The sequence below is a fragment of the Dromiciops gliroides genome, chromosome 2, assembly GCF_019393635.1.
Source record: "Dromiciops gliroides isolate mDroGli1 chromosome 2, mDroGli1.pri, whole genome shotgun sequence".
Taxonomy (NCBI): Eukaryota; Metazoa; Chordata; class Mammalia; order Microbiotheria; family Microbiotheriidae; genus Dromiciops; species Dromiciops gliroides.
The window spans coordinates 397847034-397916616 of record NC_057862.1 but is presented as its reverse complement, the minus strand read 5'-3'; the positions used below and the strand labels follow the sequence as shown (position 1 = coordinate 397916616).

Below are 69583 nucleotides of genomic sequence, written 5' to 3'. Positions count from 1 at the left end.
CCCACCTATAAAATAAAGGGGCTGGACTAGATGAAATTGGAGTTTCCCTCCAACTCTAAAGTTATGATTCTTGGTCCTAACTAGGTCCCTAGGTATTCAGCGGGAAAGTTGGGAGTAGAATCCAATCATCATTTGAATGTAGATTAAGATGATAAGATCCATAGCTTTAGAAATGGAAGTGACCCTAGGGATCAAGTTCAACTCCCTCATTTTTCAGATAAGGAAATGGGCCCTGAGAGGTTGTGAATTCCACAGGATCAGATAGCTAGTAAATTATCTGAAGTAGAAGGTCTAATTGCATCAGTAGCATGACTTAGGTCAAACAATACCTACATCAAGTCTTAATTAGATCAGGTTGCCCCTAAAAGGAAGAAGCATTAAATATGGAGACCAGGGTTTGAATCCCTGACTGGGGCTTATCTATGTGACCTTAGGAAAGTTATTTTACCTCTCTGGGCCTCAGTTTCCTCATCTGTAGATTGAAGGCCATGTATTTGACAACCTCTAAAGTGCTTTCTGTCTCCAGGCCCTATAGGATGGTCTCTTCTCTGAGATGGAAACTAGTGCTCTTCTCTTCTAAATCTTCATGTTAGGACTCCCTGTGGCATCCTTGCCCAGGGCTGGCTTCAGCCAGCAAAGTTGGCCAGCAGGGTTGAGTCTTCCAGGGTTTTACCAGACACTCTCCCCACTTCACAAGACAGAGCCTGTGGAGAAAATTTTCAAGTCCCACATTCTTTTATGCCTACGTATAATTGGGGTAATGGAGAAGCACAAACTAAAGTTATGTTTGCTTATTAGGTGGAAGAGATGAGGCCAAGGAAGACATAATTAATGTCAACAGTTGACCCTCAGGCTCAATACATGCAGAGGGGATTAATTATCTTTAGAACATCAAAGAGGGAGGCTAGTCAGCAGGCCCCTCATTGGAGACTACATAAGACAGCTAGGAGTTCTCTGTAACACAGACATCTCGATGAAGGGAATTTAAGAGTCAAGATACCTGGTTTCCACACAGAATATGCCTCTCATTGGCTGTGTGACCTTGGATAAGTCACTTCCCTGGGGCTTCGTTTCCCACTTCTGTAAAACAATGGTGTTTTATAGGATGCTATCTGAGGTTATTCCCACCTTTCACATTCTCTCATCTTCCAGGAGTATGGTTGTTTCAGGAGGTCTTTGAAGGAAGCGAGGAAGATTGAGAGGGCAGGGAATCCTGGCCTCTCAGACTAGTTCTGTCTCCCCAGTGGCTAAAATTTTGACAATGACACTGGTCCCAGTGTCTAAAATTTTGTTGTTAGTGATTCATTTATTTGAGTTAAGTACTGATTGATCTCTCTCTGTCAGCCCTGTACAAAATACAACTAACTGGTCTTGGGAGGGGGAAGCTTGAATTAGTGTCCATTCACACAGTGAATTAGTATGAACTTCCTAGTGGCAGGAAGCTTTACATAACTTGAGAGCAAGTGTCTGGCTGCAGAAAATGGGGGGAAAGGGGGAGGGGGAGGAGCCCTGAAGTTTTTTCTTAAAAATTTTTATGACCATGATTTATCTAGAGGGAGAAGGAACCAATAAGAAGAATGGGACAGTCTCAGACACTTAACACTTACTAGCTGTGTGACCCTGGGCAAGTCAATCCCAATTGCCTCACCAGAAGAAGAAGAAGAATTCAGGGAATGGGAAAGTCTAAGTTTTTCATAAACTCCAAAGGAGAAGGAACCAGAAGCTCCCCCTTTTTTTTTTTTTTGCAGGGCATTGGGGGTTAAGTGACTTGCCCAGGGTCACACAGCTAATAAGTGTCAAGTGTCTGAGGCTGGATTTGAACTCAGGTACTCCTGAATCCAGGGCCAGTGCTTTATAAACTGCCCCACCTAGCTGCCCCAGAAGCTCCCAGTTTTTAATCATGTTGAGTCACATGGATGGGGAAGGAGCTGGGGTTGTCGTCTTTGCACACAGCTTGCACTGGGTGGGAAGCCACAGCAGAGGTGAGGTGCACTCGGCTCAGTCCTGTGCACTGAGCCCACAAGTCAGCCCCCAGTGTGGGGCTTTGTGCAGGATGGTGGCCTTCCCGCAGGGTTACCCTCCTGCTGGTAAGGAAAGGACATGGTTGAATTATTTATTGACTTGCTTTCAATCGTCCAGTCAGCCCTTCAAAGAGAATAGCCTGACACCTAGCCGAAATGCTCCCCAACTGTGGTTTTACAGTATAAGTGGGAAAGGGATTCCTGGACCGGGGGCTGTCAGGGGCCAAGGGGCCTGCCTCTGCTCCTAGTATGCTGGGCTCAGCCTCATTGTCCATACAGGAGCCTGTCACTGGGAGGAGAAAGGGCTGTGGGCACAAGATGGGGAAAAGGTAAGGGATTGGGGGAGGGGTGGATTTGTTTTGAAATGAAACAACAAAGAACTAGTTCCTTCCCCCCACCCCGACCCCTTTCTTCTGTTCTGCTTCAGCGACACAGAGACTCACAAATAAAGCTTTACCGTGTGTTATGGGGGAAATTGATGAGGGTTTGGGATAGGAGTCCTTAGGAATTCCTCTTTAAAGAATTACACCCTCTTGCACACAAATCTAATTAGAATAAAATAATAGTTTATTTAGGTGGGAAGTTGGGTGAGGAGCGGCTCTGGATCTCTCAAGCCATCTCGGTCTTCCTCATGCCCCAAAGGCAGCAGCCACACCTGATCTTATCTCCCTGAGGGGTGGGGGAGACTGGAATGAAGGGTGGTGGTCCTAGAGCTAGCTCAATCCCAATCCGGAGCCATTTATCTCTTTAGGTGTGTCTTTCCTTTAGTTTAGTTTCTCAAGGAGAAGGTTCTTTGATTTACCCCAGAAAACTTCTGAGGTACCCAGACCCATTCAAATGAGGTACTCCAGCCCATAACATTCCCCACTTCTCTCTATATAAGGAAAGGGGTGAAGATTCTTCTTCTGTAATTGCTTCATGCTGAGCTTGGTCAAAGAAATCACAAGGGGGGAGAGGGGAAGGGGGGAAGTGGGAAAGTCCTGATCCGCAGAGTTTGAGGAGATGTGAGGTCCAGAGGGTGAGAGGAGATGTATAGGCGCTGGCTGTAGCTGCCATGAGGTTGAAGCCTTGAGCCTAGATGGAACAGACTTAAACAAAAATTTTAAAGAGTCCCGGGCAAAAAAATCAAAAAGGACTTAAGGTGACAAGAGTGCATGTCAAGTTGATACAATTGCTCACCGACTTATACATTATAAGAAAATTTAGAAACATAATACCTTTGGAGATTTCTTTCTTTTTTTGTGTGTGAGGCAATTGGGGTTAAGTGACTTGTCCAGGGTCACACAGCTAGTAAGTGTTAAGTGTCTGAGGCCAGATTTGAACTCAGGTACTCCTGAATCCAGGGCTGGTGCTCTATCCACTGCACCACCTAGCTGCCCCAGAAACATAATACCTTAAAACAATATTAGGATTTTTTTTTAACTTGAAACAAAACCAATCAATTATCAATCAGGTGTTCTTAATTCAGTCAAATGTGCTGCACTCCATACACAAAACTTTCCACTCATACCTCAGAAGCTTATCAGATAAGGAGTAGAGTTGAAGAATAGCTGCTTTTTTCTTTTCTTCAGTGTAGGCCAGCAAGCCAAAATGCAAGATGGGTCATGGCCTGCTTTACCAGAGTTAAGTAATTAGATCAAAGCTTAATTCTGGTGGATAAAGCACCAGCCCTGGATTCAGGAGTACCTGAGTTCAAATCCGACCTCAGACACTTGACACTTACTAGCTGTGTGACCCTGGGCAAGTCACTTAACCCCCATTCCCCCCCCAAAAAAAAGCTTAATTCTGTGTAGTTCAATGGTTAGACTTAAATACATACATATATATATACATATATATATATATTGCCATATATATATATATATATATATATATATATATATATGTATAGCAACTTTACACATTACAAATAATTCCCGATTTTAAACTATTCTACTATGAAAGATTTTAAGAGTAGCAGTAAACAAGTCAACAACTGTGAGATGGCTACAGGTTATTTCTTCTTGTCTTCATGCAAATCAAGTCTTCATGTCTGAATGTCACTAGATCTGGTGGGAAGCTTCTAGCAATGGGGGACAACTAGTGTTAGAGTTGTTCTTCCTGGTAGAAGAAGGCGCTTTTCTGGGCAACTGAGAAAGGCAGAGGAACAGATCATTCCATCCTTTATTTATTTATTTTTTTTGGGTGAGGCAATTGGGGTTAAGTGACTTGCCCAGGGTCACACAGCTAGTAAGTGTCTGAGGCCGGATTTGAACTCAGGAACTCCTGAATCCAGGGCCGGTGCTTATCCACTGTGTATTCCATCCTTTATTAAGGCAAGACTGGGAAGATCTTGGGCAGTGACCTTGGAGAGCAGGAGCTGAAGGCTGGAGAGTCTGGAGAGAAGCATTCTACATGTTTATCTCTTATCCCAACCCTACCCTGTAGCTCTGCCCTGCTTCTTCTCTAACAATCACGTTCTGTCCTCTTCTCTCCCACGTGGGCAGGCTCCACCACATACAACTCATTTCTGGGTAGTATAGCTGTTTTTGTCAAGAAAGGTTAAATGGGGGGGGGGGTGTTGAGGCACAAGGAGAGGGTAGAATACTTTCCAAAGCTCGAACTAAATTCCATCAGAAAAGAGCCTGTGTAGTCCTGGGAATATATATAGTCAGTGCAGGAGGGAGGGAATTCATGTTCTAGAAGCTATAAGTCCCCTAAATCTTCCATGAGGAGCCCAGGTCCCCTAGCATCCCTCCTGTGCCTCTGAGGTTCATCTATATGGCATCCCTGAAGCTGGGTCTCAGGCCAGGACCTTTCCCACTCATCTTTCCTTCTCAGGCTTTTTGCTGCATTGGTGTTGTTCAGTCATTTCAGTCTCTGACTCTTTGTAACCCCGTTTGGGGTTTTCTTGGCACAGATACAGGAGTGGCTTGCCATTTCCTTCTCCAGCTCATTTCACAGATGAGGAAACAAAGACAAAAGGGGTTAAATGACTTACCCTGGGTCATACAAGCTAGTAAGTATCTGAGGTGTGATTTGAATTCACATCTTCCTGACTCCAGGCCTGGTGCTCTATCCACTGTGCCACCTAGCTGCCCTATTTGCTGCTCCAGCTGTCTAATGAGATGTGTCAAATATGCCCATGCCTGGGAGGCAGCTAGGTGGTGCAGTGGATAAAGCACTGGCCCTGGATTCAGGAGGACCTGAGTTCAAATCTGGCCTCAGACACTGTGTGTGTCTGTGTGACCCTGGGCAAGTCACTTAATCCTCATTGCCCCACAAAAACAAAACAAAAAACCAAATATGTCCAGGCCTGTGTACAGCCTTTTCCTTGCCCCCTTATGGTACCCGACTGACAATTTTAGCAGTCACTAGGCTGTCTCACTGTGCCTGTAAATAGAAGAATTTGTACAGACCTAGATTTTCATATATTATAGACTTATTTTCTATTTTTTTGAAAAAAAAAATTAAAATACACTCACTGAATTCCCTGAAAAGGGACAGGAACCCACAACCCTTTGGGTTGTGCTACTTTGGGGACCTTAGTAGGGAGGGAATGTTCTGAAAAGGGCTTTCAAACATAGATTCCCAAAGATATCAGAAGCAGAAGGGTCATGAGCTATTCTTAGTTGCAATGTTTTTATTTTACAGTTGAGGAAACTGAGCCACCAAGTAGGGAAGTGACTTTCCCAAGGTCATACAGTTAGTACCACAGCAGAGACTAGAATCTCCAGCTCTTCTGAGAGCTAGTTCAGCGTTAGCAAGTGACCTCTGGGATAGTGGCTGCTCGAGTCTCTCGTCTCCACAGCAACACCGGCAAAGCAGGTGCTACATCACTCCCCAGGGCCAGCAAAGGAAAATAAAGATTTGAAGAGGGAAGTTCAGGCAACAAGCTGTAGGTCCAGTTTTATTGGAAGATCGAGTGCATGGAAGGAGGAGCAGCATAGAAAGGATGGAAAGAGAAGCTGGAGTCAGATTGTGAATGGTCTTAAATGCCAGGCTGAGGAATTTGCAGTTTATCCCAGAAATAAAAAGGCTAGGGAGCCACTAAAGGCTCTGGAGCTGGTTGGTAAATGTGGTCAGATCTGTGCCCTGATAATTCTGGAGGTTATTTGGAGGAGGGACTGGATGTAGGAGAGGCAGGAAGCAGGAAAACCACAGCAATTTAGGTGAGAGGTGATAAGGCCTAAAACAAGTTGGTGACTGTATGAAAGGCAATAAGGAGATAGATTCTATTGATGTTAGGAAGATACACTCAACAAGACTTGGCATATTATTGAGTGTGAGCAGGGAGGAAGAGGGATGAATCAAGGATGACACTAAAGATTTGGAAGGGAAAGTACTCATGTCCTGTTTCAATATGGTGACCGCTCTCCTCCCTCACATCTCAGAAGCCCAGGCTTCCTTTAAGACTCATCTTAAATGTCCCCTTCTGCAGGAGGCCGTTCCCATGCTGTGTCCTCCCTCCCTTCCCCTTCCCCATCTTTAGGGCCTTCCATCTACTCTGTAGGTATCTTGAACATACTTTGTATGTATCTTTTATTTATATGATGTCTTCCTCATTAGAATGTAAGCAAGGCAGGGATTGTTTTTGCTTTAATACCCAGGGTTTACTTGGCACAGTGCCTGGCACAAAGTAAGAATTTAATTAATGTATTGTTTAGTGATGATTAAGCTTGAGATATAATGTGGTACAGTGGAAAAAATACTTGCTTTAGAGTTAGAGGAACTGGGTTGCTACTTCTTTTTTTTTTTTTTTTTTTGCAGGGCAATGGGGTTTAAGTGACTTGCCCAGGGTCACACAGCTAGTAAGTGTCTGAGGCTGGGTTTGAACTCAGGTCCTCCTGAATCCAAGGCTAGTGCCTTATCCATTGCACAACCTAGCTGCCCCCGGGTTGCTACTTCTTATGTATGTGACCTTAGAGGGGCAGTTAGGTGGTGCAATGGATAGAGCACTGCCCCTGGAGTCTAGAGGATCTGAGTCCTGCCTCAGACACTTAGTAGCTATATGACCCTGGATGAGTCACTTAACCTTGATTGCCTTAAACATCTGGGGCCATCTCCAGTCACCCTGACCTACATCTTACCACTAGACCCAGATGGCCCTGGAGGACAGAGTGATGTTGATGACCTTGCACAACCCTCTCTCACTTAAATTCAGTGCAAGTCATGACATCACCTCCCGATGTCATGGTCCTCTTGAGAACAAAGGACATACAGCAACAGCAGCAACAGCAGCAACAACAACAACAACAACAACATGTGACCTTAGGCACATCTCAGCTTCTTAACCCCAGTTTCATCAGAAATGGGGACAATAATAGCACTTACCTCAGACAGTTGCTGTAAGGATTGAATGAAATAATCAGTGTAAAACAATTGGTTTATCTTAAGGCACTATAAAAATGTTAGCTGTTATTTTTATCTTTCTTCCTCTATTGAATACAGCTGACCCCTTGGTAGGAATGAAGATGAAAAGAGATGAAAAGGTGATCCAGAAGCACTAGTTACACTATTAAGAGACAGGGATAAGACCTGTGTTTTCTTTTCTTTTTTTTTCTTAGATTTTTTTTTTGGGGGGGGGAAGGTGGGGCAATAAGGGTTAAGTGACTTGCCCAGGGTCACACAGCTAGTAAGTGTTAAGTGTCTGAGGCTGGATTTGAACTCAGGTACTCCTGAATCCAGGGCTGGTGCTCTATCCACTGTGCCACCTAGCTGCCCCCAAGACCTGTTTTTTTCACCAATTCAGACTGGCACCTTTCCAACCACTTCTTTTCTTAGAGTGTTGTCTAGAGTGTGGAAAAGTTATGTGACTTTCCCAGGATCACCCAGGCAGGGTGTGTTAAAGGTAACACCTTAACCTAGGTCTTGTTGGATTTGAGACCAGCTTTCTAAGCCATTTTGTCACACTCTCTTTCACTATCATTAATAATAATAAGATTAACATGAGGTAACATTGACCTGGGGCAGGGAAGTTGGGAGTGGGAAGGAAAGTAGTTTCTTTTCCTTTTAAAAAAAAATAAATCAATATTTGTCCTCATTCAAGGCAACATGGTATAATGGAAAGTGTATTGGATGTGCTGTTAAGAGGGGTCTGGGTTCAAATCCTGCCTTGACACTTCTAGCTGTGTGATCACTGGCAATTCAATTTGAGCCTTCAGAGATTTTCTTAGCAGCCCTTTGGTCTTGTCACTCTCTTCAATATTTCTACCAGCAGAAAACACACTAGAAGGTGAGAGCAATTGTTAGGAGGCACACAACCTTAACCTTTCTCCCCTTTCTACTTTCCCCCCACCATCTTGATGCTTTTGACTCCTCCTGTTCTACATTAAGAAATCTGTGTCCTAACTCTGAACTTCCCGGAAGGTATGCTTTGTATTTTCCCGACGGCGTGTTGATGACACACTGTCTACACTGCCAGGGCTGCTGACTTCCGTTCCTTTACAAGTAAGTAGCTAGGAATTCATGTCAACAAAGGATCACAAGGATAGGAGGGAAGGAGACATGGGATGGGGGTGGGAAAGACAGAGGAAAGGGTGAGAAACAGAGATGGGGGGATTGGAGGGGGGAGCCCGAAGGACAGAGACAGCGATGGAGAGACAAGCAGAGACCAATAGACAGAGACAGACAGAGATAGAAAAAGAGAGCAAACAGAGAAGAAAGGGGGAGAGAGGAAAAGGGGGAAAACAGGAGGAAGGTGGGAGAGAAAAGAGAAGAAAAGGAGAAAGAAGAGAGCAAAGAGGGGAGATGGAGAGGGAAAGAAAAGAGAAGGAGAGGGAGAGGAAGAAAGATCAACTTAGAGACAGAAATCTTAAAAACTCAACATAGAGAGCATGGGGTGGTGGTGGTGACAGAGAAGTTTGGAAAAGGTCATCCTGCGTGTCCTCAATACTACTCAATGCACCTGTCCATTCCTCCACTCCCGCCCCTACTCTTAGCCTCCATCTTTAGGGTGGAAAGGCGTATCCTCTGTCTGAATTTCTGAGAGATGTTTGAGCACTCCCTTTCTGCTTGGTAATAATCTCTCAACAGAAAACTGCATTTCTGTAGCGTGCTTGAGTTGAGGGCACTGATGGAAGTAGATTGTACAGTTAGTCAGTCAATAAACATTATGAAGAGTCTACCAAGCACCAGGCACAGTGCTAAGTCCTGGGAAACAAGGAAAGGGTCAGGGTTAGGGATCTTATAGTCTAATGGGGAGGATAACACACAAAAGGAAGCTGAAAATGGCAGTGGTGGGGAGGATTGGCTGGGGTAAGAGAGGCAGCATGAGTCCAGAGAAGTGGAGCTGGGTGGGAAATGAAGGGTCGGCCTGCCTGGGCATTCTCCTTAAATGGAGGGTATACGTGGACTCGGGAAAAGAATACAGGATTTGGCATCAAGGGACCAAGGTTTAAGAGGACACAGGCTTGAAATAAATCAGAAGAAGGTTCTACTGTGAAAAGCAAAACCAAAGATGACCAGATAACAGGATGGACATATTGAGGAATCAAGGGACTATTAAACTTTAGATTGACCTGGGGGCAGCTAGGTGACGCAGTGGCAACTGCGGAAGTGGAAGATTGATTTGTATGTTTGTTTGTTTGTTTTGAGGCCACTCTTTGCCACATTTCTTACCTAGCCTTAATCACTGAATGGATATTGCCTCAGACAAACAGACCCAGGAAAGATCTCAGCTTAAAAAGTCCAAAGTCTTTCACTGTGTGGAGCCATCTCTAGTCGTCCACTGGACCCAGATGGCCACATGTTTGAGGCCATATTTGAACTCAGGTCCTCCTGACTCCAGAACCAGTGCTCTATCCACTGCGCCACCTAGCTGCCCCTGGCAAATATTTATTAAATGGATGGATGGTTGGATCTTTCTGGTCTGGAAGGGTCTAACAATGGAGCCAGGAATTTGGGCTGAATGGCCTAAGTAGCTAAACCACCGGTACTTCCCACAGAACCCCTAAGGTTATTCATTACATTTGTATAGAGCAGACATATCCATTGTAGCTCCGTCTCTTTAAGAATATTCATGCCCAGGGGCAGCTAGGTGTCGAAGTGGATAGAGCACCAGTCCTGGAGTCAGGAGGACCTGAGTTGAAATCTGACCTCAGACACTTGACATTGACTAGCTGTGTGACCCTGAGCAAGTCACTTAACCCCAATTGCCTCACCCAAAAAAAAAAAAAAAAAAGAATATTCATGCCCAGATTGCACATGTATAACCTATATCAAATTGCTTACCATTTTAGGAAGAGGGGAGGGGAGGGAGGGAGAAAAATTTGGAATTCAAAATTTAGTAAAAAATGAATGTTAAAAATTGCCTTTATGTATAATTGGAAAAAATAAAATACTATTTTAAAAAAATGTTCAAGCCCATTCTAGGACCTCTGAACATTTCTGCTCCCCTATTCTACCCCCTCCCTATCCACCCACTTCAACTCTCTTTTCTGCCTAACCAGGCAATAAACACAGGTGCCTGAGCAATGACAACAGAGTAGGCAGAAGCTGGGGAGCTGACACCTTCAACACAGAGGGTTCATCGGGTAATCATCAGAGAACAGAGGCCTGAGCGTCACTTTGTAAAGGGGCCCTGACAGGGCAAATGGTCACCCTGCCAAGGACACAACAAGAAGTTTGGGAATGGGAAGGGCTGAACTAATTTTCCCAATAAGAAAAAGGAGACTAGCTCCTCATTACTGGTAAGGAATAATACAAGCTGGCTGGGAGCAGAGGACACACAAGGGTACATGATGTTCTGTATGATTACAGGGCCTCTTCCCACCTTTGCACACAGCTCCTCTGGGCCAGGAGGCAGCAGCTGCCCCCAGAGATCTGCACTCAGCCCCCTAGATTCCGGGGAATTTCCCTCTGAGTCATAACCTGGGCACCGAGCCCATAACTCAGCCAAGTTGGAGGGCCGAGTGCAAGAGGCTCGGTTTGGGCTAGGAGGAAGGGGGCAGAGCCTTTGCACTCATTCTCTGGTTCTGCTATAAAGAGAGGAGCTGGACAGATCCCTCCACAACTCATCCTTCAAGCCTTCCAGACCATTCTCCAGAGAAACGTGCTCCAGACCCACCAGCAATGGACCCCAACTGTGACTGCGCAAATGGTAAGGGGTTCCTTGGTTCTCAGGCCCCCTTAGGGGCCAGGGCCTGGTCTCTGCCCTGGCACTGATTTGATCTAAAAAGGAAAGGCCTGGGAGGAAGGAAGCTGCTATTAGCATGGAAAAGATGGTTGGATTGGTTCTAAAATGGAGGACCTGAATTCCATTTCTTAGAGAAAAAATGACAAAGGTGCTTAATAATCGGGGTCTCAGGGATAGGAGCAAGTTGGAGAAGGACTCTTTTGTTGAAGAAACTGACTGCTGGGCTCCTTGGGTTTTAGAGAGGGATGATCAGGGTACCGGGATCTGCAGAGGTGCAGCCCATTAACAGTCCTCCCTTGGGGCATGACTGTAAGATCTAAGAGCTGTTGCCTCATTTTAGGGGCCTGGAGACTGGGGAATGGGAGGGAAAGGATAATCTCATATCTTTGTATTGTCCCTAAAACCGCCCTGATTGGATGCTGACAACTGCTTCCACCTCTACCCCTCCCCCCTTCTAGGTGGCTCTTGCACCTGCGGTGACTCCTGCAAATGCAAATCATGCTCCTGCACCTCTTGTAAGAAAAGTAAGTGCACTAGGAATCTATGGGTAGGGTGGGATAGGGATCTTCCATCTCCTGAACTAAGCAGCGATGGCCTTATCAGAGAGAAGTCTGTGCAGGCCTGAAGGAAGGAAGGGAGGTAGGGGATAGGGGTTCAACTATGTCACTTTAGTCTTAATATCTCCAGTGCCTAGAACATCATCATCACCACCACCGGTAGCATTTGTACAGCGCTTGTAGGTTTCCAAAATGCTTTACAAATATGATCTCATATTATCCTCACGACAACTTTGGGAGATGGGTGCTATTATTCTCTCAGTTTTACAGATGGGGAAACTAAGGCAGACAGTGGTTAAGTGATTTGCTCAGGGTCACATGGCTAGTAAGCATCTGAGGTTGGATTTGAACTCAGGTCTTCCTGACTCCAAGGTCTGAATGCCTTCACTGTTCTACTCTAAGAGGCACATAGTTGGTGATTGTTTGAAATATAGCTAGGAGGGAAGTAGCTGATTTCCTAGTGGAGCTAAATCTTCCAAATAACCCCTTAAAAGGTTTGGGTCACATGGGATCATTCTCTGACTCCCCACTGGGGTCCCTGAGTGGGCTCTTTGGGTACTTGGATCAGGACCCCTCATGCTCATCTCCTGTCTTTCCTTCTTAGGCTGCTGCTCCTGCTGCCCAGTGGGATGTGCCAAGTGTGCCCAGGGCTGTGTCTGCAAAGCCCCCCAGACTGAGAGTTGCAGCTGCTGTCACTGATGTTCCCACCTCCCTGTGCCTGTAGATAGAGGAATCTGTATATGTTCATGCACCATGAGTGTTTTTCTACTTTTTCCCTTTGAAATGTGTAAATGAAAATAAACTGACAATGTTTTTTCTATATATTGTTGTGTTGTATGTTTGGGGGAATGATAAGGTCATGTTTCTCTCTTTCCTTTTTAGACTTGCTTTAGGTTGCTTTTTTAAGAGTTAGGAGATGAAAGAGATGCCAAGTTTCTAAGTAACAAGCTTCCCAACTTCCCTCCTACCCATTCCCCCCAAAGATCTGTTTATGAATCTCTGAAATATTCATCCCATCCTTCCCTATTCCTAACTGCTCCCAGGATATAGGGAGAGCTCAATTCATCCACTCCCAGACCCTAAATACAACTGTTGGGTTCCTCATTTCTCTTCTCTCATCTCTTCTGCCCAAGTATGGGCTAGCCCTTCAGCTTGAATGCAGGGGTGACAGGAGAGGGGAGAGTAAATCCCCCTCTGTGAAGGAAACTGGGGAATAGAGAATGGTGAAATGAGGGGCCCCAGAGCTGAGATGTAATGTCATGTATGAGGTTTACATATGTTATTTCATTTCCATATTATTAAGGCTTTAAAAAGCCTTTTGGGGGAAGCTAGGTGTTGTAGTGGGTAAAGCACTGGTCTTGGATTCAGGAGGACCTGAGTTCAAAGAAGGCCTCAGACATTTGACAAGTACTAGTTCTGTGACCCTGGACAAGTCACTTAACCCTCATTGCCCCCCCTCCCCAAGGCCTTTTACACCCAACAACCTTGTCAGGCAGATGGAACAACAAGAATTTATTAAGTGCCTACTATGTGCCAGATACCATGTTAAGTGCTGGGATTACCAAAAGAAAAAGAAAAAAAGGGGGGAGGGTACAAAAACAGTTCCCATTTTCAAGGAGCTCACAGAATAATGGAATAGTGTATCATTAACACTGTTTTATAGATGAGGACACTGAAACTCAGAACTTCAACAGGTTTACCCGTCGTCATTCAACTACTCAAGTCCAGTGATCTTTGCATGACAGGACATTGCCTTCCTAAAACATTACTGTGCTAGTCAGAAATAAGGGATGTGACACCTCGACAAAGGAGGCAGATCAGCTTAGGAGACTGTTCCAATAAACATGGTATGCTCTGAGTTAATCATGGATCCCAGAATATTATAGCTAGAAGGGACCAGAGGAATTTATTTCAACCCTAACATTTTTTTTGGGGGGGGGGGGAGTGAGGCAATTGAGGTTAAGTGACTAGCCCAGGGTCACACAGCTAGTGTCAAGTGTCTGAGGCTGCATTTGAACTCAGGTCCTCCTGAATACAGGGCTGGTACTCTATCCTCTGTGCCACCTAGCTGCCCCCAACCCTGACATTTTAGAGGAAGAAACTAAGAGCCAGGAAAGGAAAGAGAATTTCTAAAAGTCACACAGGCTGGAGACAAGATCAGATGCCTTGCCGCCACCTCCCTCCCCATTCCCCATCACTTTTTGAGTGTAGACTTATGGAAAGGTTTCATGGGAAACTGACTTTCAAGTTACTCCCCTATCTTAAATCTATATATTAAGACTTCTTGTGAATCTGTGACAAAAGTCAAAGTCATCCAGCAGAACTGTCCTCTGGAATTGAGGTTTTCAAGAATTTCCCAGTTGTCCTTGTGTCTCACAAGATGGAGCATGTATAGGAATCCTTTTACATCCCGTAACATTTACTGCCTACCACTGAGTTGGGTAATGGAAGAAAACACGTCCTAGAGGGTGTGTTGTTTGTGTCAGGTGGAGGGAATGAGGTTGCTTAATTAATCTTGACTCTTGGCTCTCAAACTCCCTAATTTCTAAGGGTATTAATGTTCATTATATATCAAAGACTGAACCTGCTCACATGGATCCCATTCAAGACTACACTAGTTCCATGAGCACTTTCAAAAGGGAGGCGTCATGGTGCAATGATTTGAGTACTGGGCATCTCATTCATACCTCTGTACAGTGAGGGCAGAGATCTGAGCCAGAGTTTACATCTGGATCTTCAGTTACAAATGTCAGCATTTGGTTCATTCCCTCTCTATCATGCCCCTTAGCCCTCTGGTTCATTCTCTTTCAGAGTCCCTCACCTGCCAGTGTGAGACTCCAGTTGGGACAGTGAGAAGTGGGGATTCTCTAGCTGCTTCCGAGAACAGGGCTCCAGTGCCTGCTTAGAGCTGGGCTCAGACTGTTTTTGGAGAGGCTCTGGGGCTTTGAAGAAAAAGGTGTAACCTGAGGGTCTTAGAGGCTTTGAGTACTGGGAAGATGTTGGGTTTGTTTTTGAAATAAAATATCCCACTGGCTTTCTATTTCAAAGGTTCAGCAAAATAAAGCTTTGAACTACAAATGAGCTTAATGATCAGAGCCCCAGGATATGGAGAGACTTAAAAAGGGCTCTTTTGAACCAGGAGCAGACTTTAGGGCTCCATCCAGAAATGTACTTCCTCTTGGAGATGGGGTTAATGCTCAGGTTGCCAACAAGGGGAGCAGTTTGGTTCAGGGTTTGGAGTCTGGGTTCTTACAACTGCTTCTTTGGGGAGCTAAGAAAGGTGGAGGAACAGACGGCTGTCAAGAGCTTCAGGAAAATCTCACGTTTGCACCCTCTTCTTGGTGACTATAGAGAGGAGGCTTACGGAATAGAGACTGGAGAATGGGGAACTAGAGAGAAAAGAGAATCCTAGCCCTTTATTTCCTGTCCCTAAACCTGTCCAGAGCTCTGGCTGACCTCTTTCTATTTTCTTGCTACAAGTGGTTCTTGCTTCTGTGCAAACAAATTCGAATTGGTGCTTTTCACTTCCTATAAAAGGGGGTGAGCATGAGGTGAGGGACTTTCCATGGCCAGGCCTGAGCAGGCCCTGCTGCATCAGTCAGATGTTTGTGTGGGCCTGCCTGGGGATCAGTTCATGAGGAAGGTATGCCAAGTGGACTTTCTTTCTTTCTTTCTTTCTTTCTTTCTTTCTTTCTTTCTTTCTTTCTTTCTTTCTTTCTTTCTTCTTCTTCTTCTTCTTCTTCTTCTTCTTCTTCTTCTTCTTCTTCTTCTTCTTCTTCTTCTTCTTCTTCTTCTTCTTCTTCTTCTTCTTCGTTTGTTTTGATGAGGCAATTGGGGTTAAGTGACTTACCCAGGGTCACACAGCTAGTAAGTGTTAAGTGTCTGAGGTCGGATTTGAACTCAGGTACTCTTGACTCCAGGGCCGGTGCTCTATCCACTGCTGCCTCTTAAAGAGTCTCCAAACAACAACAACAAACAAACAAACAAACTAACTAAAAAACAAACCCAGAATTCTCTTGTGCTTCTGGGTTCCATCCCCACAGATATCTCTGGGGCTTTTGATCCTTGTTAGACTCTCCTCACACTCTGAACTCCTGTTTGCTTCTTCTCATTGCTACCCAATGGGATATGCCAAGTGTGCTAGGGGCTATGCCTGTAATGCTCCACTGTCCCCCGTCCCCCAACTGTATCTGTCACTTCACTGTAGTGTAGCTATCATTGTAGATATCGGTAGTTATCACTACTGATGCCCCTAGCTCCCCGTGCCTGTAAAGGGAGGAATTTGTACAGACCTGGATTTTTATATAGTTGGACATGCTTCCTACCCCTTTCCCCTGCTCTGAAACATGTGAATTAAAATAAAACCTCTGAATACCCTTCTGCTTCTTGTTGAGATGAGTGGATGGGGAATAAGGAACACTAGCCTCAACTCCTTGGACAGAGATGCTGTGGAAACCCCATGGAGGACTGGTGGGATCTTTTTGTCCAACACTGCCATTTTGTAGAGAAAGGAACAGAGGCTCAGAAAGAAATGATTTAACCAAGATCATTTAATGTCAAAGTTGGAACTAGACCTCTTAGGTTGCCTAATTCCTAGTGCAGTGCCCTTTCCACTATCTCAATAAATATTTGTGAAAGGGAAGAAAAAAGGAGTTATGCAGCTGGGCAAAGATAATTTGAAGTTTAGAACTTGGGTTTTCTGAAGACTAGAATTCTGAATAACCAATATATGGCCAGACTCTTTCACTAGACCATGACACATTTGCTTTAGCTACAAAATTCTCTATCTCAGATCTTTTGCAAACACACCATTGAGCTCTAATACATTAAACAATTTAAGAAATAGGAACAACAAATAAGGGAACAGAACTTAGGTCCAAGGGCTCCCTAGGAAGCTCTTTTTAATATTCCTGAGCAATTCTGAAGATTGGTTCCCAGAAAAATAAACTTCAAACATCCTTTGCCATTTTTCTCCTCTGTAAACTGGGATCCTCTGTCCTGCCTATCACATTGGATTATTTTTGTTGTTGTTGTTATCATGGGGAATAAATGAGATTATGTATATAAAAATGCTTTGGAAAGTTGAGGTATGTGAAATTTTATTATTGTTTTTGGGGTTTTTTTGGTGAGGCAATTGGGGTTAAGTGACTTGCCCAGGGTCACACAGCTAGTAAGTGTTAAGTGTCTGAGGCCAGATTTGAACTCAGGTCCTCCTGACTCCAGGGCCGGTGCTCTTTCCACTGTGCCACCTAGCTGCCCCTATTATTGTTAATGACAACAATAAATGAAATCTTGGCCCCAAAGAACAGATATGAGAAGATGCTCCTATCCCAGTCCTTTATAAAGGTAGAAAGTACAATGGCCTGTACTTTCAGATTTTCCCCATGAATGAGTTGGTTTTGCTGATTTTTTTTCTCTTCTTTTTCTTTAAAAAATATTATTTGCTATATAGCGTGGCTCTCTGAAAGAGGGGAGGGGAAAGGATCTTGGGAGAAATGTTGGTGAGGAAAATAAACCAAAAATATCAAATCAAATTTATTAAATACAAACCAAAACATCAATGGAGTTTATTATTCTTGGGCTGGGAGGGAGCAGAAAGAAGAGACTGAAATAGGGCCAACAGCTCTATATGACAAAGACACAAAGAGAAAGAAAAACACAGAGACACAAAGAAAGTGAGGAATGGAAACAATGTAGAACAGATAGAAAGAATGAGAAATACAATGAGACTATACCAGAGAGAATAAATAGACAAGGAATAAGACAGAGAAATTGATAATGTAGGGAAAAAAATGAACATGCTTTAAATTGCTTGAACTCCCCCACCTCAGTTATCCAGCTAACCAGAGGACTGTATGAAGTCTTGGCTGACATACCAACAATTCATTGCTGTAGCCAAGAGCAACCGTTGGAGCTGTTGGAGCTCATATCTGCTTATCTACAGAAATATCATCTACAAAGATTCCTAGAGACTTCCTGCTTCACATCCTCTATCTCATTGCTTGGGCTCAAGAAGTGAGCAAGCTATCAGGCTGATTTGCCTTGTGCAGAAAGAATTAAGGGCATCTTGTTGCAAACCAGGAAGCAGGGAGTTAATCAACTGGAACCTGACCGACATCAATAAAGACATAAAACTTAATTGTCTAGGTATGGCACAACCTCCCCTCTCAACTGCTTAAATACTCCCCTTCCCCAAGTCTGGTTGAAACCTTGAATTAGCCTCCTAATGGGTCTTCTTACCTTAAGTCATAGCCATCTCTGATTTACTTCAGGTACAGACAGGGATGACCTTGTAATGCCCTTGAAACCTCAGTGTGTCCCTATTCCCCTCTGGATCCTCTGGCATTTAAAACCTTTCACAATCTGGCCCCAACCTGCCTTTCCTGCCTTATTACGCATCAGTCTCCTTCAGGTACATTAGGGTCCAGTCTAACTGGCCTGTTTGTTGCTGCTTACATATAAGGCTCCACCTCTTGTCAGGAAGGTTTGCACCTGCTGTCCCTCATGCTGGGCTTCACTCCCTCTTGACCTTTGCCTCTTATTAGTTTCCTAAGTGACTCAGCTAAAGCACCAAATCTGGCATGAATCCTTCCCTGATCTCTCCACTCCCCCAACTTTAACTGCTAGTGCCTTCCCTCCAAATCACCTTGTACAGATATTTCCTACATACCCATTTACAGACATGTTATTTTCCTCTGTGAGAGTGCAAACTCCTCAAGGGGAGAGACAGTTCAGGTTTTGGGCCAAAATCACCATCAACTGGCACAGAGCTTAGTCAACCTTTAATATGCTTGTTAATTGCATGTTTCAATGTTGCCTTCCAAGTCCCCACAAGGGGATTCATGCTCATCCTGGGACCTCCACATGGCTCCAGATCCCCAAATCTTTCTCCTTCCCAGGTCTCCCAACACTGCTCTCACCCACATCTATTTTTGTTGTTGTTGTTGTTATTATTATTATTATGGCAATGAGGGCTAAGTGACCTGCCCAGGGGTCACACAGCTAATAAGTGTCGTGTCTGAGGCCAAATTTGAACTCAGTCCTCCTGAATTCAGGGCTGGTGCTTTATCCCCTGTGCCACCTAGCTGCCTCTCACCCTCACCCACATCTATCACTCATGAAAGCATACCCTCCAGTGGAAGGGTCCTCTTATTTGAGGGTTTATGGGACTTTCAAAGTGGTCGGGGACCTGAGGCTGCCTTTGCATAAGGCCCCTTACAGGAAATATAACCCCCATGCAAAGATCCGTATGAAGTCTGGGCTCCCTAGACCGAAGAAAACATACCACGTCGTATTTTCAGCTTTCTTGGGTGCCAGAGATAGACCAGCTATTCCGGGGGCGGGGGTGGGGGGCTGGGGCCCTGTAGCGCGTGCTCTATTCTGTGCACACAGAGTGGGAGGCAGCCAGAGATTTGCACTCAGCAGAGATTTGCACTCAGCTCTGATCTACGTAGATTCACAAGGCAGACAATGTGCAAAGAGCCGGGGGCTGTGTGCAAGAGGCAGGCCTGGGGCGGGCAGGCGAAGGAGGTGGGAAGAGGGCGTGGCCTTTGCACTCATTCTCAGGTTCCTTTTGCAATAAAGGGGACGGTACCATTCTTTCCCTCCACACCGAAAGACTGTCTTCTGCACCATTCTTCGTCTGGGGCAACTTCATACCTGATAGCTACCTGCCAGCCATGGACCCCAACTGTGACTGCGAGAGAGGTAAGAGACTCCTGGGTTCTGGAAACACCTACGGGACCGCAATCCCCTCCCTGCCCATGCTTGTTTACTTAACAGGCGGGCGGAAAGGATAGGGGTAATTTGAGAAGGGCGCTTTTTCGCAGATCCTTTCTGGAAATGTGACCCCTAATAAGCTCACGGGGCTCGCGGTGTATCAGTTTGGGGTAAAGGAGGGCTCCTGAAAAGAGAGAACAATTCAGATTAACCCTTGTCCTTCCTTGTGGGAGAAGATGCTTTTCAAGGGATCGCAGAAAGGCAGAGTGACCTCTTCTTTCGGGGCTTTGTTAAGGCCAGCCCGGGAAAAGTTCAGAGCTAGTAATTTACCCTCTTGGTTACTGTGGTGGGGACGAGGTTTGGGGAATGGAGATCTAGAAGGAAATGAGAATCTTAGACCCCTGTCTCCTACTCCCGAGACTGTCTAGAGTTCTGGGATGTTCTTATGCTCATCCTTGATGTTTTTTTCTCTCCAGGTAACTCTTGCAACTGTGCAGGCTCCTGCAAATGTAAATCCTGCCGATGCACCTCCTGCAAGAAAAGTGAGTTAGAGCTCAGTGTGTTTGGAAAGGGGGTTGGGTGTGTTGGGGGAAATCCTCTCGTTTCAACTAAATGACCTCTGGCCCATCAGAGAATAAATGCTGAAAAGGCCTGGGGATCAATTTGGGAGTTGGGGCTTTGGGCACTCCCCTAAATCTCCTAAGAGGTAAAACAGTATCTTCCTTGCTTCTGAGGATCCTCTCTGAACCAGAGGACTCATGATACTTATTTCCTGTTTTCCTCCTCTCAGGCTGCTGTTCCTGTTGCCCAGCAGGATGTGACAAATGTGCCCAGGGCTGTGTCTGCAAAGCCCCCCAGACGGAGAGTTGCAGTTGCTGCCACTGATGCTCCTGGCTCCTTGCATTTGTAAATAGAAGAATTTGTACAGATCTAGCTTTTCATACACCATGAATGTGCTTTCTTTTTTGTTTCTATGAAATGTATTAATGGAAATAAAACCATTACATACCCTTCTACATCTGAATCTTTCGTATGTTTGTAAAACAAGGGACAGTAAATCTAAATAAACCCTGTGGGTGAGTAGCTTCGGAAGCCTCATTTGGGTGTGGAAAATTCTGGCCTGGAGTTTGACCTGTCAGATATTTGAACTTAAAGTTTATAGACCACTTAACACTAACTCGATATTTCACATAGGTGGGCACTGAAGTCCAATGCAAAGAAGGGAATCAAAATCACATAATCAACAAGTATCAGAATTTGGACTACAATCCCAAATCTAGCGCTCCTTTTACTCCAACACTCTAAATACCCGTTGACCAGATGATGGGAATGACTACACCATAATTAAACAATGACAGACTATAGAGATTGGAACTAGCGGGTTCCAACCAACTCTTGATTCCTAATCTTTTATTTGCCTTGAACCATAATTCTGCAGAGGATGAATCTCTGACTCTTTACAGATACATCATTAGTTTCCCATACTCAAGAAGAGTTTGGGAAATAGAAACGATAGAGGAGATCAAATAGATCAGAAACAACTCTCTCCCAGAACTACTTTTTGCTCTTGGGGAGTTGTAAGGATAGTTAGGGGGACAGGAAGTCCAACCTCATTTTAAAAATGGGAATCCCTCCTTTTCCTACATTACAGAATTCTTGTGAAGAGTCAAATGAGAACATGATTACTGGATTACTTTGGAAAGGTAATGGAGCTATATGTATGTGAGGAAAGAATTTTTTTATTTTTTAGTGAGGCAATTGGGGTTAAGTGACTTGCCCAGGGTCACACAGCTAGGAAGTGTTAAGTGTCTGAGGCCGTGAGGCCGGATTTGAACTCAGGTACTCCTGACTTCAGGGCCGGTGCTCTATCCACTGTGCCACCTAGCTGCCCCGAGGAAAGAATTCTTAGAATTATTGCTGTTATAATAAAAGCATGGATCTGTTTTGTTCTTAGCATTGAAGGGACTAGAAAGAGGCTTGTAAAGAGTGTAGTGATTATTTCTCTATGGGCTCACTCAGTTTCCCAGTGCATCATAGGCTACCTAGGGTGAACCTTCCTTTCTCTTCCTTCTCTTCTCTCCCCTTCCCTCCATCCATGTCAGCCCCACTCCTCTGGTCTCATATTACTCTTCCTTCCCTTCCCTTTGTGCCCACTAGAACCTCTGTTCTATTTGTTAACAGCCCTTCATATTCATCCCGTGCTTCTGGAAATTACTTTGTATATATAGTATTTTGTTTTTACTTATATATATATATATATGTATATGTTGATTCCCTCCAATAAAATCTGAGCACCTTGAGGACATAATTGTCCTGTATCCCCCAGTACCTCTCACAGTTCCTGGCACATAGTAGGCATTTAATAAATATTACTTAGATTATACTGAATTGGACCAAAGGCATCAGGTTGTAAAGGCAGTGACATGTTTTAGTTATTTGAATATTTTGGTTAATAAAGAGTTAACACATATACTAGAAACAGATTAACTTTTCTCAAAGCATTAGAATATAATGAATTTAAGATTGAAAGCTTGACTGAACCCACCTGGCTCTGGGGGCATAGGAGGCTCTTAAGTCTTGGCAGGGCCCCAAGCTCCCCTTTCTGAATATCACCTCTCAGGGCAGATGGGTGGCACAGTGGATAGAGCACTGGCCCTGGAGTCAGGAGGACCTGAATTCAAATCTGGCTTCAGACACTTACTAGCTGTGTGACCCTGGAAAAGTCATTTAATCCCAATTGCCTCAAAAAAAAAAATACTATCACTTCTCACTGGACAGGAACTATATTTGCATCACAGACTGACCTTAGTGTTCTGGATCCCCTATGGTGGGAAAATAAAAGCTCCATGGCAAATTGTTGGGGGGGGGGGAAGGGAAGGGAGGAGGAGATGGGAAAAGTAGAAGAGATCATCCCCTCACTTTCTTTAGCATTTTTCACTTGAGAGGATGAATACATTACATGGAGACAATGGACCACCAATTATTCTTCACTTTTCCTATCCTTATGTTCCATCCTTCCAGAGTGTCTCCCACTTTCCCTATGGAATGTCATGGCATCCTTTTTGAATATTGCCTTGTCAGTTCCCAGACTCACACGGGGCAAAGTAGAGACAAAGAGAGGGAGAGTTACAGGGAGAAAAAGAAAAAGACTTCAAGAGAGAGCTAGAGAAAGACAGAGGGGTGGGGAGAGAAAGAAACATCAAGAAACAGACACTAGGAGACATCAAAAGAGAGAAAACAGGCTGATGGTAAGAGACAACCTCAGAGAGATGGAAAAAACCACCTCTAGGATGTAGGATCACTGGCTGTAGAGGGGAAAGGAATCTTCCTCTCGCTCTAAAGTGAAATTTAGATATTCTTCTTGCATAGTCTTCTGTCCTTGACCCCGTCCCCTGCTTACAAAGTTTCTTTTGCTAGGGAGCAAAGAATTTTCTTCTGTTTGCCTTTGAGAGAATGCCAATGATCTCCCCATTGGCTTGGCTTTAATCTCACAAGAGAAGCCCATCTCTTCAGTTTCCCTCAGCTGGGGGCATTGCTGCCGGGGAGGAGAGAGAGTTCTTTTTTGTGTCCGTGGCCCCAAGGCCACGTGGATTTTCTCAAGCTATTCAGCTCGAAGGGAAAGGTCTGGAAATGTCCACTATGAGAGCTGTCTTACCTTCAGTACTTAATTCAATAAGCATTTGTTTCTCTGCTCCTGTGTGATTGGCACTGTGCTTGCTACTGTGGGATTGGACTATATTGGAGGTGGAGTCCTGGGGCTCTGCAGACTGAGTGAGCTCCCTTCTCTTCACACAACCCTCCCTGTGTGCACTACCCTGGATTCAGAGATATGCACTCTGCACAATAAAAGTTCAGAGATATGCACTCTGCACACTGGGTTCAGAGATCTACACTCTGCACACCAGGTTTAGAGTTATGCACTCTGCACACTAGGTTCAGAGATATGCACTCTGCACACTAGGTTCAGAGATATGCACTCGGCACACTGGGTTCAGAGATCTACACTCTGCACACTAGGTTCAGAGTTATGCACCCTGCACACTAGGTTCAGAGATATGCACCCTGCACACTAAGTTCAGATATCTACACTCTGCACACCAGGTTTAGAGTTATGCACTCTGCATGCTAGGTTTAGAGAAGTCTGCACCCTGGAAGGACCCTGTGCACAGAGCTCAGGCTCGGGGTCACAGCCCACCCCCACAGCCACCTCTGTCCCTCTGGAGGCCCGTGTGCAGAAAGCTGATCTCGAGAGGAGGAGAATGGAAATAAGATTAGGACCTTAGTACTCTTTCACCTGGATTGCCTGCCAGGCTCGGGAGGCTGAGCTGCTTTCTTCTGAAAAATACCAACCAAGAACTCTTTCATTTCATCCTTTTTTCCGAGCACCAAATAGGTTTAGGGCTCCTTATAGAAATGTGCTTCCCGAGGACACCTAGGTGGAAGAGTTAGGGGGAGTGGTCATGCCTGCCACACCCCAGTGATTCTAAACCCTAGCTATCATCATTCAAACCCTAGTTCTCCACCCCACCCCCACCCCTGCCCCGCTCATTCCCATCCTCCTTCCCTCTTCTCTCCCCAACCCAAGCAGGTTCCACTCAAAAGCTACTCACCCCTTCCCCTGTGCTCTCCAGAATGTCTGCTCTATCGATGTCAAAATTGCTTTCATCTTAAATCTTTTCCTTTTCTACTTTCATCTTTTGACTCTCACTGATAACCTGGCTTTCCCCTAATGACACAGCTTCCCAGGTCCCCTTTTCAGCACTGGTTGTACTTTCACTCATCCCCCTAACTCCTTTTCTACAGACATCCAGAACATTCCTCTTCTTTCCTCAGTGAGTTCAGTTCTTGCTCTCCGGATCTCTGTCTTGTTATTGGACCCAGATGGCTCTGGAGGAGAGAGTGAGGCTGGTGACTTTGCACAACTCCCCCTCACTTAAATCCAATTCACTTGCAAGTCAAGACATCACCTTCCTGATGTCATTGGTCTTCTTTGAGAAAGAAGGACAAGGGGCAGCTAGGTGGTGCAGTGGATAAAGCACCGGTCTTGGATTCAGGAGGCCCTGAGTTCAAATCTGACCTCAGAAACTTGACACTTATTAGCTGTGTGACCCTGGGCAAGTCACTTAACCCTCATTGTCCCGCAAAGAGAGAGAGAGAGAGAGAGAGAGAGAGAGAGAGAGGACAAACAACAATAGCAACAGCAGTTCTTGGTTCACTATCTTTCCTTCTCAGCTCTTGACCTCATCCTAGGGGATTTCAGCACGCATACTGATACTCCTTCAAGCACTCTAATCTCTCAGGTCCTCAATTTACTCATTTCACATGATTCACTCTTCCATTCCATCTCAGCCACACACAAAAATGGGCCAGACCCTTGATCTTAATTACCATCATCCACAAATGCAATACTTCCATGTTAATGAACTCTCAAATCCCTTTATCTCATCACAATCTATTGTCGGTTCCACCCTCCACTTCTGCCTTGCAATCCCAAATCTTTTTCTTCCCCCTGACCTCCAATCCTTCTACCCCTTAGTTCTTTTCCAGTTGAAAAAATGGAAGCCATTCACTGAGAACTCCATCTTCTCTCCTCTTCCTCATCTCACATCACCCAGTTGCCTTCTGCTTCTATCTCTTCCTTTATTCCTGTCTTATAGGAAAAGGTGGCCCTTCACCTTACCACAGCAAGTTTCCTTTATATGCACAAATGATTCCATTCCATCCAGTCTTCTGCAGCAGATTGCCCCCTCCATTATTCCCACTTCTCACTTAGCTCCAATCTTTACTCATTGTTTCTCTACTGCCTACAAATATGCCATGTCTCCTCCCCCCTCAAAAAATTCTCATGTGAGTCATCTTTCTCCTCTAGCAATCATCCCATCTGTTTTCCTATTTGCAGTTAAACTGAAGGCCGTGTACAAACTGGTGCTTTCACTTCCTTTCCTATACCCCTCTTTTAAAAAATTTCTATTTTTTGAGGGGGAGGTGGGGCAATGAGGGTTAAATGACTTGCCCAGGGTCACACATCTAGTTAAGTGTCAAGTGTCTGAGGTCAGATTTGATCTCAGGTTCTCCTGAATCCAGGGCCAGTGATTTATCCACTGCACCCCCAGCTGCCCCCTATACCCCTCTTTTTAACCTCATCATTCAACTGAAACTACTTTCCAAAGTTACCAATGATATCTTATTGTCAAAAGTCATGGTCTTTTTTCATTCCTCATGTTCTTGACCTCTCTGCAGTCTTTGACACTGTTAATAATATTTTTCTGGATATTTTCTTCTTTCTAGATTTCTGGGACATTATTCTAGTTCTCTTTCTATATGATTGTTCCTTCTCAGTCTCCTTTGTTGGATCTTCATCTAGGTCACACTGGCTAAAAGTGATCATCCCCAAGGGCTCTGTCCTGGGCCCTTTTCTCTTCTCCTATGCTATCTCACTTGGTGATCTCATCAACTAACAAGGTCTCAATGATCATCTCTATGATGATAATTCTCAGCTCTATTTATCCAGTCCTAACCACTCTCTTAACCTCCAGACTCTCCAAGTTGCATACCTGCTTATTAAATATCTCAAACTGGATATCCTGCAGACATTTTAAACTCAATACATTCAAAACTGAACTCGTTATCTTTCTCCCCCCAAGCTCTCTCCTCTTCCTAACTTCCTTATCTCAGGGGAGGGCACTGCCATCCTCCCAGTCACCCAGGTTTACAATCTAATGATCATATTCTACTCCTCATTCTCACTCCCATATCAAGTCTTGCCATTTTTATCTCAGTATTATCTTTCAAATATGCCTTCTTCTTTCCTCTGACACTGCCATCCCTCTGGTGTGGGCCCTCGTTACCTCACACCTGGACCATTGCTGTAGCCTGTTGGTTGGTCCCCCTGCCTCAAGTCTTTCCACATTCCAGTTCTTTCTTCAGTCAGCTGTGGAATTAATTTTCCTATAGCCCTGGTCTAACCATATCATTCTACCTAATCAATAAACCCCAGTGACTTCCTATCACTTTTTTTTTTTTGCAGGGCAATGAGGGTTAAGTGACTTGCCCAGGGTCACACAGCTCGTAAGTGTTAAGTGTCTGAGGCAGGATTTGAACTCAGGTCCTCCTGACTCCAGGGCCGGTGCTCTATCCATTTCTCCACCTAGATGCCCCTCTCTATCACTTTTAGGATCAAATATGAAATGCTTTGTTTGGCCTTTCATACTCCGGTCTCCTCCTGCCTTTCCTTACAGCCTCATACTCTGATTCGGTGACACTGACCTCCTTGCTGATCCTAGAATATTCCATCTTCAGACTCTGGGCGTTTTCACTGGCTCATCCCTATGCCCAAGGAGAGAGTCTCTCTTTCCTCTTCTCTGCTTCATGGCTTCCTTCAAGTTCCATCTAAAATCCCATCTTCTATGAGAAGCCTTTCCCAATTCCTCTTATTCCTTCCCTCTTGATTATGTCTAATTTGTCCCATATGTAGCTTGTTTGTACATGGCTGTTTTCATGTCATCTCCCTATTAGACTGTAAACACCTTGAGAGCAGGGACCATTTTTTCTGCCTTTTGTTTTTTGTATCCCCTATGCTTACTTAGCACAGTATGTGACACATAGTAGGTGCTTAACAAGCTATTACTTCTTGGAAAGATCTAGCACTTCTTGGGATCATTTAGGATCACAGAATGGACAGTAGAGATCATCTGTCTAACCCTCTCATTTTACAGATGAGGAAACTGAGGGTCAGGGAGGTAGACACATCTTGGTGACCACAGGTCAAGCATTGAACCCTCTGGAACTCTTCTCCTCCAGGCAGGAATGGGAAAGGAAAGGGAGAGGACCCAGACCTTTGTTTCCTAGCCCTAAATTCTGATCCGTTTGTGCACTGACTCTCTCTTCCTCTTTTTACATGTCCTCCCCTGGAGATTACACATTTTCATATTCTGCAAATGCAAATCCTGTATTTCCTGCAAGAAAGGTGAGCACGTGCCTATGTGCTAGGGTTCCAGGGAAGATCCATTCCCTCACCCCCATCACCCCAGAGCATGTTCACATCAAACACTGGGACCAGAAGTCGAAGCTTCAGCTGCACAGAGTCTCCATGGACTGAACTAAGCAGCCATGGCCTCTACTCATCTCTATCAGAGAGATGTCTCCTGAAGGCCTGGAGAAGAGGCAGGGAGGGAACTCACCTCCTGCTGAAATTGAAGCCCATGAGGAGCCCAATCACAGTGCATCCTTCCTGTGCCTTTGGGACCCATCCCCACTGGTGTCTGTGGGGCCAGACCCTGCCAGACTCTTAGTCTAGGACCACTCACACTCATCTCTTTTCCCTTTTCAGTCTGCCTAGTAGGATGTCAGGTGTCCCCAGAACTGTGTCAGCAAAGCCCCTCACACAGTTGCAGCTGCTACCTCTGATCCCTCTTTCCACTGAACCCTCCATTCCCTCTACCCCTTTCCTAGTACCTATAAATAAAGGGAATCAGCAGAGGCCTGGCTTTTATATACCAGTATGGAAGTAGGTTCTCCACCTACCCACCCCTCCTGCTTTTAGAAATATGAAGAAATTTTAAAATATCCTAGACTGAAGCCTTTGGATTGATCTGAAAGAGTAACCTTTATCAGTGAGTCAACCAACTAGCAAGGACAGCTAGGTGGTGCAGCAGATAGAGCACTGGCCCTGGAGTCAAGAGTACCTGAGTTCAAATCTTACCTCAGACACTCACTAGCTGTGTGACACTGGGCAAGTCATTAAACCCCAATTGCCTTAAACATCCAGGGCCATCTCCAGTCGTCCTGATATATATCTTGCCACTGGACCTAGATGGCCCTGGAGGAAAGAGTGAGTTTGGTGACCTTGCATAACCCTTCCTCACTTAAATCCAATTCAGTGCAAGTCATGACATCACCTCCACATGTCATGGTCCTCTTCAAGAATGAAGGGGGGGGGCAGCTAGGTGGTGCAGTGGATAGAGCACTGGCCCTGGAGTCAGGAGGACCTGAGTTCAAATCTGGCCTCAGACACTTAACACTTACTAGCTGTGTGACCCTGGGCAAGTCACTTAACCCCAAATGCCTCACTAAAAAAAAAAAAAAGAATGAAGGACAAATGGGGCGACTAGGTGGCACAGTGGATAAAGCACCGACCCTGAATTCAGGAGGACCTGAGTTCAAATTTGACCTCAGACACTTGACATTTACTAGCTGTGTGATCCTCATTGCCCTGCAAAATAATAATAATAATAATAAAGAATGAAGGACAAACAACAACTACAACCAACTAGCAAAAATCAGTCCCTTAACTATCAATTCTGAAACAATGTCCTGTTCTCCTCTCACTCATGAGCTACAGAAAGGACTCCTTCCCTGAAGAATTAAGGTGGGGATGGACTAGGAAAAAAGGTCTCTTTTTCCCATTATTAAAGGACTAGGGCAATGGGTCTTAACCTGGAGTCTACTGGGAACTGTGGAAAGATTTGGGGGAGTGGGGTGGACTGTGTTACTAGTCTCTAACTGAAATTCAGCATTTCCTTCAATGAATTAAAAATATGATTCTGAGAAGGGTCCATAGATTTCATCAGACTGACAGAGGGGTCCATAATACTCCCCCCACAAAAAAGTTAAAAACTTCTGGTTTAGGATAATGGTCCACCTAAGAGAAGGAAGATGTCTCTTTGATCACTTCAGTTAATAGAAGTTAGGGTGATATTAACCAGGTAGAGGAGAGAATCCTTTGAGTAGTCAATGTGGGATTGAATGGTTTCAGGAAAATGATTCTCTAAGTTTGTACCTGTTAGTTAAGTGACTATTGGTCTGTAAAATAAGATAACTGACCTATTACCTAAACTCTGGACCCTCACATAGCTTGACTGTGAAATATTTCTTATTAAAGATTCCTAGATATTCTGAATTCACAATTATTTGTGTAGAGAGATATCCAAGGGCATGAAGGAACTTGGTTAATTTGGGCTTTCTTCTCTTGAAAGTAAAATAATGCTTAGATTAGAATAATGATAAATTAATAAAAATTGGTTTTGGCAGACTGTGCTTATAACACAGAGTAGAGTATTATTTTTATTTTCTCAACATCAGCATCATCATCAACATGTTTTCTCCTGCTTCTTTCTTTGATTTTTTTTTTGTTTGTGGTGCTTTTTTCTTTTCTTTTTCTTTTTTTGCAGGGCATTGAGGGTTAAGTGATTTGCCCAAGGTCACACAGCTAGTAAGTGTCAAGTGTCTGAAGCCGGATTTGAACTCAGGTCCTCCTGAATCCAGGGCTGGTGCCACCTAGCTGCCCCCTGCTTTTTTCTTTAGAAATATTGGTCAATCATTATTGATCAACAATATACATTCATTCATTAAGCTAATTAGCACAACGCTAATACCAAGAATAATACATGGAAATATTTGATGTTGTACAAACCAAAGTTATACTAGCTAATGCCAATAAGCCAGAATGAATCAGAATCAGGTTTTTTTACACTCAGAGTTGGCATTCTCTACTAGTAGTGGATGGGGGAATGCAGTATTCATGACTCAGCAATTGATATTTATAGATCCTATGAAACAAAGTAAAAGAAAGATAACGTTCATTAAAATGTAGGTGGCCATACCAAAGACATGGCGAAGTTGTTAAAGGAAAATGTATATCATTTGCTACAGGAGTTATCTTCTTAGTAGGGCTAAAAAGAACTGCTGATACGGTCAAACAAAGGAGAACATTCCCAGGCCCCTGGAATCTGTTACCTTCAGTAACTAAGTCTTTTTGTACTGGGAGGAGGAGGAGGAAGAAGACAGTAAAGAACATTAGCTACCACAGCTGGTCTTGTGGCTCACCGGAGGTAATATACAGCAAAATGGCTGATACAGAACAGGAGGGAGTCAGTTATATTCTCCCTCTAAATTCCCTTTCAACAAGAACAATAAAACGAGTAGCAATCATCAGCCCTCAGGTTCTGTTTCTGTAGAGCTTCCTACATCAAAGAGGATGGCTAGTTACTTGGCCCTTAATTCATGATCATAATTGCCAGCTAGGGGTTCTTTTTGACACAGAAGCCTTGGTGCAGTGAGTACTGAACTCAGATTGAGGAGACGTGCATCCTTATACTGATCCTGACACTCAGCTGTGTGACCCTTGGGCAAGTCACTTCTCTCTGGGTCTCAGTTTTAGTCTCTATAAAATGTGTTTCTTCTAGGAACATTGAGGGTCTTACTACAATTCTCTTAGTTATTACTTAGCAAGGAGGTATGATTCTATTTTTTTTTTTTAGTGAGGTGATTGGGGTTAAGTGACTTGCCCAGGGTCACACAGCTAGTATGTATTAAGTGTCTGAGGTCGGATTTGAACTCAGGTACTCCTGACTCCAGGGCCGGTGCTCTGTCCACTGCGCCACCTAGCTGCCCTGGTATGATTCTATTTTACAGATGTGGGAGATGTGGGAGGTGCCTTATCTTACAGATGGGGGTACTAAAGACCAGAAAGATTAAATGATTTGTTCAAAGCCACACAAGAATCCAGTGGTAATTCTCAAGAATCCACTCTGTGCTCGGAACTGTGCCAAGTATTGTAAAGGAAGAAGTAAGCCTTATTTTCTGGTGCTTATTCTCATTTTGATGAACTATTATTTACACACTTGTATATGAACTAAAATTTCAATCGAATTCAATTCCATCCATTAAGCATTTGAAGAAGCACCTACCTTGGGCCAGACTGTAGAAACAGTCCTTGCAGTCCTAGTGTCCCTTGAACTATGATTGCTGAGATTAACATCATCATGTCTAATGATTGTGGTTTCTTACCATGGGAATGGGTATAAAGATATGTTTGCTTCATAGAATTTTTAAATTGAGAGTGCCATTCTTTTCTCCAGGAAATATAAATGAACTGATGTTTCTTGCTAAAAAATTGAGATGTGTCTGCATGTATTTATAGATAGCTATACTAATAAATTGAGGCCTTTTCCCATGTTTGGCTCTTTGCCTATTAGAAGTTTATTCCTTCTCTCCCATAGGATCTGAGTTAGTATTCATATGTAGAACCCCAAGGGGGAAAGCCATAAGCACCTCCATCAAAGTCCTTTGATCCTTACTTGAGAGAATAACCAAGTCAGCCTCTTGGCCCCAGCCAGGAAATTTCAAGACAGAATTTCCTGGGAAAATTCATGCCCCTATTAAGTGTCTACTGTCTTGTGTATACTGGTATATATTTAGTATTAATCACTTCTCACTTTCTTTTGCTTCCAACTCAAAAAACAGCCAAGAAGATCTCTGCCTATTTCCCCAATTTTAACTTTCAGTCAGAGGTTTTGATAATAGACAGGTTGTGCAGTTTTCTTTCTTTCTTTCTTTCTTTCTTTCTTTCTTTCTTTCTTTCTTTCTTTCTTTCTTTCTTTCTTTCTTTCAGGCAATTGTGGTTAAGTGACTTGCCCAGGGTCACACAGCTAGTAAGTGTCAAATGTCTGAGGCCGTATTTGAACTCAAGTCCTCCTGAATCCAAGGCCGGTACTCTATCCACTGTGCCACCTAGCTACCCTGGCTTGTGCAATTTTCAACAACCAATGTAACCTAATAGAGCCCTCCTATGCAGAAGCAGCTGGTGGTGCAATGGATAGAGTGATGGGCCTACAGTCAGAAGATCCGAGTTCAAATCTTGCCTCAGATACTTTCTAGTTGTGTGACTCTGAGCCAGTCACTTGACCTCTGTTTCTTCCATTGTAAAATGGGAATGATAATGGCACCTACCTCTTAGGCTTGTTGTGAAGCTCAAATGAAATTATATTTGTAAAAAAGTGCCTGGCACATAGTGGGTGCTGTAAAATGCTTATTCCCTTCCTATGCAATGCTGGGTAGATTCAAATTAAAGTACCTATTCAAAGGTCTGGAGTATGTGTGTGTGTGTGTGTGTGTGTGTGTGTGAACTTTTCCATAAAAACATCATTAGGTCAAGAAAGGTTGTTGGTTTTTTCCCTGTGTGATACAAATCCCAACTTATTTATAATTTAGTAGTTAAGTGTTAGAATGTCAGCTCCTTGAGAACTGGGATTTCCCCCCTTTTTTTGCCTTCATACCAGTGCCTAATTCACTGCTTTGATATATAGTAGGTGCATAGTAAATACTTGTTGACTGACTAGAGAGTTGGCCGAGGCTCCCAAAGAGTTATATGATTTGCCCTTGCTCAAAAAGTTAGCATGTGTCAGAGATAGGACAGCTAGGTGGCACAATGGATAGAGTGCCAGGCCTCGAGTCAATTAGGCTGATCTTCCTGAGTTCACATCTGGCTTCAGACCCTTAGTAGCTGTATAACCCTGGCCAAGGCACTTAATCCTGTTTGCCTCGGTTTCCTCATCTGTAAAAAGAGCTGAAGAATGACATGACAAACCACTTCAGTATCTTTATCAAGAAAACCCCTAAGGTCACAAAGAGTCGAACAGGACTGAAAAATGAGTGAACAACAAACAACTGTCAGAGGAAAGATCTGAATTTGGATGTTCCTCACTCCAAGTCCAGCACTCTATCCACTACACCATGCATGAATATTTATATATAATTAAGTGTATATGTTGTTGAGCTAACAAGAGATTCTGTCCAGCCATATGTCATACATACTAGTACTTTGTGCTATTCCTAAGTACATACCAGTGTTCTCAGAGATAGCTTCAAGATGTGGGATTAAATGCCATCCCAAACACTTACTAGCTGTGCAACCATGGCCAAGTAGTGATCTCTCAAAGTCTCAGGTACCTCATCCACGAGAGGCAGATATTAATTTTTTTTTTTGGCATGGCAATGAGGGTTAAGTGACTTGCCCAGGGTCACACAGTTAGTACGGGTCAAGTGTCTGGGCCCTGATTTGAACTCAGGTCCTCCTGAATCCAGGGCTGGTGTTTTATCCACTGCACCACCTAGCTGCCCCCATTAATGTTTTTTTTTTTTAAAGCATTTACTCCCTTTGGAGAGTTGTGAGGCAAGAGTTTCCCAAACTTTGAAGACCCATATAAATATGAGCTTTTATGCTGCTTTTATGTTGGAGCTAGCTCATACCCAGGCATACTATGTTAGAATTGGAAGGGAACAAGCTTTACAGATGATTTTACATATCACATGTAAAATATAAACATGTAATATTTAATATAATATAATATGTAAGTATACATATTGCACATATGTATTATTTCACCACTAAGCTGTAGATGGTTTGAGGGTAAAGGCTATTTACTTTTTTCTATATTCTCCATAACTTAGAGAAAAGTGCCTTTAACTAATTTGTAAGTAGCCAGTAAATGACTTTTAAATGACGAATGAACAGCTGACAGAGGCCTCAGGAATAAGGAACCTGGAGGAGAGTCGTGCAGAACTGGTTGGATCATATGACCTCTGATGAAGCTTTTATCTCCAAGATTCTGTGGACTCCAAAGCCGGCTCACCAGCCATCTAGCTGCTAGCCCAGAACTGAGCCTCCTGACTCCCAAGAACAGAGAGAGATACCATACTGACCACAGTCCTAACCAAAGAATCCTACTTAGTTAAGAAAAGGCAAACCAGAGAAAGAGACTAATAGCCCCAAAGAGTTTTGGACATGCTCTTTAAAATAGATCCCCTAAGCATATACCTGCCCTTTCAGGGAACCCCCTTGACATGCCCCCCAAAGCCCCATTGATTTTCCTATTTATTGAGGCCCTCGGACACATTACCCTAAGTACTTTCACTCGCTTTTGTTAATTGTGTCAGCAGATCCTCCAAAAGCTGGGAGGCTGCTGGACTGGGAGGACTCCCACCCTCATCCCCTGGGGGCTCATAGGAAAACATCCCATTGAGAGAAAAGGGGCCGGAGCATCTTTTAAACGGGGCGTCTAGTAGAGGAACCCAATTAATTCCTTGCCAAAGATACAGAAGAATTTCGGGATTGAAAGGTACGGACTCATCTCCACAAATAAAAAGGATACCAGGACACACTTTCTGGGAATCTTGGGTCCCATGCGAGGCTAGACTGGCTGCTTGTTCAGGGAGCAGGGCGGGGGTGGGGGTGGGGGGCGCACGGGGAGAGCCTGCAGCGTGCGCTCTGTTCTCTGCACACCGCCTCTCCTGTGTGGGAGGCAGGATCAGGGTCTTCTTGGAGATTTGCACTCAGCGCTTTCTGATCTAAGTAATAAATCCACAAGTCTATGTACACAGAGCCCATGAGTCAGCGAAACACCGGGACTGTGTGCAAGAGGTTGGCCTTGGGCAGAGGGGAGGAGCGGGGAGAGAGGGGGCGGCGCCTTTGCACTCGCTCTCCTGGACCTTTCCCTATAAATGAGAAGGCACGACTCTCCCCTCCACAACAGCTTTCTCCCATCCACCCTTCTTCTGTGAGAACTTCGTGCTTGACATCTACCTGCCAGACATGGACCCCAACTGTGACTGCGTGAGCGGTAAGGGACTCCCATGTTGTAGAAACAACTCCAAGTCAGGGATGTCCCAGATGTTCTGGGGGCAGCCTTGATTTGGGTACTAGACAGTGGGCAGGGGTGAAAAGAGGTTGTGAGCACGGAGAGGACAGGTAGTTTCATTTTAATATAAAATATCATGAAAAGTTTTGTTTTCTCCACCCCAGGTCCAAGAAACTAAAACCCCAGAATTATAGGTGTGCTTAGTTAGTTGTCACAGCTCCAAAGATAGAAGTAGATATGATATATAACTTACATTTGACTGCTTGCTGTCTTGGGGAGGGGGGAGGGAAGGGAGGGAGGGAAGGAGAAAAATTTGGAACTAGAAATTTTATAAAAACAAATGTTGAAAACTATCTCTACATGTAACTAGAAAATAATAAAATACTTTTATGATAAGAAAAAAGAAGTAGATGTGAGAAGGGTTCTTTTCAACAAGGGACAGGCTTAAGGGGATTTTCTAGAAATAATAACAACAATCGCTAGCATTTATGAAGGACTTTAGTTTTCAAAATGCTTTGCAAATATTACTTTATTTTATCCTCATAGCAACCCTGTGTTTATTAGCCTTGTTTTACAGATGAGGAAACTGAGGCAGATAGAGGTGAAATGATTTGTCTGGGGTCACATAGCTAATAAGTGTCTGAGGCTAAATTTGGACTGAGGACTTCCTGACTCCAATGCTTTATGCTCCCCTTAGTTGCCTCCACCTAATGAGCAGAGTAAGGTGTTCAGGCCCACAGGATGTCAGACCCCAAAAGATGGAGCCTAGTTAAGAGTAGGGTTTGGGTCTATGCCCTTTTTAGTAAGAGAAGATGATTTTTCTGGGAAGCTAGGAAAGACAGGCTTTGTTAAGGCAAGACTGAGAAGAGCTCAGATCTGGTCCCTCTTGGTGACCATTTGGTGGCAGGGAATGAGAGAGAATGCTACACCTATTTCTTTGCTGACCCTCTTTCATTCTTTCCTTTCCTCCAGGTGGCTCTTGTAACTGTGCAGGCTCCTGCAAATGCAAATCCTGCCGATGCACCTCCTGCAAGAAAAGTGAGTGTTTCTGTAGGGTGTGGTTTTCCATGGCTTGAACTAAACAGTTTTTGCCATGACAGAAAGATAACTGGGTTTCCACTAAGGAGATGGGTAAGAGGACTAGGGAAGTGAGGTGGGGGTGATCAGGAGGAGTTACTTCCAAATGATATAAAATCTCTTAAGTCTCCTATAAGGGGTCTTGGTAAAAATAGTATCCTTCTCTTACTTCTGAGCCCATCACCATAATCATCCCTATGGCTGACTCTCAGACCATAGTCCTTCAAACTCATCTCCTGTCTTTCCTTCTTAGGCTGCTGCTCCTGCTGCCCAGTGGGATGTACCAAGTGTGCCCAGGGCTGTGTCTGCAAAGCCCCCCAGACTGAGAGTTGCAGCTGCTGTCACTGATGCTCCTGCCTCCTTGTGCCTGTAAATAAAGGAATCTGTACAGATTTGGCTTTTACATATCATGGACGTATTTTCTACTGCCCTTTCCCTCTGAAATGTGTGAATGGAAATAAACTTATTGAACAATAGTCAATCGCTGTTCTATTCTTTTGTGTTTGGTGTATAGAGATAAGAAACATATCTAAAATATTTGTAAGGTTTACCGAGCCATTTAAAAAAATCACAATGATCTACTGAGGAAGGTTGTAAAAGCACCATTAGCCCCCCCCCCTTTTTAGGGGCAATGAGGGTTAAGTGACTTGCCCAGGGCCACACAGCTAGTAAGTGTCAACTGTCTGAGGCTGGATTTGAACTCAGGTCCTCCTGAATCCAAGGCCAGTGCTTTATCCACTGTGCCACCTAGCTGCCCCAGCCCCTTTTCACAGATGAAGAAACTGAGGCTAAGACTGCACGTGGTCAACCAACTAATAAGTATCAAAAGCCAAGATTTCTGATTACAAGTAAAAGGCTCTTCATGTCACACCACATTGACTCACTAAAGTATTGCAACTGTGTAATTTAAGATTCTAAATGTGGATTCTAATGTGTTCCCCCAGTTTGGGGGAAACTGACTAAAAATCACTGATAAAACGAGTTTAGGTTTTTAAGGGTTTATTGGAAAATAGAAAGAAAAAGATTGAGAACAGAATTCTAACAGCCTGGCATTCCTATCTTTCCTCAAATTTCCTGTGAAGTCCTCTGCCGCCACCACCATCAAGTCTGGAAGCCAAAAAGGCCAGCGCTCTCTGCGCAGGCTCCCTTTCCTCCTTCCTGTCTCCTCCCAGACCATAGGAGGCTCCTCCAGTTGATTGGCTGGTAGACTTGATAGACAGCACCCATGAGCAAACATCATTTCCTGACGCCAAGGAAAAGCCACAATGCCTCTGAGGCATTTTCCTCATGGTGGAGCTCTCCACAGCAAGTCTCCAGTAGGTGGCGTCATTCCAATCATTACAGTCCCCCCTGTTGTTCCTCAAGAAACAAAATGTTTCCTTGACGGAACAGTAAAAAGAATATAATAACTATTGCTAACTAATAATATGTGAACAATAATATAGAAAAGGAAGAGAGGAAAGTTTTGTCCAGAGGGGCGATTTTTTTTTTTTGGTCCTCATGAACCGACGCTTTGACATTAGTCTTGCAAAGGGAGGGCCTCTGCAGAGGGTACATGTTACAGATGATGTATATTATAACAGAAAGGAGATAGCAAAAACTAACAAAGCAAAACAGTTCATATAAAGTCTCTGAGTTCTCTTGTCTTCTTGAAGTGGTAAGATGTCATCAGGAGGAAACTGGATTCTGGTCTGGAAAACTGGATTCTGGACTCTGGTCTGGATTCTGGATTCTGGACTCTGGTCTGGAAAGCTGGATTCTCTTCTTTAACTGTTTGAATTGCTGTATTTTTACTAAACCTTAGCATAGCATTGTCAATGATCAAATTAATAAATTCCATTACATTCCTTCCTTTATATGGTTAGACTTGTAATAGAGGGTTGAGGTAGTTATGCAATGTGTAACACTTTTTACCACCATGTGTCTGGATCAAAGCCAAATTTAGTATGTGTTCATGACACCTGAAAATGTTATGGAAAGGTTATCATACCATATCTCATGGTTCCGAGATAGCCAGTGATTGTGCTAGGCCACAGGTGAGTTCAACTGAGTGAGATAAAAAGATAATTAAGTTCAGTTAAATTAGGTTAAATTAGGAGGGAGAGAGGATGAATACTGGACTGTGCCTAGTAATTGTGCTCTACATAGTCATCATCATAAGCAAACCATGGACTTACGTATACTTGTCTCTCCTTTTGTTGCACATATATTCTCTCCAGGGCCTGCATCAGAGTTCACAGCAAATTAGTCTCTGAAATGATAAGTTTCCATACTTCCAAAATCTCATTAATTTCACCAAAGACAGTATGATGGTGAAAATGCGTGCTATGCTGCATAACTGAGAATATATTAGTGATATATACAATAATTCCAAACCATACCCAGAGTATAATGACATATAAATAATAAACGAATGTAAATAGCTGATTACATTAGACATTATCACATAATCTTCTTTTAGCAAGTAAACCACATCATCTTATACATGAATTCTCTAGTATAACAGTAGCAGATACTTAAAGTGGTGATTAATTTTTCAAAAAGAAATAAGATTTCAATATTCAATGTTTTCAGTGAGGTATCAAGCAATAGGGTTCAATAACCCTTTCTGGTCTTTTTTAGTTAAACAGAACAACATAAAAGAGAAAGGAGAAAGAAAAAAAAACTCATTAGAACTCATGGTTCTCTCAAAAAGAGAGTAAAAAAAAAGAATTCTGGTAGCTTCTGAGGCCCGATAGCCTCACCCACAGCATATACTTAAAATATCTTTGAATAATCACTTAGTTTATAAAATTTAGTTTTAAAGAAAAGCAAAAGAAACAAAAGTCAAGAAACAAAGCAAAACCAAAAATAAAAATAAAAAACAAAAGATTCGCTAAGCACCCTTTTGTGCTCTTAAAGAACTTAAAGGTGTGGTGAATTCCAGGTTTTTTAGTGCCTTTCAAAAGTCAAAACAAAACAAAACAAAAAAACCAAAAAAAATTTAAAAAAAATAGTTGAGGTGGGCCAGAAAACTAGGCCATGTGCTTCAGTGCTTTTGCCTGTAGAAGGAAATGCTTGTTAAATTATAAGGTATTTAAGCTGCTAGAGTTTGGGGTATGCCACATTGTTTTAACTGGTTCCCCAATTCTCTGCAAGCCAAAGTGGCAGGGGTTTCTGAATTGTCATTGATCTTTCTAATGCTGTCATAATGTTCTTTATGGTAGAAAATGTGGAGTTCTCTAGCATCAGTTTTGTCTGTGCCACTGATTTTCAATAAAGGCTGATTTAATTGATGAACCACAACATTCAGCTGATGCTGCTTAGCAAATGCTACAATTGTATCATTTCCTCCTCACTTTCCAAATTTCTTTAATTCATCAACATATTCTTCAAAAGGGGAGTCATTTACTATAAAAGACTCAAACTCTTGTCTATGGTTAATCATATAAGAAGCAGCTTCTTGTCTGTGTCTGAGATGATTTCTACAGTGACCTTCTAGCTGGTCTGCTAAAGCCCTAAAAAGGCAATTTCCGTCTCCTGATACTTTACGAAGACTGAGTCCCAAAGCATTTAACTGATCAGTGGGATTATCAAATGGGAACTGCCTATTTCCTCTGAACTCTCTTTGCTCTTTAACAGTTGCTATCGTTAGGGTTTTTAGCTTTTTAGCGTCTACCTCAGGTCTATCTGAAATCTCTTCACCTATGAATGGTGCAGGCTTTACATGAGAGCAATGAATCCATGAGTCTTTTTCACCAATTTTAATGGCAGTAGGAGTTGTCAATAATACCTGAAAAGGTCCTTCCCAGGCAGGTTGGGTTCCACTGGTTCTCTGAAAATTCTTTACATATATTTTATCTCCTGGGTTGAAGTTATGCAATGAAAAGTCTAATGGGCCTGCCTGGACCACAGCTCCTGCCTCATGGAGTTCACGTAGCCTGGTCTGTAATTCCTGTATATAGGAGGCAACAGAAGTATCACCTCCCACCAGTGATGTATAAACTGGGGAAAAAGTTTTAGCTTGGATAGGAGGGTGACCAAAAAGCATTTCATAAGGAGATATATGAAGTTCTCCCCTTGGTCTACTTCGTAGATAGAATAATGCCAATGGTAGAACATCAGGCTATTTCAAATGGGTTTCAGTACATAATTTGCCAATCATGCTCTTAAGCTCTTTATTCATACGTTCAACTTGGCCTGAACTTTGTGGATGGTAGGGCGTGTGGAATTTTGGAGTCACTCCCAAGAAAGAGTAGATTTGGGATAAAATCGAATCAGTGAAATGTGTGCCTTTGTCAGAATCGATGCGGGCTGGTGGGCCAAAACGAGGTACTATCTCTTTAAGAAGAATTTTGGCAACAAAGGCAGCTGTGGCTCGGGGGCTGGGAAAGGCCTCCACCCACCGAGTGAGCTGATCAACTATAACAAGGCAAAATTTATAATGTCCTGCTTTTGGCATAGTAATATAATCAATTTGTAAGTGCTCAAAAGGTGTATATGCTAGGGGACGCCCTCCATAAGCTTTGGCCTTAAAAGCATACTGATTATAGGACTGACATGTGGAACAGCCCGAGCAGATTCGAGATGCTGTATTAGTCACACCTGGTGCTATCCAGGTTCTCTTAATAGAGTCTACAATGCCTTGTGTACCAAAATGGCCTTTTCTGTGAATAGAGAGGCATACCTGGTGGTAGAATTTCCAGGGAAGAAATGGCTTACCTTCCGGAGACACCCAGATGCCATTGATCTGTTTCGCCTTAAATTTCTTTTTCCACTTTTCTACTTCAGAATCATCATAGGTTAGGTTGGAAGGAATATCCTCAGAAGGTGAAAGGTTAAATACATGTTCAGGAGCTTCTAATGCAGCAAGCTTGGCTGAAGAATCGGCTCGTGCATTTCCCTTTGAAACAGGATCACTATTCCCTGTGTGGGCAGGGCAATGTACAACAGCTAGGGAAGAAGGCAGTTTCAGGGCATCTAAGAGGTCCTTGATAAGGTCCCCATTGGCAATAGCCTTGCCTGAGGATGTTAGAAAGCCTCGTTGACGCCAAATCATACCAATAAAGTGACATATGCCAAAGCCATATTTCGAGTCAGTAAAAATAGTAGCACTCTTACCTTTGGCTATATTACAGGCCTGTGTAAGAGCCACAAGTTCAGCAGCCTGTGCACTAAAATGGGAAGGCAGAGAAGCTGCCCAGAGGGTGTCATAATCAGAAACTACAGCAGCTCCAGTAAAACGGGTTCCCTCTCTCATAAATGAGGAACCATCTGTATAGAGGACAAGATCAGGATTTTCTAAAGGTGTATCAAAAAGATCATCACGGGGTTTTTCAGCCATATCAACTAAAGAAGCACAGTCATGCAACTGTTCCCCCGAGAATGGTAAGTTAGGGAGTAGTGTTGCTGGATTGAGAACTGTGCAGCATTTTAAAGTGATATTCTCATTACCTAACAGGGTTATTTCATACTTAGCCAGCCTTTGATCTGAAAAGGCTTGTGTCCTGTGACGTAGCAAGAGAGCCTCCACTTTGTGAGGGCATTGCACAGTTAGAGGGTTACCTAGGACCAAATCAGAGGCTTTTTCTACCAAAAGGGCTGTGGCCGCCACTGCTCTAAGGCAAGGTGGCACTCCAGCCGCTACAGGGTCCAGCTGAATTGAATAGTAGGCTATAGGGCGTTGGTTAGGCCCCAGTGACTGAGTCAGGACTCCAGAAGCCACCCCCCTTTGTTCATGCACAAAGAGAGTGAAAGGCTTACTATAATCTGGTAGTCCTAGGGCAGGTGCTGATAACAAGGCCTGTTTTAATTCTTTTATGGCTGAGAGATGCTGGGGATCCAACTGTAAAATGTCTGGAACAGAACTTTTTGTAAGAGCTATGAGAGGTTTAGTAATTTCACCAAAAGAGGGTATCCATTGTCTACAGTACCCAGCTGCTCCTAGAATGGCTCTTAATTGCTTCTTAGTAGAGGGGGCAGAAAGTTGTTGAATGGCCTGGACTCTCTTAGAAGAGACAGAGCGAGTTCCAACAGCCAAAATAAATCCTAAATATTCTACCTGGGGCAAACACCATTGTACCTTTGTCTTGGAAACCTTGTGTCCTCTCTTGTGCAGCTCCAGCAGTAAGTGACGGCTATCTTCCTGACAAATTTCAGCATTAGGAGAGGCCAAAAGTAAGTAATCTACATATTGTACTAGTGTGGAGCCTTTAAAGGTAATAGAGGCCAGATCCTGCTGTAAAATTTGGGAAAATAATGTAGGACTGTCTACAAATCCCTGTGGGAGTCTAGTCCAGGTCCACTGTCTATTTTTCCAGGTAAAAGCAAATAAATATTGGAAGTTCTCATGTACTGGTATGGAGAAAAAGGCAGAGCAGAAGTCTACCACTGTGAAACATGTAGATTCATAGGGAATGGAAGAAAGTATGGTAGAAGGGGAAGCCACTATAGCATGTCTAGGGATAACATAATTATTAATTGCTCTAAGATCTTGCACAAAACGATAAACAGGTTTACCATCTGGCCCAGGCTTGGGTTTTTTAACTAGCAAAATGGGAGTATTGCATGGAGAGTGATGACATGGAATAATAATACCCTGGCTTTTCAAAGCCTCAATTATAGGTGTGATCCCTTCTATTGCTTCCCTAGACAATGGATACTGTGGAATGGAGGGGGGTGGTCCCCCCTTAACTTTAAAGGTAACAGGTATGGCAGACTTAAGGAGCCCCACCTCATTAGGGGATGAGGCCCATAAAGACTCAGGAATGTCAGAGGGGATTTTGGATACCTCCCCTGCTGTTCCTTGAGCTTCTGTAAGTAAAATTGGTAATAAATGAACAGTATCCTCTGGCAATTGTAGGGAGACAGCCCCATCTGGAGCACAAGATATGGTTGCTCTAAGCTTACAAAGGAGATCAAGACCTAATAAATTTACAGGGGCATCAGGCATGAGTAAAAATGAATGTTCTACTGTTAAGGGCCCCATAGATACCATGCGAGGATTCAATTTTGCCACTCTCTGGCTCTTTCCTGAGACTCCTACTACATTCAAAAATCCTACAGGTCTACACCCAGCATCTGGTTTGCTTATTAATACTGATTTAGAAGCTCCTGTGTCTAGTAAACAGTCATAATACGTGTCCCCTACTTTGAGGGTCACATGAGGTTCATTACTCTGGGGAGGTGAATGAACTGGCACAAGTGCATTCAAAAAATCCAGATCTGGGAATATGTTGCTTTCATTATCTTTGTTCCATTCCTCCCCTTCCTCTTGTCAATCCTGTGCCCCCCTTTGAGGGAGTTCATGGTTACCCTGATTCTGGTTCTGTCCTGTTCCTTCCTGATAGGGTCTACGGTTATTCTGATACTGTCTCTTTGTATCCCCCTGAAAAGATTTATATCCATTTTGATTCTGCCTGTAATAAGGGTTATAATTACTCCGGTTGTTTCCTTTCTGATAAAAGTTTCCAAAATTATTTCGATTTCCCCCAAAGAATTCCTCAAGGCTCTCGGTCATTGTCCTCTTAAGGTCTTGTTTTCTAGTTCTACATTCCCTCAAGAAGTGTCCTTGTTTTTTGCAGTACTCACAAAATTTAGGGGGTTGATAACGATTTTCAATTTTCCAGTTTCTCTGCCCTGTTGTTTCCTGTACTGGAGCTAAAATGTCCTGTCTGTTCCTTTCTTCTCTCTCATTTCCTTCGTAAATATATGTTGCTATTTCTTTAAGTCTGTCAGGACTCAAACTATTCCACCCAGGACATTGCTTTTTAAAATATTTCCGAATTTCTGGTAATGACTGGCTTACAAAATGAGAGCAGATAATATGGGCATCTCTACTGTCTAATGGGTCTAGTCTAGCATATTGCCTGGCATACTTACACAGCCTGTCATAAAATCTATTAGGTCTCTCATCAGGTCCCTGAACTATATCTATAAATTTTTGCCAGTTATCAGTCTTTCTAATACAGGATTCCATTGCCTTCAGCAATGTTTCCCTTGCATCTTTCAACATATCAAAATGCTCAGGGTTATTGGGGTCCCAGTCAGGGTCTTGAATAGGCCACCCAATATCAACCTTTCCCGTGGCTTCCAGGCTGTTTGCTGCAGCTACTATATCTGCTCTTTCTCCTGGGGACAATATTGTTTCCATAAGGTCAGTAACATCATTCCAAGTGGGCTGATATGCTCTAAAAATTGCTCTAAACTGCCTGATAACTGCTGTGGGATCTTCATCAAATCAGAAGATCAGAAGATGAACGTTCGGTTTTCCTCTTCGTGGTCACCAAACTGTGTAATTTAAGATTCTAAATGTGGATTCTAATGTGTTCCCCCAGTTTGGGGGAAACTGACTAAAAATCACTGATAAAACGAGTTTAGGTTTTTAAGGGTTTATTGGAAAATAGAAAGAAAAAGATTGAGAACAGAATTCTAACAGCCTGGCATTCCTATCTTTCCTCAAATTTCCTGTGAAGTCCTCTGCCGCCACCACCATCAAGTCCGGAAGCCAAAAAGGCCAGCGCTCTCTGCGCAGGCTCCCTTTCCTCCTTCCTGTCTCCTCCCAGACCATAGGAGGCTCCTCCAGTTGATTGGCTGGTAGACTTGATAGACAGCACCCATGAGCAAACGTCATTTCCTGACGCCAAGGAAAAGCCACAATGCCTCTGAGGCATTTTCCTCATGGTGGAGCTCTCCACAGCAAGTCTCCAGTAGGTGGCGTCATTCCAATCATTACACAACTAAAGTTTGGTTAGGAAAAAGGGGGAAGTTCTCATTGTTCTCCCTGCCTTACAAGATAGAGCAAGTATAGGCTTTTTTTTTTCTTTTGCCCCCACATTTCCTGTCATTGAGTAAATAATGGAGGAACTTGTTCAGAAGGTGTGGTGGGTTTACATTTTACACTTCTATGAGCTTATCATAAGCATATAAATAAGGCCTCATCCTCACAAGCATCTCTTTCTACATGTACTATAAGGCATCACTTTATGCTCCATGGTAATAGGGGAGGATCTGAGAATGAGAAAATGTATGTCAATCATTAGCCCTCAGACTCTTGTTTCTATTGAACCTCTTGAACATTGAAGATGGGAATGGTTACGTGACCCCTCATTCTATACCAACTAGCCCCTAGGTGCTCTCTGCAATACAGACATCTTAATACAGTGAACATTGAAGTGAGACTTTATGATTTCTCATGCAGTTTCTGTCCCTCACTACCTGCATTTCATTGGGCAGATCCCTTGCTTCTGGATCTTAGTTTCAGCCTTTAAAATGAGCTTTTGGTTAGGGACAATGAACACCTTAACTTTTAGTTAACAGTCAGTCAATAAATACTAAGAACCTTCTACAAGGCCTATACTACATGCTGGGGATACAATCATGAAAATAGGGAGACAGTTCTTGCCCTCAAGGAGCTTACAATCTAAAGGGGGAAGACAACATACAAAAGTAAGCAAGAAGGGGAGAAAGGTAACCAGCACGCATTGGGGCAGGGTAGGGTATGATGGCAAAGTCCAGAGAAATTCAGCTGGATGGGAAATGAAGTGATGGTTGACCCGAGCTCCTGCCTTAATTAGCAGGTTTGGGAGGAGAGAGGTTTGTGTCCTCCAGTCAAAGGGAATATTTAGCAAGCAGTTATGATTATGATTTCTCCTAGTTTTACAAATGTGGGAGATGTCCTGACTTACAGATAGGATTCTGAAGGCCAGAAAGGTTAAGTGATGTTTCCAAAGCCACACAGGAAGCCAGAGATAATTCTTTTTTTTTTTTTTTTAGTGAGGCAATTGGGGTTAAGTGACTTGCCCAGGGTCATGCAGCTAGTAAGTGTTAAGTGTCTGAGGCTGGATTTGAACTCAGGTATTCCTGACTCCAGGGCCAGTGCTCTATCCACTGTGCCACCTAGCTGCCCCCCAGAGATAATTCTTGAAGACTTTATATCCATTACTATGAGGAGCACTAGAAGAATGGGACTGAGGATGACAAAAGAAACTTGGGAGTCAGTTCCTACCCTTTAGAAGTTAATAGTCCTATTGGGAATACACCAATACATGCCCAGGAAAGAGTTAGTCAATAATACAAGCCAGTGTGTGATGGGAGTCAAATGAGTGGTTCATGTTATAGGACAAAGAAAGGATTTAGGAATCCTTGATAAGGCTGAGAGGAGAACTCCCTGATGGCTGTCTTCAAACGTCTCAAGAGCTCAAGAAGGATGTCATTTCTTCTGCTTGATCCCAGAGAGCACAACTAGGAGTGATGGGTAGAAATTTAAAAGAAACAGATTTAGACTTGATTTATCTAAAACAATAACAACAAAACCACCTTTTAGCAACCAGAGCTGCCTAAAGGTAAAAGAGGCTGTCTTTGAGGTCGATGAGCTCCTTCTCTTTGGGTGATTTTCAATCAAAAGCTGGATACCACCTTCTAAGGATGTTTTAGAGAGGATTTTTCTTCAGGTATGGATTGGACCCAATGGCCTTAAAGGCCCCATCCAAATTTAAGAGTCTTTCTTTCTTTCTTTCTTTCTTTCTTTCTTTCTTTCTTTCTTTCTTTCTTTCTTTCTTTCTTTCTTTCTTTCTTTCTTTCTTTCTTTCTCTCCTTCCTTCCCTCTATCATCTATCTATCTATCTATCTATCTATCTATCTATCTATCTATCTATCTATCTATCTATCTATCATCTATCACCTGGAGGCAATCAGGGGTAAGTGACTTGCCTAGGGTCACACAGCTAATAAATGTTTGAGGGCAGATTTGAAGTCAGGAAAATGGGTCTTCCTGACTCCAGGAATGGCACTCTATCTTCTGTGCCACCTAACTGGCCTATTTCATGCCAGCCATTATCATATCATCTCATCATGTATTTTATACTTCAGACTGACAATTTTGTGTATCTCAAGTGCTTCCAGAGTTTCCTTGGTCATACTATTCACTTTACCTGCAATTTCCTTGTCTTTTCTTCTATTGGAAAAATGAAACAAATCCACAGTTTGGAGCAAGATTTTCTTGGAGCTGTTGCATCATAGGATTTAGAGTTGGAAGATACTTTAGGAATTGTCTAGTCAACTCTTCTTATTTTTAAGACGAGGAAACTGAAGCCCAGAAAAGTTAAATGACCTGTCCAAGGTCACACATAGTAGAGTTGGATCCATACTCAGATGCAAAGACTCTTAATCCCTTTCTCTTTCTACTATATAACTTGGTCATATAGCACAAGAGGGCCTGGCTAAACATTCCAGGATTGCTTTGGTCTACAAGGCCTCCAGGTCCCAAATATCCACCTGATTTACCTGGTCCTAGTGTCTAAAATTACACTATGAGTAATATTCTTTTGGGTTAAACATTGTCCTTTCTTTGCTAGAGATTTTAAAGTATATACTCCCATGGGAAGAGAGGGAACACACTGAAGCACTATTTATTGTGAATGGGTAAATGAGCTTCCCAGAGTAGAGGAGACATGAGGCAAGGTGGGAAGAAGAGAAGCAGCCCCACAGAGATGGTACAAGAACTTTTTCTCATGACCCCTTTGTTTTTCTTTTTTATCTGATTGGGGTGGGGAGGCAGGGCAATGAGGGTTAAGTGACTTGCCCAGGGTCACATGGCTAGTAAGTGTCAAGTGTCTGAGGCCAGATTTGAACTCAGGTCCTCCTGAATCCAGGGCTAGTGCTTTATCCACTCCACCACCTAGTTGCCCCTCCTCTTTGGTTTTCTGGAGAAGGGTACCACCAGCCTGGCTTGACCACAGAGTTCTTTCTATCAGAGTCTGGGTAGTATGAAGACACATTGCATGAAGTGACAATTCTGGAATGAAAAATGACCCAGGATTAAAATAATATTAAGTGAAATTGGGCCCAGAAAATCTATGCTGAGTAAGTTCATACTTCCCAGATCAAAATTTAGCAAAACATAATTTAGCCAAAACTTCTGGGCCCAAAACTTTAACATTAAACTAGACTGGTCCTTGGGGGAAAAAAAAAAGCAACAAATCTAAGTATTCTACAATAGTTTTGTGTGTGTGTGCAACTATCTATTTGTCTATGGAGAAAAGAAACAAATGTTTTCAAGGCCCGAAAGACTGAAGGAGGAAGAGATATGACAAAACTAAAAATATTTCTGCATACATTCCTACCAGGGTAGTATAAGGGTAAACGATGATATTTATGTATTCTGGAGTTTGTTTGTTTGAATCTATCCCCTGAAGAGAAGAGGCAGTTTTTCTTTTTCTCTACAGCTACTTCTTGTTTTGTCAATGTCAATGTCATTTTGTGGTAGTGTTAGTTCTGCCCTTTTCTAAGAGAGTAGCTCAAAGCACACTTACCACTCACGCTCCACTCCCTTCTGCTCAACAGTCCTTCTTTCAGAGGCTTTAGAGTAGGGTTTCAGTTTTATAGATAAATTTCAGGGGATCTGGGAGTGGGAATAGTACGGGGAACATACATGTAGATTTTCTCTAACCTCTAACGGAAATGTAATATTTCCTTCAATGATTTAATGTTTTTTTGGTTTTTGCTGGGCAATTGGGGTTAAGTGGCTTGCCCAGGGTCACACAGCTAGTAAGTGTTAAGTGTCTGAGGTCGCATTTGAACTCAGGTACTCCTGAATCCAGGGCTGGTGCTCTATCCACTGCCCCTCCTTCAATGATTTAAAAACGTTATTCTGAGAAGGCATCCATAGATTTCACTGGACTGCCAAAGGAGTCCATGACACAAGAGTTAATCCCTGGCTTGGAGTCACAGAAAATTCTAAAGCTCATTCTATCTAGCCAGGAACTCATGGACCCCTAGCAAGAATGGTCCAATAGGACCCCTAGAAAGTCATTGTTGTTCTGTGCCCTTATTCCGGAGCTCCTTTTCCTAGAAGCCCCACACACTCCTCTTGTGGTCTCAGCACTCTGTGTCTGTACATCTAAATCTGTTTTCTCCCTCTCTTGAACCTTAACCCCTTATCTTCTCTGCATAGTAGGTGATTTGGACACACTCTTCGAAGGTTTTGTTTTTTGTTTTTTTGTTTTTTTAGTGAGGCAATTGGGGTTAAGTGACTTGCCCAGGGTCACACAGCTAGTAAGTGTTAAGTGTCTGAGACCAAATTTGAACTCAGGTCCTCCTGAATCCAGGGCTGGTGCTTTATCCACTGTACCACCTAGCTGCCCCTACATATGTGTTTTCTAAGAAAGAGCTGTGAAAGTGTGAGCTGTCAGGTACAATAATCCCTACCCTTGTTCATACTCAAAGAACACAAGTATAAAAATATTGATGGCATAGATGTCTGAAAAGCACAAAAGTCCAAGAGATGAGTTTTATTTACGGAGGCCAGGGGTATTCATCAGTATGGGCATCTTAGGGATCACTGTGAATACAGGAATCTGAGCCTGGCTCTTAACAGGTTCTCTGGAAAGAAAAATAACTTTGTTGCTATGGATACATAATGATTCAGAGAGAGAGGGTCGAACTTATCTCCCTTGATAGAAGGATATGACTATTGATATCTGTTTCTGGTAAGATTGGGTCCTAGGAAGATGGACTGCTTGGCCAGAAACAGGGTGGAAGTATCTGGTACCTAGAAACCTGATCATTTGTTCATTAAGGCAAGACTGGAAAAGATACTAATTCTTGGACCTCTTCTTGGTGACTATGAATTGCTACTATGGAATGGGATGGAAAAAAGAATCCCAGATATTTATTTTTTACCCCTAAGCTTTTCTCTCCTTTCCTTTCTCCTTCTCTCTCCTCTACTTTTCTTTCCTCTCCTCCTTCCCCCTATTTCTCTCCTCCTTTCATCTCCCCTCCCTTTTCCTCCATTTTCCCTCCTTTCTCTTCCCTTCCCTTCCACTCCTCTTTTTCTTTTCTTCTTTCCCTATATCTCCTCCCTCTACCTCTCCCTCCTCTTCTCTCTCCTTTTCCCTCCATTACTTCCCAACATTCCCCCCTCCTCCCCTGTTCTGCTCTTCTCTCTTCCTTTCAGTTTGTCTCTCCTCTGCTCTAATCTACTTTTCATTCCCACAGATGAGCTTTGTTGTTTTTGGAGTGGAAAAATTAAAGTGCTAGGTAAATTTACTGGAAAAAGAGGAATGTTATTCCATCACTTCTTTCAGCATTTCCTGCTACAAAGAAACACACACACACACACACACACACACACACACACACACTGTGGGGGTGAAAGTAAGGTTCAAAGAAGACAACTTGTTTTCAGCTTTCTTTTGGGTTTCTCCCAGCATTCATTACTTAACTTCCCTTCAACAGCTTAGGGCTGGATTGTTGATTCTGTTCACCTGGTAACTTCCAGGAATGTGTGGTTTTTTTCCCTTCACTGTGGCATAATGATGACACATGCCTGGGCTTCCCATTTCAATTTTCTTTGACTCCCTTCAGTTCTTGCACTAGACACAAGACGGAACGTGTGCTCCCTACCTCAGAGCAACATGATAGAGAAAGACTGAGTTGAGAGAGAAGGACTGAGAGGGAGAGGACACAAAACTCAGATTCAAAGAGACAGGAAAAATGTGGAGAGAAAAAAATGAGGAATGAGAGTAAGAGATAGAGGGAAAGATCAAGACAATGAAAGAGATATAGATGGAAAAAACTGTGGGGAGAGAGGGAGAAAAAATTTGAAACTCAAAATCTTATAAAAACAAATGTTGAAAACTATCTCTACATGTGACTGGAAAATAATAAAATACTTTTATTTTTTTTTTAAAGAAAAAAACTGTGAAAGGCAAAAACCATGAGAGTGATCCAAGGAGAAAAAATTAAGACAGAATGAGAAACAAAGTAAAATTTTAGAGACAAAAATAGAGAGACAGAGAGAGTGAGATAAAGAGACATCAATGGAAAACTATTCTTCCCCATGAGGTGAACGTGGGAAGACTTATCCTGGTTTTCATTCCTCAAAATTTCATTCTCTAGGGGAAAAAACCCGGACAAACCACTTTTCCTTTGCCTGCATTTCAGAGAAATCATAGAATCCTGCCTGTCTCTCCATCTTTGTTTGTTTCTCTTTCAAAGTTCCATTGAACAAGGCAAAAGGGAGTTTTCCCCTCCTTCAGAAGCCACTAAGGTCACACAGACCCTCTCAGCTTGTCAGCTCTGACCCAACAACCCTGAGGGAACTTCTGTGGCAGCTGCCTCGCTTTCAGATCCAGGAGTACTTAAGAAAGTAGGCTTCTAGATTGAGATCAGGAGATGTCTCTTGTTTTACAAATGAGGAAACTGAGGCCTGGAGAGGTGAAGTGATTTGCCATACAGGTAGTAAAAGTCAGAAGCAGTATTTGAATCCAGATTCTCTGACTACAAAAGCACTTATGTCGTGCTTCCCCTCTCTGCCATGAGCAGCCAGTTTGAGATTCCTAAGGGACATCTAGTGGGAGATAACCCATAGGCAGTCAGTGATGCCAAACCAGAACTCAGGAGAAAGAACAGGAATGGATAGAGAGATCTGGGAGTCATATGTATAGGAGGTGAATCAAACCCTCAGGAGCTAGAATAATAATTGAGAGAGTGGAGAGAGAGTGGAGACTGAGGTCCCCGTTAGGGCGTGGGAGGATGATTCAGCCAAGTAGTCATGCCCTTCCCCAAACCCCTCAATATGTCCTCAAATCCCCAATTACTTTCTCTGCCTACTCATGCACCAAAACACAGTTCTGACACATACTGTTAGCCAGGCTAACATTTCCTACTGAAGCCAGCCGACAGATGGACATAGAGGGCACCCTCATCCCTGAGTACTCATGGGGGATAATCAGTAGGAGCCAGAACTTGGTTTTGCATAGGGCCCTTAACAGGAAAAAATGAACTCCAAGCCAAACATACAAAAGGAATCTTGGAATGGGATGGTCTGAACTTTTGCCCTCAAAGAAGGAAGATACAACAGGACCACTCTCCAGGACCCATTGGGCTGGACTGACTGGCTAGCCGTGAGCAGAAAAGAAGCACTGGGGTCATCTCTGCACACAGGCCCTCTGATGTAGGAGGCAGGATCAGGGGTAGCCCAGAGACCTGAAAACAGCACTCTGGGTTCTGGGAAGTACCTCCACAAAAGTACACCAAGTGCACAATCCTGGGGCTGTGTGCAGGAGGCTGGCCTTGGGCGGAGGGGAGGAGGAAGAGAGAAAGGGGGTGGGGCTTTTGCACTCGCTCTCCTGGTCCTTCTGCTTTAAATAGGAGCATCTCGCTTCTCCCTCCACATCTTTCTCCCATCCATCCTTCTGTGAGAACTGCGTGCCTGACATCCACCTGCCAGCCATGGACCCCGACTGTGACTGCGTGAGCGGTAAGGAACTCCTGAGCTCTGGAAACACCCACGGGCAAGCAATGCTCTGCCTGTGCTGGGACAGTGCAGGCGTAGTTGGGGATGGGACAGAGATGGAAAGAGGTTGTGGGCGTGGTGAAAGAGATTGATTCTGTTTTAAAATGGAGTAGCAGAAAACTTTCTTCCCTTTCCCCCTTCTGTTTCGAAGAGTTAAAGTTCTGAACCATAAATGTGCTTGCTAAAGAGTCAGGGCTCAGGACAGGAGTAGACCTGCAAGGGCTCCCTCCTTTGAACAAGCGTCGGCTTTAAGGTCCCTTGCAGAAATGTGCTCCCTGAGGAGCAGAGAGGGATGTGGTTAGGGCTATAGTGTCAGATGAGGCTCTTAACAATGGCAGGAATTAGGATCACCGTTTGTGTTTGCCTCCCACCTTGATGGTGGGAGAAGACTTTGGGAGGCTGAGAAAAGAATAAGGGCGGGTGGTTTAGCCAAAGCTTCATTATGGCAAGCGCAGGAAGATCTCAGGTCGGTACCTCTTATGGGGGACCATTGGCGATCAGGGCTAGGGACTGGGGAATGAGAGGGAAAGGAGAATCCCTGACCTGTGTCTGCTGCCCCTTAGCTTAGCCAGTGAGTGCTCTAGGCTTTTTCTCTGCTCACCTTCCCTCCTTATTTTTCTCTCTCTCCAGGTGACTCTTGCACCTGTGCAGGCTCCTGCAAATGTAAAGCCTGCCGATGCACCTCCTGCAAGAAAAGTGAGTGAGAAAGAATAAATGTGGGGGCAAGGGGTGGGGCAGGGTGGAGGTACAGAAACTTTCTGTGGCCTAAATTAACCTGTCCCAGCCTGTCATGACAAAGAGATGCTTGGGTATTCTGGAGGTGGATAAGTGGGATTAAAGGTGCTGCTCTTTCTCTACAGATGTAAAAATCCTTTTAGTTTCCCATTAGGAGACTTGATAATATAGCATCCTTCCATTACTCCTTAAATTCCTTAGGACTGGGCCCTACCAGACTCCCCTCACACTCATCTCCTGTCTTTCCTTCTCAGGCTGCTGCTCCTGCTGCCCAGCAGGATGTGCCAAGTGTGCCAAAGGTTGTATCTGCAAAGCCCCCCAGAGCAAGAGTTGTAGCTGCTGCCACTGATGCTCCTGGCTCCCTGTAACTGTAAATAGAAGAATTTGGACACACCTGACTTTTCATATGCTTTGGACATATTTTTCTATTTTTTTCTATAAAATGTGTGAATCAACAAGCGTTTATTAAGCATGTCATATGACAATAAACTCATTGAACCCTCTTTTGTCTATGGTCCAGTTGTGTCTTTTTGGGGGTGGGATAAGAAACACAAAATTTGACTCTGAGGACAGAGATCATTTGGAGACCTCAGTAGGGGTCAAATATTCCAAGAATCTTGTAAGTAGGAGGCATTGGAGAGATAATGAAGTAAACAATGCCATTTGACAGGTATGGGGAAATACAGGGCCAGCAAGAATCGACTTGCCCAAGATCACTTGGCCAATTAGTGGCCAATAGGTACTTGACTCTGTAAGTTTGTTGACTTCAGTCCATGACTCCTTTTACTATAAACCTCATTGCCTCAATGCCTGTTTATGGAAGAGAGCAGCCTAAGGTAATACAGTGGAGTAAAGACAAACTAGACTTCAGTATTTGATATTTTGAGTCAATCTCTAGTCTCCCACCATGAATCATGTTACATATGTGTCTGTATGGGACACACATGTATGCACATATATGTATGTGTATGCATGCATGCATGTGTCTATGCGTGTATATATACAGTCTATTCCAAAAGTCTTAGTGCAGTTTGAAGCTATTAAAGCTTTGTTCTTTTGGGACTTTTTAGATACCTTGTCTAATCAATATTATGCAAATCCTCTACCTCAGATCTTTTGCAAACATGGTTGTGTGATTCTCTAAAAGTTGCTCCCCTGTGCCTCAGTTTCCTTGCTAGTAGTGGTTATAATAGAACCTACTTCACTGGGTTGTTTATGAAATCAATCAACAAAATTTTTTTTTCAGGGCAATGAGGGTTAAGTGACTTGCCCAGGGTCACACAGCTAGTAAGTGTTAAGTGTCTGAAGCCAGATTTGAATTTAGGTCCTCCTGAATCCAGGACTGGTGCTTTATCCACTGCACCACCTAGCTACCCGCAACAAACATTTTTAAATGAGCAACATGTGCTAGGCACTGTTGAACAAAAAAATGACCTGGTATCTGCTGGGAGACATCAAATATATATCTCTATATTTATGTCTATGTCTACATGTTTATTATATACACATATACATATAGACTAAAGATAATAAATATAAGTAAATTCAAGTTATTTAAATACAAGTTTCTAAGGGTCAGAGGGCACTAGCAATTGGAGAATCAGGCAGGGCTTCATATAGAAGGTGGTGTTAGAACTTTGTCTTAAAGGAAGAAGGGTTTCAATAAGATACATCTGGTGTTTACATATATCAGACATGTGTAAATTACAAATTTCAAGGTATTATATAAATGCCAGCTGTTATTACTATCATTGAGCTCTTATAAGCTCTAATAAATGAGCATTTATTAAGCACCTACTATGTGCCAGGCACTGTACTAAGTTGTTGTTTGTCCTTTGTTCTCAAAGAGAACCAGTGACATCACAAGCAAAGTGGCTTAACTTGCATATGAGTTGGATTTGAGTTTGGCAAAGCTGCACAAAGTAATCAGCCTCTCTCTCCTCCAGAGTCATCAGAGTCCATAGGCAAGACAAAGGTCAAGTTGACTGGGTAGCACCAGATGCCCATGCTATATATTATACTACCCATATAGTATTAGAATACAACAGGAACATTTAGAATAAAAACTCTACTGGACAAAATCATATCTCACTTTGATGACATGAGGAGGCATTTGAGGCTTACTGCATATTCTAACCATGCTCTGTCCCATGATCCCATGAGGGCCACATGTAATTCATACTTCACAGATAAAAATTAAGAACACTTGAGAACAGCTCCCTCTTCTCCCTTCCTCCTTATCTCACATCACTCATAGGACTTCCACTACTATCTCTTCTTTCATGTGAAGGGGTGGCCCTTCTCTGTGCCAAGGCAAACTCCTCTATATGTAAAAGTGATTCCACTTCATCCCTTTTTCTCTAGTAGATTGCCCCTTCTATTATCCCAATTCTTGTTTACTTTTTTTTTTTTTTGCGCGGTGACGAGGGTTAAGTAACTTGCCCAGTGTCACACAGCTAATAAATGTCAAGTGTCTAAGGATGGATTTGAACTCAGGTCCTCCTGAATCCAGGGCCAATGCTTTATCCACCTCATTTACTTTTTTTTTTTTTTTTAGTGAGGCAATTGGGGTCAAGTGACTTGCCTAAGATCACACAGCTAGTAAGTGTTAAGTGTCTGAGGTCGGATTTGAACTCAGGTACTCCTGACTCCAGGGCCAGTGCTTTATCCACCTCATTTACTTTTTTTTTTGTTTTAGTGAGGCAATTGGGGTCAAGTGACTTGCCTAAGATCACACAGCTAGTAAGTGTTAAGTGTCTGAGGTCGGATTTGAACTCAGGTACTCCTGACTCCAGGGCCGGCGCTCTATCCACTGCACCACCTAGCTGCCCCTACTTTTTTTTTTAGTGAGGCAATTGGGGTTAAGTGACTTGCCCAGGGTCACACAGCTAGTAAGTGTTAAGTGTCTGAGGCCGAATTTGAACTTGGGTGCTCCTGACTCCAGGGCCGGTGCTCTATCCACTGCACCACCTAGCTGCCCGCTTCATTTACTTTTAATCTCTCCTCTACTGTCTTCTTCCCTACTGCCTCCAAACATGCCTATCTTTCCATCCTCAAAAAACATTCACTTGATCTATCCATCCCTACTGGCTATCATCCTATATCTTTCCCCCCTTCCACAGCTAAACTCTTTGTGAGAGCCATCTATAATCAGTGCCTCCGCTTCTTCTTCCTGTCTTCTAAACCTTCTTTAATCTGGCTTCTGATCTCATTATTTAACTGAAACTGCTCTCTCCAAAGTCACTAAATGCCAAATCTAATGACTTTTTCTCAGTCTTCATCCTTCTTGATCCCTCTGCAGCCTTTAATGTTATTGATTACCCTCTTCTCCTGCATACTTTCTCCTCTCTAGGTTTTTGTTACATATCTCTCTTCCGATTTTCCTCCTCCGTCTCTGACAGCTCTTTCTCAGTTTCTCTTCCTGTATCTTCCTCCAAGTATTGAGTATCCTCCAAGATTTTATTCTGAACCCTCTTTTCTCTCTTTCTATATTATTTCACTTGGTGATCTCATCAGGTCCTATGGTTTCAACAATCATCTACATGCAAATATATTCAGTTCTCCTTATACAACCCCAATCTCTCTTTTGACCATTAGTCTAGCACCAACAACTGCTTACTAGACATCTCAAAGTGGATGTCCTATAGACATCTTTAACTCATCATGTCCTAAACTAAATTAATTGTCTTTATCCCTGCACTCTTGCCTCTTCTGAACTTACCCATTACTATTGAGGGCACCATTCTTCTCCTGGTCAACCAAGCTCATGACCTTGGATTTAATGCTTCAGATCCAAATGGTTACCATGCAAACATGTTACCTTGACAACATCTCTAGCTGCCAAAGTGATCTTCCTAAAGTGCACATCTGTCCTCGTGAGCCCTTGGCTCGATTGACTCCAATGGCTCTCTGCTACCTACAACATAAAAGAGAAAATCTTGTTTGGTTTTTAAACTTTTCACACCCTGGCCCCTTCATGCCTTTCTAGTCTTCCTATATTTTTCTTCCCCCCACACATTCTATAATCCAGCCGCACCTCCATCCTTGAGGTTCTTCCCACAGAATGGTCCATCTTCCAGCTGTGTCTTTTCTAGGATAATTTTTTTTAGGTGAGGCAATTGGGGTTTAGTGACTTGCCCAAGGTCACACAGCTAGTAAGTGTCAAGTGCCTGAGGCCAGATTTGCATTCAGTTCTTCCTGACTCCAGGGCTGGTGCTCTATCCACTGCACCACCCAGCTGTGTCTTCACTGACTGTCCCCTCTGCCTCGAATGCTATACCTCATTACCATCATTTTCAGCCATCCTTGGCTTCTGTCAAGACTCACTCAACTTCCACCTGATGCCCCTCCCCTCCATTCTCAATTCCTTCTCCTCTGAGATTACCTGCCATTGACACCTTTGATACCTTGATGAACACAGTTATTTGCCTGCTGCTTCTCCCATCAGAATGTGAGCTCCTTGAAGGCAAGGCCAGTGTTTTTTGCCTTTCTTTGTATCTCCTTTGCATAGCACACATCAAGCCCTTAATAAATGTTTGTTGACTGATAGATAGACCTTAGTGAACTGGATTTCCTCAAGTGGAAAACATGAGCTGCAAGGCAAGCTTTTGGGCAAAGAGGCAGTCATGTTATTCCATGACCTCATTCAGGTTTTCCAACTGCAAAAGACACACATTCTGGTAAAAGGAATGGTCCAGGAAGGACACAGTGTGCTTAGCCTGTTTTCCCCTTGGTGTGTTTTCTTTTTTCCCCTTAATTTCTTTGGCTTCTTCCATCATTTATGACCTAATTTGAGGTATGAAATCTTAACTTCTAAGGAATATTGGGGGGTTTCCCTTCATTTTTACTTTGGCAGGTCAATGATATAATTTTGGACATTTCTGGGGAAGCTTCCATCAGTTCTGTTACTGTGCAGGAATGTGTGCTTCCAACCACAGACCACTGCAATGGGGGAAAGGAAGATAGCAGGAGCCAAAGAGAGAAACTAGAAAGGGATAGAAAAATGGGGAAGAATGATAAAGAAACAGAACAAAAAAGAAAGAAAAATGAGAGATAGAGATAGGAAGACAAGTACAGAGAGGAAAAGAGTAAGAGAGAAATATCAAGAGAGAAAATATATAAAGGCAAACAAAGAAACAGAAAGAGAGAAAGACACAGAGACAATCCTTCCAGTAAGGTGAATTTGGAAAGACTCATCCCCATCCTCAAATCATCAGTGTCTAGAGAAAAACAACCTTTCTTCTGCCTGCATTTGAGAGAGAAGTTAGTGGTCTCTATCTTTGGTTAATATTAACCATTAAGTTAAGCAGTCCATACATGGTGGGATCACTGTTAAAGATAGACTGAGCAGGGAAGGAGAGAGAGAGGGTGGTATAGTGGAACTGAATCAGAAAGACCTGAATTCAAATCCAACCTCAGATATTTACCAGCTGTGTGGTCCTGGACAAGTCATTAAACCTCTGCTTGCTTCAATTTCCTAATCTGTAAAATGGAGATAATAATAGCACCTAACTTTCAGGGTTATTGTGAGGATAAAATGAGATGATAGTTGCAGAACACTTTGTGAACTTCAAAGTGCTAAATAAATGTTGGTTATAATAATAATATATACACATATTGTTATCATTATTGGGGCAGCTAGGTGGCATGGTAGATAGAGTGTCAATCCTGGAATCAGGAACACTCATCTTCATGAGTTCAAATCTGGCCTTAGACACTTACTGTGTGACCCTGGGCAAGTCAGTTAACCTTGTTTGCCTCAGTTGCTTCATTTGTAAAATGAGCTGGAGAAGGAACTGGCAAAGCACTCTAGTATCTTTGCCAAGAAAACTGTAAATGGGGTCTGACAAAGAGTCAGACACAACTGAAGCAACTGAATGACATTGTTTATTATTATTATTATTATCATCATCATCAAAAGTCTCTAGTAGCACACAAACCTTCTCACTTTTTTGGCTTTGACTCAAAGATCCTGTCATACCTTCTGTGGGAACTGTCTTACTTCCAACCCCAGGAATATTTGTAAGGTTCTACTCTGTAACCAGTGCTGTGTTCAGGGATGTGGGAAATGACTTGGATCTGTAATTTTACCAAGAATGGATCTGCCCCCTGGTTAAGGGTGTAACCCCTCCACTTAGAATGAGAAGTATTTTGTACACTTCTTCTTTCTCTAAACCCTCCATTTAATACTACAGAGGCTGGTGCTTTTAATGTCCTGACTATATGTTGACAAGGCTCACAGGCTGCCTATCTGGCCTCCCTTTTGCTGCATGAACTGCCCTCCCCGTTTCTTTTCTGGTCACACACATTCTGGAAAATATCAGAAATCCTTTGGCTTGTGCTCCTGCCTTCATAGATTCACCAGGATGTTTCCACCACCCTTTGGGTCCACCCACAGTTTTGATTCTTCTGAGATCGTTCTGTTCTATGAAAAAGGCAACATGAGGAAGAGATACGTGACAGTGAGATTGCTGACCTTTGAGTCGGAAGTTCAAAGCCTGCCTCTGACCCTTACTCCCTGTATGAACTTGTAGCAAGTCCCTTAAATTCATTGAGCATCAGTTTTCTCATTAGTAAATTGGGCAGAATAGTATTTGCAGTTGTAACCTGCATGTCTCTGGGACATGGAGAAACGTATGATGAGTTGAAGTTCCAAGGTTCCCAACTCTTAGATTTTCAATCCCAACAATGAACACTTGGATTTGGGGGGCACACGCTGAGCTAAAACACTAAGTGGCCTATTGGAGGAGGAAGGAGCAGGGGAGGCTGTGGATTGATGGCTGGGACACAGCAGCACCCCAGTGGGCACTCGAATAGGCACTCAAGACCAGTGGTGAGGAATTGACTTCTCCCTCCCAGCTTTCCATCTTTGCCACTTCAAATCACTGAAGGGAGGAGAGACTAAATGATATCTCAGATGCAAAGCATACCACAGATACAAAAGTGTTCTATAAATGTTCGTGACTATTCATAGTCCACAACCACATAGAGAATGTCAGTGTTAAAGAAAAAGATGGACTTTTATAAAAGCTTGAGGCTCCCATCATTGAAAAGTGACATCATTTCCCAAAGGTGGCAGATTGTCCATATGTATGTGGGTGCAAATATAGGCAAATACATGTCATACTTCAAGGTTTGGTGATATTATCTTGGAGATCCAGATTTCAGTTATTCTTTTGTTGTTCAGTTATGTCTGATTTATCATAATCCCATTTAGGGTTTTCTTGGCAAAGACACTGAAGTGGTTTGCCATTTTCTTCTCCAGTTCATTTTAAAGATGAGGAAACTGAGGCAAATAGGGTTAAATTACTTGCCCAGAGCCATACAGCTAGTAAGTGTCTGAGGCAGGATTTGAACTCAGGAAGATGCATCTTTCTGACTCCAGACCTGCACTCTATCCACTGTGCCACCTAGCTGCCCCTACCTTCCATTAAATTAGTTCCCTATTCCTTTTTTTGTTTTGGTAAGGCAATTGGGGTTAAGTGACTTGCCCAGGGTCACACAGCTAGGAAGTGTTAAGTGTCTGAGGTTGGATTTAAACTCAGGTACTCCTGAATCCAGGGCCTGTGCTCTATCCACTGCACCCCTATTCCTTTTTGAAAATGAGTTATGTTTACTATGGGGTTCTTGAATAAAATGCTTGCAAAGGGGAATAGATCAGATTCTCTCATTCAATTTCCCCCCATGCTTAGTGAGTTTGTCTTCTACATGGGTGATTTTATGATAAAGAAAACCAGGAAGCAATAAGTCACAGCATAACCTAATGAGGTTCATTGAAGGCTATTCTATTTAGTTTTACTAGAGGTCTCAGGGAGTCTGGAACTGAAAGGGGATGCTCTTCAAGTCTGTGACAGGAGCTGAGTCTCCATTTATCCTAAGGCCTCCCTGCTCAGATCAGCTGGGTGAGGGGGAGTGAGGTAGTAATTCCCTGATGGATAATAGGAATTGTAGCACCAAAGAGGGCCCTTCACCAGCTCCCTGAGAAGCCCAGAGGCTTGAGGTCCCAGATGAGCTAGTAGGAGGGAGGACAATGGAGATGGTGATAACTCCTGGGAGCCTCAGGTTGGCTGCAGCACCAAATATGGCAGTGGGGAATGGCTAAACTCTGGGGGTGGAAGGGGGAGGGGGAGAAGTAAGGTATAAGAAAACTGGACAGGCAGGAACAGACTAGGTTATGAAGAGCTTCTCAAGGCAAACAGGATTTTATATTGGATATTGGAGGTAACAGGGTGCCACTGGAGTTGATTGAATATTGAGGGGGAGACAGAATAGTCAGACTTGTATTTTAGGAAGATTAATTTGACAACTGAATGGGCAATGGATGGGAGTTAAGAGAAACTTGAGTCAGGCAGACCCACCAGCAGACCATGCAATAGTCCAAGAGTGAGGTAATGAGGGCCTGCATCTGGGTGGTGGCCATATCAGCAGAGAGAAGAGGGAAGATATGAAAGATGTTACAAAGATAGAGACCAGTGATTGGATAGTGGGGAGTGAAAGAGAATAAAAAGTCAGGGATGACATCTGGGTTGTGAGCCTGGGTGACCAGGAGGATGGTGGTCTGGGGGACCAGAGGACCAGGATTTATCTTTGAATTTTCAGGGCTATAGTTGCTTAATAAATGTTTGCTAATTGATTGGTTGATTGATATACAGAAAAGTCCCAACTCTGATGCATTGCAGAATAAATTCAGATTTTTCAGGTCCTGGATATTCTAGGGCAATTATTTACTAAAGGAGACAGCCAGTTTAGGATGCAAATGGTTTTAGGATGAAGAAATCTGTTATCTATAGTTCTGAGAATTAGGGTGCCATGAAAGAAACCACTTTAAGATTGGAAATGCACATTATTATAGTTTGAGAAACATGAGGAAATTTTCCTAGGAGTTTAAGGATGTAGGGCAAAATAATGAATTTATAATAAATTGCAGAGGTAAGCTAGAAATAAACAAAGTATCCTAATGTTATCTTTATCGCCTGAAAAGTCGAAGTCCCAATCTTTATCTATATTATTTCCAGGGCAAAAAGAAATGACCATGAGACATTTTCCTGAGGAAGAAAGGGGAGAACAATAGAGCTTTGATTTAAAATATAAAAAAGTTTACAACTTTCCCTTGGAATTCTAAATATGAATGTTGACCTAGATATATTTTTCACCCTCTTCATCTAGTCTATTCCTACATTTGCCCTGAAGTTACCAAGCACCAGAATGTATGCAGCTTTAATTTTGAGGACTTTGTGGAGGTCTTCAGAGAATTTACCTCTTCATCCCTGCAATTGATGTTGCAGTCATTTTTATGGTCCTTCCCCCCCTCCCCAGATACATGTCATAGATACTACAATATAGGATTATCAAATGTCCTATGAATTGCTTCTTTTTGCCTTTGAGCTTATGATAAATCTAACTCAGATAACTTCTTTCTTTGACTCTCTAAAGAATATATTATGGGGAGGGGGCAGCTAGGTGGCACAGTGAATAAAGCATCTGCCTTGGATTCAGGAGGACCTGAGTTCAAATTCAGACTCAGACACTTGACACTTACTAGCTGTGTGACCCTGGGCAAGTCACTTAACCCTCATTGCCCCACAAAAAACCAAACCAAACCAAAACAAACAAACAAACAAAAAGAGTATATTATGATCCTTCTTTCCCTTTAACTGAAATTTCTTTCTGGTTTCATTCATAGCAAGAATTCCAGAATTGATACAATTCATTTCCTCCAATAGAATGCCCATTTGTTAACTATAAGATCTCAAATTTAGAGTGCCTAAAGCTATATTTAGAGAGGATGATTAAAAATCTAACCCCTTTCTGCTATTTTTGAAGGTGGCTAGATAGCACTGTGTTAGAGTTCTAGACGTGGAGTCAGGAAAAGCTGAGTTCAAACTTGACCTCAGATACTTATTAACTGTGGGACCCTGAGCAAGTCACATAACTTTGGTTTGCCTCAGTTTCCTCCTCTGTAAAATGGAGATAAATGTAGCACCCACGCCCAAGGGTTGTGGTGAGGATTAAATGAGATAATATCTGTAAAGTGCTTAGCACAGTGCTGGGGAAATAAGTATGGTACACATCATATAAATATTAGTTATTATTATTATTGAGGCAACTAGGTAATGCAGTAGATATAGCACCAGGGCTGGAGTCAGGAAGACTCCTTTTCCTGAGTTTAAATCTGGCCTCAGACATTTACTAGCTGTGTGACCCTGGGTAAATCACAACCCTATTTACTTCAGTTTCCTCATCTCTAAAATGAACTGGAGAAGGAAATGGCAAGCCACTCCAGTATCTGCCAAGAAAACTCCAAATGGAGTCAGAGTCAGAGATGATTGAAACAACTGAACAATTATTATTATTATTATTATTATTATTATTATTATTACTTCTTCATGGAGATGTGTGTGTGTGTGTGTGTGTGTGTGTGTGTGTGTGAAGGGTAAAGCAAGGCATACCACCCTTCCCCCAACTCAGCCCTGTCAGGGTTTTACTCTCTAGTGCCAAATTCTTGCACTCATTAAGTGCATGTGGTTAACAGCAGAACTCCCTTTCCCCATCCAGGCTTGGATCTCTTCTATGTTTGCATTACCCAATGATTTTTGCAAGACTCTCTTTACCATATGATAAGCTACTGAACTGTCTTGCATTGTAAATATTTCATAGATCTGAGCATGTTAGAAGTTGAAGGCTTTTACTTTACAGATAATTTTGTTGCCATCTCGTCTTCTACCACTAGACTCAGCACCATGAGGATAGGGATTCTGGTAATTTTTCTCTATATTCATCACAGCACTAAGGACAGGGGCATTCCTTAACAAGTAAAGCCAGTTTCCCCAGAAGCAAGGAATCCAGGGGAGATTCCTGCTGAGACAGGGAAGGAATAGATCAAAATATAGGGGTTCTTAACTTGGTGTCTGTGTACTTGTTTTTTTAAAAAAATATTTTGATAAATGTGTTTGATTTCCTTTGTATTTTATTCGTTTAAGAACCTTATTCTGGAAAGGGGTTCAAAGGCTTCACAAAATTTCTAAGAGAGTCAGTGACACAAGCAAAGGTTAAGACCCCCTCTCAACAATAAGATCCTAAGGACCACAATTGGTCCGTGTCCCAGATTTGAGAACAGAAAAGCGATAGTAACCCAAACATCCTGACCAAGGATGAGAAACTCACTTAAATGAGATAAAATACAAACCAAGGAAGGCAACAACCCTAAACTGGCTTTAAACATATCTTTCAAGTCTTTTCTAAGAGGAGAGATTCTTAATTTTTTTGGTGTCATGTCTCTGTTCTTAGAATAATCTAGTTTTTAAAAAGTGATGATAGAAAGAAATGCTACATTTCATTAGACGTTTGTGAAAATAAAGGTGTCATTTTTTTCCCCCATCCTGGTTCAAGGACCCCTGGAATCTGTCCATGGACAGACCTTAGAACCTTTGCTCTAAAAAGGATCCCTTACCTACTCCAGGAATTCTCAGCCTATTACTAAAGAAAGCTGGATGTATAATGGGTGAGGAGACTTCAACCCTGAGGGCCCCTAGAGGAGCAATCAGAGGACAGGGTTTTGCCTCGGGTCTCTAGCAGGGAAAAACTAATTCAATGAATTATGGGAATAGAAAAGTCTGGACTTATCTCCACTGACAGAAAGGACACCAGGGACAGTTAATAGCAAACTTGGGTCTCAGGTTAGAGCTGGAAATGTGATCTTGGGGTGGGGCACTGGTTAGGCTAACTGGCTATTCAGGATTTGAGGAGGTGGGGGGCAGCCTGGGTTCTGTTCTCTGCACACAGCCCCTGTGGTGTGGGAGGCAGGATCTGGTGCCCAGAGATTTGCACTCAGCACTCCTGGACTTTGGAAATGTACTCATGAGGTCAGCAATGTGCGTGAGTCAGCACAATACTGGGGCTGTGAGCAGGAGGCTGGCCTTGGGGAAGGGGGAGAAGGGGGGGGGAGGAGGAGGAGGAGGAAAGGGGTGGGGCTTTTGCACTCGATCTCCTGGTACTTTCACTATAAATGAGAAGACGAGTTCTTCCCTTCACAACATCCTTCTCCCATTCAATCTTCTCCTGTGACAACTTCGTGCCTGACATCTACCTGCCAGCCATGGACCCCAACTGTAACTGTGAGAATGGTAAGGGACTCCTGGATTCTGGAAACATCTCCTGAATTGGGGTCTCCTCTCTGTGCTGCGCTTGACTTGGGAGGAGGGTTATGGACTAAGATGGAAAGAGGCAGAGGGCATGGAAAGGGCCTTGGTTTCTTTTTGAAATGAAGAAATCCAAAGTTTTGTTTTCTTCTCTTCAGCTTCCTAAAGCTAAATCTCTGAACTATAAATACACTTAACAGTCCGAGCCCCAGGATTAGGAGTAGACTTGAGAATGGTCTTTTTGCACAAACAGCAGACTTTAGCACCTTTTCTAGAAATGTGCCCCCCAAAGAGCAGGGCTAGTGGTGTTTGGGGTATCAGGAAAGGGGCTCTCAATAATGGGGCATAATTATGATCAGGGTCTGAACCTGTTTTCTTCCTGATGGGAGAAGATGCTTTTCTAGAGAAAGCCAGAGGGGACAGCTTCTTTGTAGCTGTATTATGGAAAGCCTGGCAAGATCTCAAGTCTGGTTCTTGGTGCCCTGGGTCAGGGGATCAAGGCTGGAGACTGGAGAATGAAACAAAAGAGAATCCCATATTTGTGCCCTTACCTCTGAGCATATGCAGAACTCTGGACTATTTCTCTGCTCACCTTCCTTCTTTCCTTTTCTTTCTCTCTCTCTAGGTGGCTCTTGCACCTGTGCAGATTCCTGCAAATGTAAATCCTGTCGATGCACCTCCTGCAAGAAAAGTGAGTGGAAGAGGGAATGTGGGGGGGCAGGGGCGAGGAGGTGCAGAGACTTTCTGTGGCTAGAACTACCCTAGTCCTGACTACCATGACAAAGAAATGCTTGAGTATCAACTTGGGAGGTCCATGGGTGGGATATAAGGTGGTTCTCTTTTTCTATGGATGTCAAATCCTCTTAGTTTTCCATTAGGAGACTTGATAACATAGCATCCTTCCATTTCTTCTGAGCTACAGCCCTATGGCTGGACCCTTCCAGGTTCCCCTCCCACTCATCTCCTGTCTTTCCTTCTCAGGCTGCTGCTCCTGCTGCCCAGTGGGATGTGCCAAGTGTGCCCAGGGCTGTGTGTGCAAAGCCCCCCAGACCGAGAGTTGTAGCTGCTGTCACTGATGCTCCTGCCTCCCTGTGCCTGTAGATAAAGGAATTTGTATAGACCTGACTTTTTATACACTCTTCTACCCCTCCTCCTCCCCATGAAATGAAAGGAAAATAAACTCATTAAATAAGTTCTGTCTCTGGTCCTGTTGCATGTGGGTATAAGAAGGGTCACTACACCTTAGCCCTATGAGCAGAGCAACTTTGGAGGCCTCTTTGGGATGGAATGTTCTGTGCAGGCCTGTCAATCACTGAGCTCTAGAATGTTGGAACTGGGAAGAAGCTTAGAGATCACCCAGGATAACATTGTCATTTTGCTGTCTACAGAAAAAAGCTGACCCCCAGGGGAAATTACTCACCCCAGATCAGTTAGCCAGAACTAGGACGCCATTCCACAGAATTCAGCAGTCCTTCTATGACAGCGCACTGCTTCAGTGAATGTGTTTCTGTTGGAGGGTTAGAATTCCCCCCAAAAATTAAAAAAAAAAAAAGAATTCTCGGCAAGTCACTTAACCCCAATTGCCTCACTAAAAAAAAAAAAAAAAGAATTCTCCCACCTCACACAGTAAATAAGTAAGTAGAGACTAAAACCTGGGAGTACCAACTCTTCATTCCCAGTCTTCTTTACTGAAATCATGATGCTTTGGATTTTGCTATAAAAATGCTTGGTTTTAGGCCCTTTGCAGACCGATCATTAGATTCCTATAATCATCAGAAGCTGAGGAAATCTACGTCAGTGACAAAGACAGATCATTCCCTCGTTCTTTTGGTTCTGTTGTTCAGTCATTTCAATCTTCTCTGACTCTTTGGTGGCCCCATTTGGGATTTTTTTGGCAAAGGTACTGGAGTGCTTTGCCATATCCTTCTCCAGCTCATTTGACAGATGAGGAAACTGAGGCAAAAAAGGTTAAGTGACTTGCCCAGAGTCTCACAGCTAGTAAGCGTCTGAGGCTGGATTTACTCCTGGGAAAGTCTAAGGATAGTTGGATACTTGGGACAGAACTCTAAGCTCCCTTGTGGGAACAAATGAGGTCAAGGGTAAAAGGACACTCTGGAAAATTGATAGTGCTATATTTATATGAGGTATAACTTATTATTATCATCAACAAATCAAAAATCATTTATTAAGTGCCTGCTATGTATTAGGCACTGTGCTAGGTGCTAGGAGTACAAAGACAAAGAATGAGATAATTCCTACTCTTTAGGAGCTTAAATACTAATAGAGGAGAATTAATAAAAATAATTTTGTGGACCTGCACAGTTCTTAGGGTTGAGAGGAATAGAAAAGTGTTGGAATAGGACCAAAGATACTCATTACCCGATAATTAATTAATCAATGACCATTTGTTAAGAGCTTTCTATGTGCTGGGCAACATATATAAATCAGAACACAAATAAATGGGGCAGCGAGGGGGCACAATGGATAAGACACTGGCCCTGGAGTCAGGAGGGCCTGAGTTCAAATTTCACCTCAGACACTTACTAGCTCTGTGATCATGGGCAAGTTACTTAACCCCAATTGCCTTAAATATCTGGGGCCATCTCCAGGACCCATGTGACTTTGGAAGAGAGAGTGAGATGGGTGGTGACCTTGCACAGCCCTCCCTCACTTAAATCCAATTCACTGCAAGTCATGATATCACCCTGATGTCATGGTCCTTTTGGGGAACAAAGGACAAACAAAAAGCAAGATAAATACAGAAGAGATGGAAGAGGACCTTAGAGGGGATGGCACCAGAAGTTGAGGGGAACAGAAAAGGCTTCCCCAAGGAGGTGGTGCTTGATTGGAATATTTTTTTTTATAATAAACATTTTTATTTATGGTTTGAGGTTCCAACTTTTATCCTTCTTTCCCTCCCCTCCCCTCTTCCTGAAGTGGCAAGCAATCAAATATGGGTTATACATGTATGATTATGTAAAACCTAAATATTTGTCACTTTGTACAAGCAAACTTGATTAAAAGAAAAAAAATGAAAGTGAAAAATAGCATGCTTCAGTCTGTTCCATCAATTCCGTTCTTTCTTTGGAGGGGGATAGTATGTTTCATCAATAGTCCTTTGGGATTGTCTTGGATCATTGTATTGTTGAGAATAGTCAAGTCATTCACAGTTCTTCATCAAACAATACTGCTGTCTCTGTGCACAGTGTTCTCTTGGTTCTGCTCACTTCGCAATACATCATTTCATACATGTCTTTCCAGGCCTTTCTGAAGTCATCCTGCTTGTCATTTCTTATAGCACAATAATATTCCATCACCATCATATAACACATTTTGTTTAGCCATTCCCCAATTGATGAGCATTCCTTATATTTCTAATTCTTAGCCACCACAAAAAGAGCTGCCATAAATATTTTTGTACAAACAGGTCTTTTTCTTTTTTGGGGGGATGTCATTGGGATATAAACCTAGCAGTGGTATTGCTGGATCAAAGGGTATGCACAGTTCTATAGCCCTTTGGGCATAGTTCCAAATTGCTCTCCAGAATGGCTGGATCTTTTCACAATTTCACCAACAATGTATTAGCATCCCAGTTTTCCCACATCCTCTCCAACATCCAATATTTTCCATTTTTGCTATATTTGCCACTCGGATAGGTGTGAGATGATATCTCAGAGTTGTTTTAATTTGCATTTCTCTGATCAAAAGTGATCTAGAACATTTTTTCATATGATTATAGCTAGCTTTGATTTGTCTGAAAACTGCCTGTGAATATCCTTTGACCATTTATCAGTTGGGGAATGACTTGTATTTTTATAAATTTGACTCAGTTCTCTGTATTTTTGAGAAATGAGGCCTTTATCAGAGATATTTGTTTCAAAAATTCTTTCCCAATTTTCTGCTTCCCTTGTAATCTTGGTTACATTAGTTTTGTTTGTGCAAAAGCTTTTTAATTTTATATAATAAAAATGATCTATTTTACATTTTATTTTACTCTTTATATCTTCTTTAGTCCTAAATTCTTCCTTTGCCCATAAATCTGACAGATGATTCCATGCTCTCTTAATTCGCTTATGGTATCATCCTTTATGTGTCAATCATGTGTCAACCATTTTGACCTTATTTTAGTATACCGTGTGAGATTTGACTGGAATCTTAAAGGAAGCCAAGAATTCTAAAAGTCAGAAATTGAGAGAGAAGGTATTCTAGGGGAACAGCCAAAGTAAAGGCATGGAGAAGGGAAATGGTGCAATGTGTACATGTAGGCTGGTTTGGCAATGTCATAGAATTAATAGAGGGAAGTGGAATGTAACAATATTGGAATGGTAGGAAGGGGTTGTAAAGAGCTTCAAATGCCAAGCAACATATTTTATATTTGATTCTAGAGGTAACAAAGAACTGCTAGAATTTTTTGAGCAAAGGGGACCTATACTTTAGGAAAATCCTTTTGGTGCTGTATAGAGGATGAATTGGGGTGCAGAGAGACTAGAGGCAAGGAGACTAATTAGGAAACTATTGCAATAGTCCCTC

The 69583-nt window shown here is 43.0% G+C and overlaps 5 protein-coding genes across 5 annotated transcripts; all 5 read left to right on the top strand.

Annotated features, from left to right (window-relative positions):
• The first annotated feature begins 10947 nt into the window (after positions 1-10947).
• LOC122743702 (metallothionein-1E-like) lies at positions 10948-12515 on the top strand. Its single transcript, XM_043988826.1, has 3 exons — positions 10948-11100; positions 11595-11660; positions 12298-12515. Exons 1-3 carry the CDS (start codon positions 11073-11075, stop codon positions 12390-12392), a joined length of 189 nt encoding a protein of 62 aa, XP_043844761.1. The 5' UTR covers positions 10948-11072; the 3' UTR covers positions 12393-12515.
• A 6730-nt stretch (positions 12516-19245) lies between these two features.
• LOC122743703 (metallothionein-like) lies at positions 19246-20428 on the top strand. The gene is made up of 3 exons (XM_043988827.1): positions 19246-19400; positions 19889-19954; positions 20203-20428. The coding sequence occupies exons 1-3, from the start codon at positions 19373-19375 to the stop codon at positions 20295-20297; spliced, it is 189 nt and encodes a 62-aa protein (XP_043844762.1). The 5' UTR covers positions 19246-19372; the 3' UTR covers positions 20298-20428.
• A 14228-nt stretch (positions 20429-34656) lies between these two features.
• Positions 34657-36381, top strand: LOC122742145 (metallothionein-1E-like). Its single transcript, XM_043986188.1, has 3 exons — positions 34657-34810; positions 35801-35866; positions 36159-36381. The coding sequence occupies exons 1-3, from the start codon at positions 34783-34785 to the stop codon at positions 36251-36253; spliced, it is 189 nt and encodes a 62-aa protein (XP_043842123.1). The 5' UTR covers positions 34657-34782; the 3' UTR covers positions 36254-36381.
• Positions 36382-52021: 15640 nt separating this feature from the next.
• Positions 52022-53419, top strand: LOC122742810 (metallothionein-2-like). The gene is made up of 3 exons (XM_043987334.1): positions 52022-52145; positions 52812-52877; positions 53171-53419. The coding sequence occupies exons 1-3, from the start codon at positions 52118-52120 to the stop codon at positions 53263-53265; spliced, it is 189 nt and encodes a 62-aa protein (XP_043843269.1). The 5' UTR covers positions 52022-52117; the 3' UTR covers positions 53266-53419.
• Positions 53420-64891: 11472 nt separating this feature from the next.
• On the top strand, positions 64892-66245 carry LOC122742214 (metallothionein-1E-like). The gene is made up of 3 exons (XM_043986295.1): positions 64892-65038; positions 65679-65744; positions 66035-66245. The coding sequence occupies exons 1-3, from the start codon at positions 64921-64923 to the stop codon at positions 66127-66129; spliced, it is 279 nt and encodes a 92-aa protein (XP_043842230.1). The 5' UTR covers positions 64892-64920; the 3' UTR covers positions 66130-66245.
• The last annotated feature ends 3338 nt before the right edge of the window (positions 66246-69583 follow it).

What these genes read in the sequence shown, in the direction of transcription:
- LOC122743702 (XM_043988826.1), top strand. Translation starts at nt 11,073, where the DNA reads ATGGACCCCAACTGTGACTGCGCAAATG. An exon ending in CAACTGTGACTGCGCAAATG is followed by an intron (nt 11,101 to 11,594) that starts GTAAGGGGTTCC and finishes CCCCCCTTCTAG; the next exon opens with GTGGCTCTTGCACCTGCGGT. An exon ending in CTGCACCTCTTGTAAGAAAA is followed by an intron (nt 11,661 to 12,297) that starts GTAAGTGCACTA and finishes TTTCCTTCTTAG; the next exon opens with GCTGCTGCTCCTGCTGCCCA.
- LOC122743703 (XM_043988827.1), top strand. Translation starts at nt 19,373, where the DNA reads ATGGACCCCAACTGTGACTGCGAGAGAG. An exon ending in CAACTGTGACTGCGAGAGAG is followed by an intron (nt 19,401 to 19,888) that starts GTAAGAGACTCC and finishes TTTTCTCTCCAG; the next exon opens with GTAACTCTTGCAACTGTGCA. An exon ending in ATGCACCTCCTGCAAGAAAA is followed by an intron (nt 19,955 to 20,202) that starts GTGAGTTAGAGC and finishes TCCTCCTCTCAG; the next exon opens with GCTGCTGTTCCTGTTGCCCA.
- LOC122742145 (XM_043986188.1), top strand. Translation starts at nt 34,783, where the DNA reads ATGGACCCCAACTGTGACTGCGTGAGCG. An exon ending in CAACTGTGACTGCGTGAGCG is followed by an intron (nt 34,811 to 35,800) that starts GTAAGGGACTCC and finishes CCTTTCCTCCAG; the next exon opens with GTGGCTCTTGTAACTGTGCA. An exon ending in ATGCACCTCCTGCAAGAAAA is followed by an intron (nt 35,867 to 36,158) that starts GTGAGTGTTTCT and finishes TTTCCTTCTTAG; the next exon opens with GCTGCTGCTCCTGCTGCCCA.
- LOC122742810 (XM_043987334.1), top strand. Translation starts at nt 52,118, where the DNA reads ATGGACCCCGACTGTGACTGCGTGAGCG. An exon ending in CGACTGTGACTGCGTGAGCG is followed by an intron (nt 52,146 to 52,811) that starts GTAAGGAACTCC and finishes CTCTCTCTCCAG; the next exon opens with GTGACTCTTGCACCTGTGCA. An exon ending in ATGCACCTCCTGCAAGAAAA is followed by an intron (nt 52,878 to 53,170) that starts GTGAGTGAGAAA and finishes TTTCCTTCTCAG; the next exon opens with GCTGCTGCTCCTGCTGCCCA.
- LOC122742214 (XM_043986295.1), top strand. Translation starts at nt 64,921, where the DNA reads ATGAGAAGACGAGTTCTTCCCTTCACAACATCCTTCTCCCATTCAATC. An exon ending in CAACTGTAACTGTGAGAATG is followed by an intron (nt 65,039 to 65,678) that starts GTAAGGGACTCC and finishes CTCTCTCTCTAG; the next exon opens with GTGGCTCTTGCACCTGTGCA. An exon ending in ATGCACCTCCTGCAAGAAAA is followed by an intron (nt 65,745 to 66,034) that starts GTGAGTGGAAGA and finishes TTTCCTTCTCAG; the next exon opens with GCTGCTGCTCCTGCTGCCCA.